Below are 72,089 nucleotides of genomic sequence, written 5' to 3' on the forward strand. Positions count from 1 at the left end.
CGGAAGTTGACAGGAGATGACGTAACTGCACATCACCGAACACCTAATTTTTAATGGTGTGCTCCTTTTCCTTTATTTCCTAATTTTCATTAGTTCAATGATGGGTTCACTTGCCACTGTTCTCAATCCACTTTATGTCCCTGCTACATTACCGGTTGTTGTCTACAAAGTGATGGTTCACAATTCTAGGCTTAGACTATGAAGTAATATCCTAGACAGCCTGCCTTCACAAAGGCTGGTTAAGTACACGTTGAATGTGTCCTGCCAGCACAGTTGTACTCAGAGGGATCAGTGACTGGAGTTTTGTTGGTCACTTAGTTCATTAAATATACTTTCATCTCAAGTCTGACAATTGGGACCATGAGAACAACATATTAATAGGTTGATCCAGACAGGCAGAAATAAAGAAGCAGAACCAGAGTTCCAAGAGGATAAGACTACAATAAGCATTCTAGAGACTACATTGCTCACCTGTGGTGTATCCAAGTGTCACATCACCTTGGCTTCAAGACCTCATGGGATTTGTGAAACTGGGTATCGACAACATGAAAAGTTGACTCTTCCATCACTTTGGACTTCACATGGCTTCCTTGAAACCAGAAATTCACAGTTCTTTTAAAGTCAAGAAAGTTATGGAGAATATTTTGATTTAAAAAACAACAAAAAACAAAACATGGACATACATTTGCAAAATGTTGCTTATTATGGCATTTTTATTATACCAAAACAATGGCGACAATCAAAAACTGACTCTAAATGGAGGGCAACTATCAAACGTCTGTATTTATATAATGGAATGTTATGGAATATCACTTAAAAACATGACTCTTTTAGTCATTTTAAGACATGGACTTAGCAAGAGAACATTATGATTAGGAATGTTAATCCGTCTCACAAAGATAACTATTTTATGAAATCATTATTATAAGAAATTAAGAAAATGTTGTTTTCATAATAAAAGATAAGGTTTTAATGACTGCAAGGGTGATGGAATGTGGTGTTGGCCAAAAGGAGAAAGGGTCATAAAATTTTGGAGGAAGAGACAGCCAAGAAAATAACTGCATAAAGTGGGGGAAGAACTGGGTCACTTTTACTGATTTGACTTGATGAGATGGGCAGTGCAACTACACAGGATATGTTTTTATTTCAAATAATGTTCTACACACAAAAATCAAAGAGAGGTATTTAAAATATATAAAAATTGATAAATACCAAGATAAATAAATGAGAGAGTTACTTTATTGTGACAACCTGGTTGATAAACATGTGAGGTCGGTTGAAGGGTGGAGAGATAAATGTCTCAGTAAGCCTCACCTTTCAAGTTCTCAGGTCTATTCCTTTCTGATGATAAGATCAGGGTGTACCTGCCTTAGCCAGTTCTCTGTTTCAGCTGGCAAGGTTCACTTTTTGCAACACATCCTGAAGAGAAGCTACATGGACCTACCCCGATGCAGCCCTGGGTGCTGTGGTAGCCATGTGGAGACCCCTGCCAGCGCTGAGATGGTTACATGTTCACTGATTGGGCTTTCCTCCTGCACTCGGCATCATTGTGTGTATTTTGTGAGATGGAGGAGGACTTTATGGATTGGTGTTGGACATACGGGCTAATGTTGGACGTGTGGGCTTGGGCAGCATTGGGTTGGGATGTTTTCTTGATGGGCACTAACCCGTTATATAAAACTGTCTGATACGTATGAGTTTCTGAGGATTTGTTTCTCTAATATACCCAGACTAACACAATAAATAAAGTAAAATTTTCTTTTTTAAAAATATAGGGTGAGAAATGTGGCAGGGTTAAAAGCCATTCAGATTCTTTACGAATCAGACATCAACATTGCTCTGAGTCTCAATAAAAAAGGGAAAAGAAAAACTGAAGAGGACATAGATTCTTTATTGATATAAAATTCATTTTAACATATGAACAGACTGTTGAAGGCACAGGTATATATTAGGCACAGTTATATATATTTATTGTTTAGACATATTTACTTGGAACTACAGAAACATAGAACGAATTCATGTGCATTGAAAATGACATGGTGTATGGATCTTAAGTACAAGAACAACAGCAATTAAAAATGTAAGACCAACAACTACCAAACAAAAACCCAGGCCCAGATTCTGATCCTGTATAAGAATTATTTACGTAGGATTGTGTTTAGAGGTAAGACTTCTTCTTCTCAAAATCCAGTTTCTTTATTTTTAAAGTGATAATTCTTTATTCCTGAAGTCCTAGCTAACATAGGTCTCAGACATAGATGCCCTTCAATCTCACAGTTCTACTAGGGTTGTCGCTCAGAATTATCCTGTGGTAGTTACAAAATCTCTTCTCAATTTGAGACTTGAGAATGAAGGACTGAAGTTTTGCCTGTCAATCAGGTTGCAGCTTGATGACCTCATTTAAATGTGCTAAAGAGATAAATATCTCACTGTAGGTGGGACACACACTCACTCCCTGCCAGACATTCCTGCAGACAAGACTAACCTCTGGCTTATAGACTTCTTTTGGACTGGGCGGGGATGTTTTCTCAATGTTCAATTGCTGTTGTATATAAGGCTCTTTCTTACACAGATATGAGTGTCTGTGCGTTTGTTTCTCTAATCTATCTGAACTAACACCTAACATTTAAAGCAATCCCTGTTGGATTCTTAGATTAACCAGTAAGCCAAAGAATTGTTCATTGTGATCTCCACCTGCATTTCTGACGCCATCCTACTTAGCAGTCCCACCAAATGTGCACTGTTTTTTTGGGTTTTTTTTTTTTTTTTTTTTTTTTTGCCTCACTCTACTAAGGGAATAGGTGTAAGTCTCTTAAATCAGTAAAGGCTTATGTGGAAAGAAAAGAAACTCGGTATAAATAAAACACTATTAATATGTTTAAAAAAAGTAGGAAGTCTTTAACCCCCAGACATTAAGACATATTATATTGCCATGGTAAACAAACAGCCTGGTACTGATATAGCAATTCATATGAAGACCAATGGATTAGAATTGAAAACCCAGAAATAAAATCAAATATTTATACACACCTAATCTTTAATAAAGGTTTGAGACAGAGTAAATGGGGCAGACATAGCCTTTTCTCTCAGAGATCCAAATTATGTTAGATCTTCACCTGCCCAAAAAAACCCCAAAAAATGAAGAGGACCCATACTGCACACCATGTACAAAAATGAACTCACCATAAATCAGAGATCTAAATAGAAACCCCAGAAACATAAAGAGTAACAACGAAAATTTAGGGACAAACTAAAGGGCACTAACACAGGACACAAGCATACTGTGAATGTAATGAAATATCTGCAGTATAGAAGAAATGTAAAGAACTGAGATCACCTGAAAATACAACATTTATGCACATCAAAAGACATCATCAAAGAATTTATAACGAATGCATAGAACGAGAAAACCATTTAGTAATAATACATCAGATTAAGGACAAATCTCAAAATCTGTAGGGAACTACAATATTTAACAAGAAAAATACAAACAACCCAATCAAAAAATAGGCACAAGACAAAATTAGACAATTCATTAAAGACGTCATCCAGGTGTCCAACAATGATGTAAAGAAATGTTAATGTTCACTAGGAAGAAGAGAAAAATAGATTAAAACAATAATGAAATACCACCTGATACCCACATTTTAATCAAAATTCAATAAGACAAAATAATCAATGCTACTGGAGAAGAGTAGGAATTGGAATGCTCATACATTGCTGGTGGGACTGTACAATTTTTAAATCTCTGTGGAAAACAGTATGACACTTCCTTAAACAAATGCAAGCACAAATATAACCTAGTAATCTCATCATTAAAAAAAAAGTACTTTTATTGGGGGCACTTACATCTCATCACAATCCATATATTCCTCCAATGTGTCAAGCACAATTGCAAACATGCTGCCATAATCATTTTCAAAGCATTCTCTTCACACTTGAACCCCTGATATCAGCTCCTTGTTTCTTCCCCCTCCCTTCCCACCCGTCCTCCCTCACAAATCCTTGAAAAGTTATTATTTTTTCCATATCTTACATTGTCCTCCTTCACTGTTCACCCACGTTCCTGCTATTCTTCCCCCTGGGAGGGGGTTCTAGTTTGAGCCTTGTGCTCAATTCCCCCTTTCTCACTCCACCCTCGTCTAATCCTCCTGGTATTTCTACTCTTCTTGTTGGCCTTGAGGGGTTTGTCTATCCTGGATTCCCTGTGTTGTGGGCTCTTATCTGTAGCAGTGTTCATGCTCTGATCTAGTCCAATTTGTAAGGTAAAATTGAGGTCATGATAGTGCGGTGAAGGAAGCACCAAGAGAACTAGAGAAACGTTGTGTGATTCATTGGTGCTATATGGCGTCCTGACTGGCTCATATCTTCCCTGTGACCCCTCTGTAAGGGGATGTCCAATCTCTACAGATGGACATTGGGTCTCCACTCCATGTGCCTCATCATTCACATTGGGTATGGTTTTATTCTGTGTCTTAGATGCCGGATACCTGATCCCATTGACACTTCATGATCATACAGGCTGGTGCGCTTCTTCCATGTGAGCTTTTTCACTTCTGAGATAGATGGCTGCTTGTTTGTCTCCAAGCCTTTAAGATGCCAGATGCTAAATCTTTTGATAACCATACACCATCAGCTTTTTTCACCGCATTGATTATGTACACATTTTGTCTTCAGCAATGTTGTCAAGAAGGTGAGCATCACAGAATGTCAGATTGTTAGAATAAAGTTTTCCTGTGTTAAGGGAGTACTTGATTTGAGGCCCAATATCCTTCTGCAACTTTAATTCTTATCGTATAGATATGAGTACATAGATCTATTCCCCTCTCGTTATATATTTACATATGTACATTTTTATATATACCCTAAAGAGATAAAGAATACAACACGAACAGACATATGCACACCTATGTTTGTTGCTGTATTTTCCAAAATATAAAAAAACAAGGAAACAACCATGGACACCTATTATAAAGCAATAGACAAACCCCGGTACTTCCATGCAATAGAATATCATACATCAATTAAAACAAAATGACTCTGGGGTTAGGCACAAGTGGAGTGAGACAAGGATGGCAGACTCTCAGTTCCCATTTACACTGCATAGGCCATATCTCTGCAAAGATAGTCAATGTATTCCAAGCCCAGAGAACTTTCTGTAAGAAATGCGGCAACCATCAACCTCACATAGTGACCCAGTATAAGAAGGAGACCCTATGATGGGAAGCAGAGTGGCTGTGGTGGGCACACAAAGCCAATTTTCTGGAAGAAGGCTAAAACCACAAAGAAGATCATGCTGAGATTGAATGTGTTGAGCTTAACTGTAGGTCCAAGAAGATGCTGGCCATTTAAAAATGCAAGCATTCTGAACTGGGAGGTGATAAGAGAAAAAGGACCAAGTGATCCAGTTCTAAGCCTTGTTTTATCTTGTAAATTTGAAAAAGTGTTGAATCAATAGTCATATTATCTGTAAGCATATAGAGTTATATACTTACTCAGGGGAAAAAAAAGGACTGTCTAAAACACCACGAGGCATGAAAAAACGTATTATGCTTTGCAAACTCAGTCAATCTTACAAACATAAATATTTAATAACACTAGCATTATAATGAAAACCATACATAAAGAAACTTGGATTATACTTGAAAAGATAAGACTTTGATAACTGTGAAGAGGCAAAGGACGGGGGTGGGGGGGGTGGGAGGGGGGAACAGGGATAGGAGAGTGATAGTGTTAGGCAGCTAAGCCTAGGGAATTGGGAAGTCCATTTACGCATGCCCAGGAGAGCCCACCTAGAACAAAGCTGGTTTTTCCCGCTGGTGGGCTCAGATTGGCGTTACACCTGGAGCAGCCCACCTGGTCCAGGTGATTGCAATTCAGCCTATGAGAGCGACCTGGGGTCATTCACCACGCCTCCCCCGGGAACCCTTGAAAAGGCAGGGACAGGAAGGGAGAGGGGCTGGTCTGGTCCTCTTCCTGGGAGGAGAGAGATCCTTGCATGATCCTGAGCAGTCTCTGTCAGGCCACATGGTCGAAGGAATCCTATGGGTGCCGCATAAAACCTGAAGCTTCTTTTAACTCTCATTCAATTCACTTGGATCACGAGTCCAGCTTCGGCGTGAAATCTTTCTCGCGCAGAGCCAAGGACCAAGGCTGAAATCTAGCCTGGAGAGAGAGACCTTACAATAGGTTGTTGAGGAAGATGGAGCAGAGAAAAAAAAGAGACTATTATTTGGACTGTTTAAAATATTACTTTTGATATCCATTTCTTGAGGTGGGCTGTGTAAATATATACAGTGTACATATTTCTTAAAAAATCCCTCAAGATTTCTTATTCCTCCAATCTAAATATTGGTCTGAGTAACTAACAAAAACCAAAAAATTCCAAAAAGCAGGAAAGTAAAACTGAACTATATTAGGCTCGTTAACTATAGAAAAAAAAAGTTCAAACAAAAAAGACAAAGGAAATCAGTAAAGGCTTTTTTTTTATGGGTACCCAATTTACTAAGAATCATTGACTTTATTAATCTATTATTCTGGAAAATGAGAGCAACACAGTATACGCTTAGTCAAACAGACATAAGCAAAGATGCAGAGGAAGGCTCGGGACAAGAGAAAAGAGGGAAGAAACTGTTGTTGCTGTTTTTTAAATTACAATGTGCTTTTTTCCAGAGTTGATAATGAACACATTTCCCTGGCAGAGAAATTTATTATATCTCAGGGTCCAATAGAAATTGTCCTCTGTCAAAAGTCTTTTAAGCCATTTTTTCCATGATGGCCTGATGATCCCTGAGCACTTCTCACTGTGAGCCCAACTTCTGCTTTTTCACTGGTCATTTCAATAGCAATGAAAAACAAGCCTGGCCACAACCCTCAAAGGGGAGCACCTGAACTGAGCAGTTAGGGAAGGTAAAAATCTTGTGGGCCATTGACCATGGAGGACAGACCCAAGTATATAAGGCATTGAATGGGACATTGCAGGATTCAGATTCATTAAAAAAACAAAAAAACAAAAAAAACAAAACGACACCCATGTGATTTTAGGTGAAACAATGAAATGATCAGAAACCTCCTTACCTAATTTACTGAGGTGTTCTTTCTGAATTGCTAATTTTCAATCCCTCAATGATGTGTTCAGTTGTCACTAAGGTCCATTTTTATCAGGTTAATCCTCACTTTATTACCTCTCTCTCCTTAGAACTGTTCTTAAAGGAAAGACTTAGGCAATTAATTTTTTTTTGTTTTTAATATTATATACTTTTTCCTGAATTGCTAATTAACAAGTCAAAGAAGTTGGGAAGCATGCCCTCCACCCACTACTTTTCCTTAGTTTGTCTTTCCCTGTTGTGATTCAAATGCGAGCAGGGTCATCCAGAGTGAAGAGTGTTTAGCAGAACTTCCAGACTAAGAAGAAACTACTAAGAATGGATCAGTTGCCACTCCAGGACCTGAGCTTCACTTTCCTCATTCACCCTCACCCCTCACGCCAGAAATGCCCAATTGAGGGCGGGTTCTTGCCTATGGCCTGTTCCCTCCTTGTCAGTTAATCGGGCACGAGAGCAGGGGACTCCGGAGTGGCCTTTACCGAAAGGAGAGGCCAGCCTTGCAGTCATCAGGCCGCTCCACTGCTGACCGAGGTCTGTATTAGAGCTTAACTTCTCAGCACCTTCCTTTGAAAAAGGGTACCGTAGCAGTGACGGCCCCAGATCCCCGCACAGACTGAGTTCTCACTGGGATTGCAGAGTCCCACGTAAACCTCATTGAAAGCCTTCTGACCAGGAAGCAAGGTTGTAGGTAACTGGACCCTCAGGCAGAGGGCTTTGGAGTGTGGATTACCTTCACCTCTCTCCAGGCAGCCGGGGGAGGGGTGGTCTTTCTGAGAAGCTTGCAAGCCTGTGTGTCCTTGATGGAGGTCAGCAAACTGCAGACAGTACAGGGGTCTCCTAGCTATCCCCTATCAGACCTGCCCTGACTGCATGGGTCAGAAGGCCCTGGACCATTCGGAATTGCCTGTCATTGGCCACCAATCATGCTTTTGTAGGCGTTTCTTTTGCCCTGCCCCTCCCCCACAACCTCTTTATCCCATATCTCAATTGTGAACCTGGGAAGCCATTTCAACCTCCTGTTGGTGGCTTCACTCATCCAGATGTATTTGTGTCTGTGCTGCGTTTGTCAGTTAAGATTTAACAAATGTTCACTTTAAACTATATTTAAAATGGTGTCTCTGTTTTACTCTAAAGCATCATTCCTGCTTGTGCCTTGTCAATCAATTCTGCCCCTCAGAAACCAGCTTGTGCTCTGTTTTAGACTGCAAAATGGACTCCAATCTCAAATATAATTTAAGGAGACCATTTATTAAGTCTTAATAGTGACAAAGAGAATACAAGACGCAAACAGACGTCACCCAGATGAAGCAGATCATTGGTGCAGTTCAAGGAAACACTCAAGTCGAGAATCTAATTACGGTAAATTATATTAGAACAAAGGAAACTGTCACAAGTTCATGATTGATGGACAATCATTTTTATAAGTGGGACTACAGAAGAAGGGACAGGACCATAATTGGGACATCTATATTGTCAGATAGAACATTTTACAAGAGTGGTCCAGGGCCATCTGATGTAGGTTTCCTGGGCTCAACTTAAGGAATATAGGACACCCTGGATTGGCTGGAGAATGGTGGAGGCCGTCGACTTTCTCATTTCCTCTGCCTCTAGGCAAATCTAATCTATATCCTTGCTTAATAATCAGAAATAATTCCATGGAGGCCTAATCTACGGGTAGACCCTTCAATTTGACTTTAGGCAGTCACTGTCATCCATACACCTTTACTAACTGGGGTGCTAAGACTTTAATCTCTAAGACAGCCCACTGGGACTTGTCTCCTAATTTCTGCTGATGCTGTAACTTTCCACTTGGAGTGTGAAGAATCCAACTTGGGGATATCTCCCCAAATAAACCTCACATGAGAGATTTGTCCTATTTGGCTCAATTCTCTTTATCACTGCACTCTTCAATCCACTGCTATCACTCCCATACCATCCCTCTTGGCTCTTAGTGCATTGCTGGCCCAGATGTAAAGTCCACTCAATTTTTTGTAGGACTTTTATTTTCTTTTATATTCTCTTGTTTTGCAGAATCCAGCAATTATTGATTGATGTTTCAGGTCCTTTTATGTATAAATCTGGGAAAAGAATAGGTTTTCTTCCTCTGTAAAGAGTTTGGTTTTGAAAATTCAGAGTAGTTCTTCTCTCCTATAGCGTCACTATGAGTCAATTGACTCAACGCAGGGAGTTTGGGTTTTGTGCATTAATATATTTTAGTGACACATGTCCTCAAGGTCAGCACTTTTTTTGCTATTTTATTTTCACAGTGACATAGAATTTAAATCGGTCCTTTATCAGTTATCCTAGTGCAGCGGTTCTCAACCTGTGTGTTGTTAACCCTTTAGGGCGGGGGTGGTAACGTGTTACCTGAGACCATGGCAAATCACATATTTTAGATGGTTTTAGGACCTGAGACACTGCTCCTCTGTCTCCAGCCAGGTCCACCCACATGCATATACACCCACATATGAATATCCGGAGGTGAAGACTCTTACTCATGCTATACCATGATTCAAGACAAAATTTCCTTTATTTGTAATTAGAAATAAACATTTCACAATATATAATGCATATTGTTTTCTGATTAATCACTGTTTTAATTATGATCAATTTGTAGCGAAGAAAATACATCCTGCAGATAATTACATTATGATTCATAACAGTATCAAAATTACAATTATGAAATAGCAACGGAAATAATTTTATGGTTGGGCGCACCACAAAGTGAAGAGAACTGTATTAAAGGGTCGCGGCATTAGGAGGGTTAACAACCACTATCCTAGTGGATACAGAAAATGTTTCTTGCAACCAAATTCTAAGTATGTAAATTCTTTTTATCCTTTTGATTTATTTGCTCTGGTTACTTTCTTTTTCAATTTTTTTTATTTTACTGGGTAGAACTATGTCCCAATGTTAGCTCCTAATTTTCAAAAATGTGCTATAATTGTTCCTAGTAAAAGGCAACATCCAGATATATAATTCTTATATAAAGTAAGATCTCATCTTATTTAAAATAGGTGACCATTTTCTCTGCCACACGGCATGGTAGAACTTAAATGTTCTAACCTTTTATCCAAGTGTCCTTGATAGAAGGCTTGTTTTATTCACTGGTTTATTGTTCTCATGGGCACTCCAGTGCATTCTGGTAGTGATGCCATGGGCCGTTGAACTTTTCCAGGTTTCGTGGCTGTAATCTGTATTTCAACAGATTGCCACCTCGTGCGACTCAACTGCTTTCATTTCATCAAGCTGACACTCATTTAAGCACTGGAGCAGTAGGGCTTCTTCACTGACTAATGTAGATTTGCCAAGATGACATGTTTTGCATAATAGAAATGGTGATTCTTATTTATTATTATTATTTAAATCATTTTATTGGGGTCTCATACAACTCTTGTCGTAATCCATATATACATCCATTGTGTCAAGCACATTTTTTGACCCCGTTATTCTGACATGGTGACTCTTAATGAGAATTATTTTTGTGTTTATTTGCACAGAAATGTTTTGTTTTAGTTCATTCATCAGTATGTGAGAAGCTTCAACACTACACAGAAAATTACAGGACTCTAAATCCACGACTTTCCTAAGAACATGGGTGGAATCTAATTCCACATTTCTGGGTCCTAATATGAACAATATTGCACTTTTGCTCATGCTGTGTTTTAAAAGACTTGTGTTATTCAGCAAGGCAACTCTGTTTCCATTGTGTACCCTTCTCTCCAGTATAGGTTTAGAGTGTGGCCTGATTATTAGACGTTCATTGTCTTCCATCCCGTAAACACACATCTTCACTGTTTGAAAGGTGTTAAGGGCTGTTAAGGAACCTCCATAAAAATGAAGATTCTTGTGACATTGCTGTCGGACAGTAACATTTCCCCTATTACAAATGGTATATTCACAGCTATGAGGGAGGAACAGAATTATAAGACAAGTTCAGCACTTCTCTAAGGCAGCTGCTTTTCTAGGGTCTGTGTACAACCCAAGTGAGGTCACTCCCTTCAGACCTGCAGTTAGCACCATCTTTTCTGGTCATCAGTTTCTATACTTTCTCCTAAATGAAAACTGGTTCTGACTGATGTGATGATCTCTGAAGGCAAATAGTTCACATGCAGTTATTTTAACTTCTAAGGAAGCCCGATGATTGAATTTATAGATCTCAGGGCTTTGGAACATAAGAATACAAATAGAGATGTTTTCTTGGAGAAAACGATGAAATTCAGAACAGGAAACCCACCCTGTCAACCCCTCTCTACCTGCCTCAGAGGCTGGTTCTTGTGCTCACTTGTTCATCAGCACCCTCTGTAGCCCGTTCCTGAAGGTGAGGTTTGTTCCTGGGTTCACCCTGACTTCCCTCACCGTGTCTCCCACAGTACTAGCTGGCCATGTCCCCCATTCCGCTATGGATTCACAGATATAGCTCATCCTTGGTACCTTCTCTATAGATGACTAATCAGGTCTTCATGAAGTCTGCATATTCTTAGCACAAGCATCAGTTTATATTAGGTAATCCACTCCAAGCCCCATGATGGCTGTTCCGAAAAGGAAGGCACCTGGAAGAAAAATTATATTGATTTATTGATCATGCTGAAGTAATTCTGGGTAGTTACCATTTAATCTGTCTCTAGCATCCCCTTTATTTCCCAGTTGGAGCTCAGACCAAGGTGATCCTGGAGACAGATTATTCGACGTGCTGAAATTGGGACAGATGTGGATCTCAGATCAGGCTATGCTGTGTGGAAAGATAGTGGATCATTTTTGTTTGGCAGTTTTGTGCTTCTTGGATGGTAAAAGACCCTGGAACCTGTGCACGCGGGCCTATCCTAGGCCAAGTACCCTCCTCCAGTAGGTATGTAATAACAGGCTCAGGGAGGAACAATGTCTTTTGCCTCTGGAAGCCCCTGCGGTTACACTCAAAGGTATTCAGACCTGTGCCATCATCCTGGCGGTGATGTGTCCACTAATGACTTCTTTTATTTTTTTTTTCCATGGCTGAAAATCCCTTTATTTTGGGAGGTTTGGGGTGCTCTCCTGTTGATAGTATGGCTGGTTTTAAAAATCTATATTGAAAAATAGTTTTCCCCCCGAGCTTTGATGATGCTCCCTAGGATTCTTGTGCCCAATATAGCTGGCCAGAGGGACTCTCGAGTTTGTCTAAATCTTGCATCAAGCCGTCTAATTATTCTTGTTCTGAAGAAATTTTTGCTTTTTTGTCTTTATCCATAACGTTCTCTCATTGGACTAAACTGGTCTTTAGTTCATAAATCCTTCTTTTAAAAAAAATCATTTTATTGGGGCTCGTAGAATTATTATCACATCCATACATCCATCCATTGTGTCAAGGACATTTGTACATTTGCTGCCTTAATCATTCTCCACTAATGACTTCTTAGTTGCTAATTGGCCCACACCAAGTTCTCACTTTCATTTCAGAGTTCATTGAGATATCCATGTGCCCAGGGTGTCCGGTCAGCATTTCACAGGTTAGGTCCGAGAGGGGTTGCCCCGCTGTTGTTATCATGAGTAAGTCTTTGAGGACTTACTTTTCTCAGTGAGAGGAGAACCCCAGTGTGCTCTGACAGGGAGTCCCTGGCACTGGACACACAGAGTATCCTTAGGATTGACATGTTTCCAGTTTGGGGTGAAGATACAGCCCCACTTGAAGTATGTCCTGTGAGGTTAAGCTGTTGGTTCACACAGATCTAAAGATTGACTGGAGTCAGATATTTTCGGGTTATCAGTGCACACTGGTAGAGGAGGTATATAAAATCATTCACTGAGCCCTTTCCCTAGGTCTCAGTAAAAGGCCAATGTTAGTTTTGAAAAGTGGATACAATGCTTCCTATGTATGTACCTTTAATTTTCTGCCTCCTGCATCTTTTGTGACCTGAGTGTCCTGTGGGAATGAGGGGAGGGAAGGGGTCGGTGACAAAATTAAGAAGTAATTAATATGCCTTATTGATCATGGGTTTCGCTACATCTTTGAGGAAGAAACCAGATGAAATTGGGATGTATAAATTAATAAATCAGTACAACTGAACCCTCAGGCACCTTGCTTATTGGGTAACATCCTTGCATATGTCCGATAGCAGAAAAGACTCCTTGAGGCCAGGACAGAGTAGAGGGGAGATCCACAAGACACCTGTCATATGGACATGTTGTTGTTATCATATATAAACATTTATCAACCAGTTTATTTTGCCAACTACCATGAATTAGATGAAAATGATTTAATAGTTAAAAAAAGAAAAGAAAATGATTTAATAGTTTACTGAAAATGTGCCTGTGATTCCTGGTTTTGTCTGTCTACCTACCTTATTAGTTCCCTACATTTAGGTAAAGTCTGAGAGAGAAGATAGCTCCACATACATACCTAGCAATGTGACTTTCTTAATGGGTTAGATTTGGGTTCAATTTAGGGTTGTAGGGTGCTAGAGTCAGAATCTGTAGGTAAGATTGGAATTAGGTCCTGGGATTAATGTTCCTGGTTCAAGAACAAGAGTCAATGGATAGAAATAGAACATAAGTGTCAGGAGTCAGATGTTAATGGAGAGATTAAAGTAAGGTGACCAGATTTTAACATTGGTAAAGCAAGATACCAGCAGGACACCATTGATCAAACTCAGATCCTGGTGAAATAGCCACATGGCAGCCAAAAACCGGATACTCTAGCTTGTCATGCATTCTTTCCAAAAATCGCGACTTTTTAAAAACACCGCGGGAGGTGAGAAAAATTGTTAAAAATCAAGACGTCTGGTAAAGGGCTTTATGTTTAGAATGTGCCCTGCCTGACAGCTTATGTTTGCAGTTGCTTACGGCTTATGTATTATGGTATAAAGATGTAGAGTTATGATTTAAACAGTACAGTTTGGGAGTTGGTTCCTCAATTTGAGACTTTGAGTTATATAGTTAGGATTTAGGTTATAGAATATATTCCAAGTTGTGTTCCTGATTTTTTAAATTGGAATAAATGAATTAGGCTAAATTTTTTTAATTGGTTTTTGCTATCAGGGAGTGCTCAGGGTATTAATAGCCATTCTGGATGGTGAGGGGCTTTTCAGGTAGTTAGGGTTTCAGTGTTTGGGAAGATTATCAGTGTGTTGTCAGGATGCTCAGCATGTTAAGGTGTAAGGGTTAATAGTCTGGGAGCTGTTGTTTAGCAATTGATGGTTTGTGAATTAAGTTCCCAAAGTTATTTTTACGTATTGAAATGTAGCCTACGTTTTTATATTTATTACCTATTTATGGCATATCTTAAAGATTTCATGGATACAATCATTAATTTATGGTTAGAGGAATTTTTATTTCTCTTTGGCAGCCTTGTCCTTAAAGAAATCTTATTTTGATTACTGTAGTTTTAATATACAGTCAGTTTTTAATATCTGGTGAAAGTGGATATTTTTGTAGTTTTTCTAAGTCTGACATTTTGACCTTTTTTTAAAAAAAAGCAATGTTTATTAGCATATTAACCTATTGAAGTATACCCATTTTATGTTAGATTTGTGGAGGGTTTTTTCCCTTAACATTAAAAGCCTTTGATTTTGTTTGGTATGTTTTATGTGTCTATTTAGATAATTGATAATTATCAATTCTTTTGTAGTATAAAAAAGATAATTTGTTTATATTTTTTGGTATATAACAGTGCTTATTTGATGTTAAATGAACTCTAGGACAGATTTCAATTAATCGTGGTATATAATTATTTGGATGTGTTGTCTGACTCAATTTCCAATAATTTTAAGAACTTTTTCATGTAGATCCATTACCAATATCAGTCTACAGTTTTCTTGAAGTATCATCTGACCTTGGTATCAGCTTATTACTGGTCTCATAGAAAATGTTAGTAATGTACTCTCACAATCATGGTTATGTTTGTACCCAATAACTTGAACTTAAATAACACAACACAAAGTGATTATTCATACTGTGTGAATACTCTGGTCTCTAGCTACCAGAATCTTCAACTTTAACCTATCTTATAGTTAACCTTGATGTTTCTCATGGAATTTAATTTTGATTCAGTGATGATAGACCTCAGTGATTTTGTCATTACTTTGTTACACACACACACATACACACACACACACCAAACCCATTCCTTCTTTTTAATAAGAGAGCTTATGTTCCAGCAAATGTCACAGGAAAGGTTTGGCATCAGTTACCATGGAAATAACTTTTGTAAATATAACTTACACACTGGTATTTTGTGCTTGTCTTGGGTACTGATTAGTGGTTTCTGAGGTGGTTGTTGTTAGGTGTCACTGAGTTGACTCCATATCATAGGGACCCAGTACACAACAGAAGGAAACACAGTTTTCTATGCCAGACTCACTGTTTAGGATGAACGGTTGTTGTCGTCACTGTGTCTGTTCATTTAGTTGGGGATTCCTATTTGTCCCTGACCTTCTACTTTACCACATACAATATCCTTGTCCAGGGACTGCTCCTTTCTGACAACATTGTCCAAAGTATGTAATAGGAACGCTTACTATCTTTGACTCTAACTAGCACTCTGAGCTTACTTCTTCAAAGACAGATTGGTTTGTGCTTTTGGACACCAATGTTATTTCAGTGTTCTTAGCCAGCAGTATAACTCAAATAAATGAATTCTTCAGTTCTCCTTATGCAGTGTTCAGCTGCCAATACATAAGAGGCAATTGACAATACCATGATTTGGGTGATGTGCACCTAGTCCTCAAAGTAAGATCCTTCCTCTGAAATACTCTAAATAAGCATAATAAGGCATGTATACAATGTAGCTATTGATCTCAACGGTTACTATCACCATTCTGTTTTTATGTATTTTTTGCATAAGTTATCAGTATTTCTGGAAGGCATTAAAACTTAATCATTGAGAATGATTGGGGGGAATGTATGGATGTGCTTTATACAATTGATGTATGTATATGTATGTATGGTGATAAGAGTTGTATGAGTCCCTAATAAAATGTAAAAAAAGAAAAGAGGAGAAAAAAAAGATTATGGCAAAGACTGTATAGATGTGCTTTATACAATTGATGTATGTATATGTATGAACTGTGATAAGAATTGTATGAGCCCCTAATAAATTGTTAAAATTAAAAAAAAGAATGTACAGATGTGCTTTATACAATTGATGTATGTATATGTATGGATTGTGATAAGAGTTGTATGAGCCCCTAATAAAACGTTTAAAAAAAAAAAACTTAATCAAGCTTAAATTAAGAATGTTGCTCAGGAGGGGCCTGGAAGCCAACTTTACTCTGCTACCAACCAATGTAAGGCGCTAGAGTTGAAGCCTGTGGTTAACACCCGGTGCAATGGTGAGCCTTATATTCAAAGTAAGCTTCATGACTGGTATACATGACAGAGTCTAAAACAAATTGCGCTTTTCTCTAGTTGTCTGACTTGCTGATTTGTTTTAGAGGAGCACTAGTCTACACCCCTTATCCTATAACTGCAACCTCACAGTCCTGCGTTCAGAGACACCCTGGGGGTTGCAAAAGGGAAGTGACAATGATATCCAACTAACCACTCAGGCTAATGCCTCACTACTTTATCACACCATTGCCTCTTCCCACCACATTCATTTTGTTGTCCTGCCGAACTGGGTCCTGGTGGAACATGTTTCACCAGCTCAAGTCTAGGCACTAGCTTTTCCTCTTCTCCCTAGCAGACCAAGACTGTGGATGGGACATCCTAGAACCCAAGCCAATAAGCCCACTCCTACAGTTTTTGCTGTTTGCCATCTGTCAGCGTTACCTAGAAAGCTTGGAATCCAGAATGTAGGCCAAGATGACAAAATCGTTGATCAGTCATTTCTTCCCTGGATCCACATTGTACTTTTAAGCTTCTGGCCTCACCTTGGCTCTTGGGATCACCCATCTCCCTACCCCTTGCCATTCCTTGACTGTAGGCTGCAGTCTTTCCCAAAGGCTTTTAAATTGGACATCAGTAAGCAGAAGAGCTTAAAAGAGTAGCACGTAAGGATTCGCCTGGCTTGTTTTCTTGTTTAGGATATCTCTGTCTTGGCCAACGTACATCTCGATGTCCTATTGGTGTCTCTCTGTCACTTGTTGTCCACCTCCACAAGAAGTTTCTGTAATTACCATAGTGTTGCACTTAAATGTGCTACCCAACCATAGGCATTTCTTCACACATAATAGATATTGTAAAGAATACAAAGGATGCAAGCAGATTGGAGAAGGTTAAACCTGATGAAAAGCTAAGCATCGGTTGGAGTGGCATGTAAGAGCATTGTTCAACTTGATCACATTCGCCAAATATGTCAAGGGTTATAGTCTTTGGGGTAGTACTGGCTGGTAGAGAACATTCTTCACAAAATATTCCTTTTAAAGTTAGATTTCTGGTGAAGAAAGATGTTTACCTTCAATGAAGCTTGAGAATTATGAGGCCTTAAATACTTGTACCTTGGAGGGAAGGGAGTGTAGAAAGGGAGAACCGATCTGGGGGATCTACATGTAACCTCCTATCTGGGGGATGAGCAACAGGAAGGTGGGTGAGGGGAGACTCCGGGCAGTGTAAGATAAGATAAAATAATAATTTATAAATTATTAAGGGTTCATGAGGGAGGGGGGAGTGGTGAGGGAGGGAGAGGGGTTAAAATGAAAATGAGCTGATTCCTGGAACCCAAGTGGAAGGCAAATTTTTAGAATGATGAGGGCAACGAATGTATAAGGGTGCTTTCCTCAATTGATGTATGTATGGATTGTGATAAGAGTTTTATGAGCCCCGATAAAATGATTTATTAAAAAAATACTTGCACTTTATTCTGAAAATGAATATTGTATACATATAGGATGTGGATCCAAAGTTGATAATTATATTTGAGAAATTGGTAAAATTGCTCTGTAAATGTAGAGTGGGCTCTGTTTTTAATGCAAGCACCCTCAGATAAGGGCATGGTTTTGATTCCAAGGGTTCAGGGTGGTCAATATTTAGCTCAAGAAGTATAGGCCAAGAACCTGACATGTTTCTCAAAATTGTCTGCTCATCAACAAAGATTTGGCACTGAGAAATGCAGTCCAATCTATGGAGTTAGAAGTCTGTTACTACTGTCTTGCACATTGAAGCCTCACAAGAAAGATTTCAACTTCTGACTGGGTTGTGAACCAGATCCATTCACCTGACTCCAAACAGGGTGAGCAACCCTGGGGCTCCTGGGGGTGGGGCCAGGGTGGAGGAGCTTGAGGGGAAGTAGGTATCCATGCTTCCTGGGGTCTGACCCCAGGAGAGCGCCAGTGTACAGGGGCCCATGCTGTCCTGTCCATCATGGTCCAATGTCTCATCTCATCTCCCTGAATGATAGAATTCACTGGGTAAGTAATCAATTTGCAAAAGGCCTAGTGGTTACAGATTGGGCTTCTACCTGCAGGGTCAGCAGTTCAGAATTACAAGTAACACCTGGGGGAAAGACAGGGTTTCTACTCTTGTAAAGGGCTACAGTTTCAGAAACTCACCAGGGGCAGGTCCACCTCCTAAAGGGTTGCTGTAACGGGAACCCGCTTGATGGCAGTGAGTTGGGTTTTAGGTTTGGGTTGCTGATGACAGTGACAACAGAGTGTCTGTTTGCTGTGTCCCCGCTTTGATTAGGTCTCCATTGAATCCTTTCTGATAATTGTCCAAAGATGTAGATCATCTTCCCCCAGGGGAGAATGCCTTTGAAGTAGATTGCCTGCACTCCTTTCCAGCCAGCTCCTCTCTACGGGCCTGCCTAGGTCAACTGTCAAACTGCATTAGGTTACTACAAATAATGCTACATTAAAACATCATTTATCTTTGGACTCAAAAGTGCACTCACTATGGGGATATATACTTCTTACTTCATTCCAAAATCTGTACATAAATTTCAATCTATTTTTTTAAACGTTTTATTAGGGGCTCATACAACTCTTATCACAGTCCATGCATACATCAATGGTGTAAAGCACATCTGTACAATCTTTGCCCTCATCGTTTTCACAACATTTTCTCTCTACTTAAGCCCTTTGCATCAGGTCCCCTATCTTCCCCCTCCCTCCCGCTCCCCCCTCTCACATGAGCCCTTGATAATTTATAAATTATTGTTTTGTCATATCTTGCCCTGCCTGACATCTCCCTTCACCCCTTTTTCTGTTGTCCGTCCCCCAGGAAGCAGGTCACATGTTGATCCTTGTAATCGGTTCCCTATTTCCAACCCCTCTCCCTCTACCCTCCCAGTATCACCACTCATTCCCCTGACCCTGAAGGTTTCATCCGCCCTGGATTCCCTGTGCTTCCAACTCCTGTCTGCACCAGTGTACATCCTCTGCTCTATCCCTACTTGCAAAGTAGAATTCAGATCATGATACTTGGGGTTGGGGTTGAGGGGGAAAAGAAGCATTTAGGAACTTGAGGAAAGCTGTATATAAAAAAAATTCAATGTAATAGATGATATATAAGTGTTTATATGGAACCCTTGTTTTGACGTGTGTTAAGGGTTGGACTGCTAATCTCCAGGTTAGAGGTACATACCTATTAACTGCTTGTCATGTCTTTACAGTCTTTGAAACTCGGTCGAGCAGTTCTCCTGTGTCCCCTCAGCAGCTTATACATCTAACTCTACTTGATGGGGAGTTTTACAGTGTTTCTAAAGTGATTTTACAATGTATAGTTCCTCTAGAAAATAGTGTTCACTTCATACTAGCTTTTTTACATAGCCCTTTTAAAATGTTTCCAGCTGCTTTACTTAACATAACCATCTTCAAGGTTCATTGATTTATCATTCTCCTTGAGAATCACACAGTAAGGAATTGATCGTTACGTATGCTGTGAGGTAGGGATCCTGCTTTTTGTTTCTTTTTGACAGCTTGTTTGACTTTGTCCAATGTATGTTTGATTGTCCAATCTCTATTTATTATAAAGCCATCTTTACTCACATGTCTGAAGATTATGAGTTTTAGATTTTATTGCTCATGATAAAATCATTTTTCCATCACTCAGTAAGGGCACAGTTAACAGTATTGAGGACTTTGTGCAGTCAGAGGAAGGGAATTGTTATAGCTTTTGGACCTACAGATTATGTGTTATTCACATTGTATTCTCCCATCAGCTTGCAGATTGTGTATCACCAGCAGCGGCGTACAGGAAGGAGGAAGAAGTTCCTGATTTTGGTATTATTATTTCTGGGATGTCCTCATAAGAGATTGAAATTTGTGAACATCTTTATTGCTGATCCAGATAAGACAAACATAGAGTATCCCAGTTGCTGACAGTGTTCTAAGGACCGAAGAAAATTACCAAGGCCCAGGTGATTCTGATGTGTTTTATCCTTTTCTATATTTCATACTGGGATTGTGGAAACCTGCATAATACAGATCCAGTTCATTGGAAAAGTGGAAATTTGAAATTGTAGACGTTAGAGATAAACTTGAACTCTGATTTCAGCATTGGGCTTGAGATTAGGAGACATTGAACATAATGCGTCTCTGAAGATTCTTGGGATCACGTTATCATCTAAATCATTATTCTATGGCCAAACTATGGCAGTCATTCAAATTATAGGCTATTCCTAGTTTTTAAGGGGAAATAAGATCATTTCTTTAGAAGTGTCTGTATTCCATGGGATTTTTGTTTGACTAAGTTTCTTTAATGCTTCTTTCTGAAGGTGATGTGTTACATAATCTCCAAAAGAGCCGCATTTTCATTAATGAATCTAAAATTGAAAACCCAAATGTTTAACCTCAGCCAACAGTGGTTCAAAAATGATTGACATCTTCTCCCCTCCTCTAACTATAGATGCAGGAGAGAGAATCAACCATCAACGTCAGGTCGGATTCATATGAGGCAGAGCTTAAGCATACCTGTACTCTCCATACTTTTCCAGTGATGGCACCAGTTATTGTTCCCACAGTCCTCTCCTACTGTGCTCATTAACTTTTTGCAGTGGCCCTGTGCAAATGTACAGTCCAGAGCCACAGGTACAAGTTTTATTAAGTAACAGCATATAATTTGGTATCAGAATGAATAGGCTGCACATTGGGATTCATATTAAAGAGCCATATAGAAAATTTTGCTCTTCTTCAGGGCAGGCTTGTTCTTTCGGTCCCTCTCAGACATTTTACCCACGGAGGCAAGCTCATTTCATAGTTCCATCTGTCTAGCCTTCTCTCATCTCCTTGGGGGATATCCTCCTCTTGATCTTGCCTGCCTGCCTCACTATCTTGGCTGAAAAGTCCTTTCTGGACCTGTAACCGTTGACTCTGTCACTGTGTCCCTTCTGCCCTGGTCATTATCTCCATCAGTCTAGCTCTTGAACCATGAATATTAACGTTCATTTTGCAGAACCAGCAGTAGATGAGTGAGTGCCTATGAGATAGAGGTTCACGGTGTTCCATGATTTACTTTGTAGCATCTCACAAAGCTAAATATTCGTCAAGTAAACAAATACCTCATCAAGATGTGGATTCTGGTGAGTCCCTAATCTGTATAGAGGTCAGGGATCAATCTGTACGGTTCTCCTCATTCATGTGTTTGCAAAGGCTGATGAACCAGATCATCAGGGCAGACAACAGTCCACTGCCTCACAAAGTGAAGTTGTTGAATCTGGTCAGATAATAAGTTGCAGGGGATGAGGAACCCAAATGGGAAAGTCATACCGCAAGCTGTTGACTCATGGAGTAGGGGAAGTTCTCAAGTCAGGTCACACAGGGGGTTCACAGGTGTTCAAGGAAATGGCTCATGCATTTATTGAAATTGGCAAATCCCTAATCCATGGGATCAATGTGAACTATGTGGCTTCAGGGTCTAACAAAGCCAAATCAACAAACCAATGTCTCACTGTCTTTTCTTATACCATGCGTGCAGGCAGTTCTCTCTCTCTCCCTCTTGATATGATGGCTTCTTGGGTCAACCTAGCACCTTCCCTGCCTAGGCAAGGTTAGGAGGGCTCCAGAGGCCCACCCAACAAAACTATGAAGACCCCTTGGAGAGCATGTGGTGGAAGATGGCAAGTGCAAGAGAACCTTGCAATTAAAGTTAAGGCAATCTGGTCTGAAAGTGGCTGCGAAGAATTTGTCCTAAGGTTGTCATGAGGAGCTTGTCCTAAGGTGACATTTAAGAGCTTAGAAAGTTGTACTGCATCCAGGAAGGGAGATATTGCCTATGAACATTTTGATCTTGGTTCTCAGTTATATCTTTTTGTTCCTGAACCCGAGTTTTACCTTGTTCATTAATAGACCACTTTAATCTGTTGAGTTTTGTGTGACCGTAGCAACAGATTATCAATGAGACATAGAGTGCTGTGGGAGGAATGACTTGATTAAGAGTTAACAAAAATGTGGAGAGTTGAGGTATGTTTGACCTCCCCCATCTGAACTCTTCCTGATAATTGTTGACACTGATACTGCTAGAAGTCCTAATTCCATTTGATAATAAACAGGTGTTTATCTACTTTGTGCAAGTATAAATTTTGGCTGTTTCTAGCTCATTCAGATAGTTTCACTGGACCTCAAAGTTCTAATGTTATGAGTGGGTGCATTATTATAGAGCACGGGAGTCCGCTACACTCGAACAGTGATCCTCAGGAGCGACATTGCAATTGTGGCAAATATTAAAGACAGACCAGTGTGGCACGGGGCTCCTCAACCTATGTCAGGACTGAGAAAGTGAATGTATTTTCCAATGGGTATATGTACTGGAGTTTACAGATCTTTCCATAGGCGTGCACGTCATGCAGTTAGCGCATACATAGTCAGTGGGTACTATCATCAGCGGGTAACATAATAAGCAGGATGGTGAGTCACCCTGTTGACCTAGTGCTAGTTGATTTCAATCCCACCCTGAGCCCTCCCCAGGTATTTGTGACATTTATGGTGGCTTAGCTATAGAACCAGATTTCTCTGATCTACAGGTAACCTTCAGGCATAATGAAGTAGCCAGGCACGGAAACTGTTCATCTACTATGGTAATTCCTTTAACACTGCTCCTTAATGGAGAGCTATATGAATGTGTATTTGAAAACATTTCTTAGAACAGTGGGGACCTTTCTGGAAATAGGGCTCGTGTTCTGTCCCCATAATTGCGAATGTAGAAATAAGGTCAAATACTTTCTACCAAGTCCTCAGTTTTCCACACATTATGGAATGCACTGTCACAATAGTTTTTATTACTGTTTTGCTTTCTTTACTGTAAGATATATTTTAAAAATCTTCAAGTATAAAATACGCCATTAAATCGACTCCTCTTTCTACAGGAATCACTGACATTCAACGATGTGGCTGTAAAGTTCACCTGGGAGGAATGGCAGCTCCTGAACCCTGCTCAGAAGACCCTATATCAGGATGTGATGTTGGAGAACTATCGCAACCTGGTTTCCATTGGTGAGGAGAATTCTCAAGTCATTGGCCTCGTCATTGGCGTTTCCTGTCTTATGTGTTAAAATTTTTGCAGTGTCTGTGGTGTTCTCAAAGAGGTAGATTCTCATTGCATCCTCTGGTCTTAAGTTAGTGGGTTGGGTCTTCTGCCCTTGAGAGAACACTTTGTTCCTTTGAACATTATTTTCCTAGAAATACAACATTCTGCAGGCTTTACAAACTTTAGGTTAATTTTGGTGTGTCTAAGATTGTGTAATTTCTCATGAACAGGTTATCTAGTTGTCACCCCAGAATCTTTCTCTCAATTGTAACAAGGAGAACTGTGGTCGGTATTAGAAACAAGCTATAGTGGAATTTTATCAGGTGTATAGTCAAAATACCTTAAGGGTAATAGGCTGGGGGTATTGATTCAACGGGCAGAAGGCCTCACATCCATGATAGATGTTGGAAAATGCATAAAAGTCTGTGCTTCTTTGAATGTGAGCACTCACTTTTCCTAGCAGTTGAGAAAAGTACCCCTGTAGCTCTAAATGAGATTAAATTTCCATTTATTTGATTTATACTATTGTATGTTTGCTTCCATAATTTTCTTTCTTTAAGATTCTCAAAACTTTCCCTCTCTTATATGCGTCTCTCTTATTATGAATATCCATCTTGCAAGCCTCTCTCCAAACAGATGGAGCACCATCTTGGATGTTCAACTCGAACCATAAATGGGCCTCCTTTGTGCTTTCTTAGCTCCCCACCTTTGAGTTTCTCTAAAGATTTTGGTGCCCATTTTCTCATTTGTTCTCCTGTTCCTTTAAAGTTTTCCTCATTCTGGTGAAATAAGTTCTTTCTATTTTCTTTTAGAGACGGTCAAATTGCCTTGTCTGTTGGAATTCTTTAACAGACATGTTTCTCCATAGTTTGCTCCTTTTGGTGAAACACATTTATGACTTCGGTTATTTTCAGGTATCTAAAGTCACCTTCCTAGCAAGAAATTGTTATCAGCTTAGCATGTAATTTTGCACCGCACCTTCAATTTTTTTCTACCTGTAAGATTTTGTTTTGTTTTTCTTAGAAAAGTACAAATACTTTAATTCTAAGTGACCTGCTCTGCTTAGGACCCACCCAAGAGACTTTCAAAGTGAAATCCAATTGTTCACACTTCATCTAGTATCACACAGGCCGCTTTCCAATGTGTGCACACGCGCATACACATGGGAGGAAGGAGGGGACGGGTTGGGAGTGCAGGCACAATGGACTTTGATCACAGGATGCAAAACGCTTCAGAAACCAGACCTGTCAGACAGCTAAGTACAAAACTGCCTAAAACAGCAGGGCTGCTTTTCCCAGACGGGCTGCATACAACCTGACGAAGATGACTTGGATTTGTTTCCCTTCAGTCAGTTTGGAGCTGTGGCCGAAGATGCTGCCTCTGGAAAGCTGAGCGCGCTGCTGAGGCAGACCCGGAGTCTGCCTGGGACTGGGAAGCACAGGCTCACTGGGGGCCACCGCAGGCTCCTCACTGCCACTGTCAGAAAGCTCCTGTCTGGCTCTTCCAACAGCTTCCTGGAGAGGATTTCAGGATGGCTTCCATGCTCCTCTGTCAGTGCAGTTCCGCAGCAATCCCAACAGCTGTCTTCGTTGTACCTGAATCAGGAACTTCTGGCACGTTCTAATTGTTCCTGTGGCAGGAGGGAGATGAGCACAGGACTGAGGGTTAGGGGTCCAGGGGCTTTGCCAGATTGGCTCACCTGTGCTTGAATTGCACCATGGCCGCCTGCGTCATGTAAGATTTTTTTTTAAGTTGCCTGTTCCTCCAATAACTTTGTAAGTGGAAAGGGCATTTTTAACATCCTGTATTCTTGGATTTTTCCTTAAGCGTATGTCTGCTTTATATTCTTTACTATGCAGTGTGCCTTCTTTAGGCCCACCCCTTCTTAACAGGTCCTCAACCCAAAAGATGACCTTTGCTGCTTCTAAAGAACATTTTTGCAGGACATTCCAACAGAATTTTTTACTGTAATTCAAACAATGCATAGAATAATCAATATCATTCTCTTTTCTTTTTTGTCTTTGAAGTATCCTTTTGATTTCTAAATGTATGATTTCTTTTGTGTCATCCCAGAACTCATCTGGTCTCAGTCATTAGTCTTCAGTCATCAGTCTTTTATTACTCCAGTTTATTCTTTACATAGTCTCTCAGCTCTGTGATCTAGGTATTTTGGTTAGCTTCTACTTGGATTTGAGCAATTGATGGTCTGTTCCACAGTTAACCCCTGGACATGTTTTGACTAATGAGCTTCTCCACCATTTCTTTCTAGGGATGTGGTTGATTTGATTTTCATGTGTTCCATTCAGAAATATCCATATGTATAGTTTCCATTTCTGTTGTTTAATAAGAAATTTGGTATGAATTCATCATTCATCTCACATTTTTATTGCTAAACTTGCATATCCTTTCTGTCATGGAGGTAACATTTTCCACCTACTGACAACTTCCCCAAATGTTACGTTCATCAGTGTACATGATTGTATGATTGATCAATATCAGACTATAAAAGTCATGTGAAATTTTCAATATATATGTTTAATCTTTTTTGGGGGAGCTCTTACAGATATAACATTTCATAGTTCAATCACTGTACAATTGCTACCACAGTTTCAAAACATTTTCCTCTTGACTTCCTTTCTATCTGCTCTCCTTTATCCCCTCCCTTCCCCACCCTCAATTTCTTTATTGTGGAAAAGAGAACCTGGATGAAAGCAGCCTTATCTCTTTACTCCTGACTTCAGGGCTTGGAAGACCAGTACTAGTGTTAGAAGAAAACCTCCACAAGTCCCAAGGATAAAGCTAGAGCTGAAATGCACAATTTCCAGATAGAATTTTCTCCACAACTGCCCTCCAGTAAGATGTTAGTATACAGCTTCTACAGGCGCCTCACTTCTTGCTACTCAACTAAAAGATGCCTAGCTTAAAAAGCAATCAGGTTCCCTTTGTTGCTATCACTCAAGGAGTCAAGTATCCCTTTGTCTCTTAAATGCCCTCTGGATGGGTCCTATGGGAGGGTTGTATAATTGAAGGGCAGAAATAAAAAGGCTTTATATTCTTTCACCAATTTATACAGTCTCAGGGCTTGCAATCTCCCTCCCCCACCCCTCCGCTCCTCCCCCAGCACACACACACACACACACACACACACACACACAGACACCTACCTACCTAACAAGGTAGGTAGGACTTTTACCCTGGGGGTCCCTGAAATAATTGGGTGAGCAACTGAAAACCAGTTGTGAGTGCAGGTGAATTGAAGTAACTCTCTCCTCAGTGGGGAGAACAAAAACAACATGTCTGCTCTTGTAGTTAAAATTGCTGGCAGATAGTAATAAGCCATGTGCTTGTATGAGGTATCATTAAGGTAACACTATAATGAGAGGATATTGTGAGGATAATTTTTAATTAGGAGAATGTGACTTGGATTCTTCTCCAATATACAAATGTGAATTCCTCCCTCCACCCAAATGCCTGGCCTTGCAATCTTCTTTAATTCTGAGAATAAGCAATTAGGCTGTGTCCTCTCTTCTAGGTCCTCAGTTTCCCACAGCCTAATACTTACCATGAAGTGTTCTAAAAGAATGCAGGATATTCCCACGTTCACACTATTCTGTTCTGTTGTGTCCGTGCCTTCTGAAGGTTTGCATGGCTCGCTACTATATAAACTCACTGTTAAATGACCTCGCTGTCTTATTCTGGGATTGGAGATGAGGCCACTCTTCTCCGTTTTGCTGTCTGCTTTATCTTCCTTAATTGCACACACTATTCCTAAGGGCCCATTTGAGTGTGGGGCTGGATTCCCCACGGTTTACGTTTGCTTAAACAGTTGGTGTACCAATCTAAATAGCACTTATAACTGGTCTTACTTGCAGGCATATGAATATTAACCTTCCACTGACAGAATTATTCTTTAGCGAAGATATTACCATGTACTGTTTGATGATGGATACGATGCCAGGCTTCTTTCATTTGTCATTCTTAGCCTTTTAAACCACGTGATTATGTAATTATAAGTAGACAATACCAGTCTATTTAAGTTTAATAATCATACACAATCGATTTTTAAACATTCCATTTTGTTTTGAAAACTTGCAGATTTTTGTTGTTAATACTTCATATATTCCATCTCCACATTCTTAGAATATGTGTGCAGCTATTTTTTCTCATTTTCAGTCAAGTTTTCCTCCATTCACGTCATTACTGTTGACTTTACTTTGAGGAGTTGGTACTTCGTCAGTGTTATTTCCTTGTCATTAAACCTAAGGGGTTCATGTTCCAGAAGTAGATCCCCAGGTCTTCCTCCCAGTCCTTGTTTCTGCAGATTCCACTAAGACCTATCTACCATGGCTGATCCTGCTTCTATTATTTGAAATACTGGTGGCATTGCTTTTGGCATCACAGTAACATGCAAGCCACCGCAGGACAACACTGAAAGATGAGTGGTGTAAGCTAGAATATAGGCTCTATAAACATAAAGCATATGTTTCTGTACCACAATACCTTTCATATATACTTCTAAAAATGCTTTTCCCCCAAGTAGAACATTCTGCAATTTTCACATTTCCAACTTTATGTAGTACTCAGTTGTCTTTCAGTAAAGCTTGATGAATAGAATACATGTAAGCCCGACCGGCTGGAATTAGCAAGCCTTATCCGACCTGTGGTCTATTGTTCTCAATGTCTTCCTTCTATTACATTTGTTGTACATTTTCATATACCTCTTTAAGCAAATGCCAAATCTGTGTTCACTCATCCTTTCATATCCAACCAGAGTTCTACAATAACTATTTTTACCATTTGGATTATTTACACGCTTGTATTTCTTCCAATGAGCAATAAACATTAAGCATAGTGTTTTATTTATATTCATATAAGAGGGTTGTCACTAAAGATCTACTTCGTATCGATGCATATTTTAAGGAGTCCATTGTAAGTCAAGATTTTGAAAAGAATCAATGTTCTGTTCTTTTATAGAAATCCAGAAAGATGCCGACCATTTGCTTGAACACATGCAATGTGAAAGATACATGGACAGAATGGAACAATAGTATACATTTAATACATTGGAAAGTACTGTTTATCAGCACAGAAATTATTTTCTTCCAAAGGAAACGTATGAGTTGTTTGGATTACATGGAAAAATAGTAAAATCAGATTTAATCATTCTGAAATTAAATCAGAACAGAAGCAACAAAACACAGAAGTCAGTTGTGCTCAAGGAAGATGAGGACAATTTCCTCCACACTGAGCAAGAGCAATTTTGTACTGAAATGAAATTCTCTGAGAGTGAACAATCCAGGATCTCGAAGTCACAGCATCAGGAATCTGATCAAATTGAGAAACCACACACTGGTGATAAATGTGGGACGACCTTCATTGAGGAGTCTTTGCTCTATGAATGCCAGCTCATTCATATACTAGATAAGACCTGTCAGTGTGGGCAAAAATACAATAACGTGTTCCAACTCAATGAACATTATCAAAAATCTCACAAAGGACAAAAGCTTTATAAATGCTTGGATTGTGGCAAAACTTATCACAGTAAATCATACCTCAAGGGATGTTGTGAAACTCATGTGGCAGGGATGCCCTACGTATGCATTGAATGTGGGAAGGACTTCACCATGAAGAGTGATCTCACTGTTCATCAGCAAACTCATACTGAAGGAAAACCCCATGTATGTGGTGAATGTGGCAAAGGCTTCATTCAGAAAATACAACTCAAAACTCATCTACGAACTCATACTGGGGATAAACCCAATATATGTAATGAATGTGGCAAAACCTTTATCAGGAAGAATGCTCTCACTGTTCATCAGCAAACTCATACTGGAGAGAAACCCCATGTATGTCGTGAATATGGAAAAGCCTCTACCAGGAAGTCTTTTCTCACCGTTCATCAGAGAGCTCATACTAGAGAGAAACCCCATATATGTGGTGAATGTGGCAAAGGCTTCACTCATAAAGTAAATCTGAAAACTCATCTACGAACTCATACTGGAGAGAAACCCCGTGCATGTGATGAATGTGGCAAAGCCTTTTTTTGGAAAACTGCTCTCACTGTTCATCAGCAAAGTCATAGTGGGGAGAAACCCCATGTATGTGGTGAATGTGGAAAAGTCTTTATTCAGAAAATCACTCTCACTTCAGCAAACTCATACTGGAGAGAAACCCCATATATGTGATAAATGTAGCAAAGGCTTTACCAGGAAGACTTCACTCACTGTTCATCAGCAAACTCATACTGGAGAGAAACCCCATGTATGTGGTGAATGTGAAAAAGCCTTTATTGGAAAGACTGCTCTCGCTTATCATCTACGAACTCATACTGGAGAGAAACCCATGTATGTGATGAATGTGGAAAAGGTTTTCTCAGGAAGTACATGCTCACTGTTCATCAGGAAACTCACCAGAGAGAAACCCCATGTATGTGGTGAATGTGGCAACGTTTTTATCAGGAAGAAGGACCTCAGTGTTCATCAGGGAATTCCTCCTGGAGAGAAACCTCATGTACGTTAGTGAATCTGGCAAAAGCTTCATTCGGAAAGGAGGTCTCAAAATTCATCTATGAGTTTACACAGGAGCTAATCCCTATGTATGTGGTGAATGTGGAAAAACGCCTTTATCTGGTACAGTGAGCTAACTGAGCATCAGCAAACTCATACTCCAGAGAAACCCCATGTATGTGGTGAACGTGGAAAAGCCTTTTTCAGGAAGAATGCGCTCATTGTTCATCACGAACTCATCCTGGAGAGAGAGAAATCCCATATATGTAGTGAATGTTGCAAAGGCTTCATTCAGAAAGCACATCTCAAAACTCATCTATGAATTCATACCGGAGGAAAACCTTTCATGTGATGAATGCAGTAAAGCTTTCAGCCAGAAGTGGTGTCTTAAGCACATCAGAGATTTCACAAAGGAGAGAATCCCTTTGCATGAATTAAATGTGGAAAATCTTATTTCCTAATTTTCATTAGTTCAATGATGGATTCACTTGCCACTATTCTCAATCCATTTTCTGTCCCTACTATATTTCCGGTTGTTGTATACAAAGTGATAGTACACAATTCTAGGCTGAGACTATGAAGCAACGTCCTAGACAGCCTGCCTTCACAAAGGCTGGTTAAGTACACATTGAATGTGTCCTACCAGCACAGTTGTACTCAGAGGGATCAGTGAAGGGAGTTTTGTTGGTCACTTAGTTCATTAAATACTTTCATCTCAAGTCTGACAACTGGGAACTTGAGACCAACATATTAATAGGCTGATCCAGATAGGCAGAAATAAGGAAGCAGAACCAAAGTTCCAAGAACATAAGACTACAAGAAGCATTCTGGAGACTACATTGATCCCCTGTGGTGTATCCAAGTGTCACATCACCTTGGCTTCAAGATCTCATGGGATATTTGTGAAACTGGGTATCGACAACATGAAAAGTTGACTCTTCCATCACTTTGGACTTCACATGGCTTCTTTGAAACCAGAAATACACAGTTCTTTTTTTTTTTTAACGTTTTATTAGGGGCTCATACAACTCTTAACACAGTCCATACATATACATACATCAATTGTATAAAGCACATCCATACATTCCCTGCCCCAATCATTCTCAAAGCATTTGCTCTCCACTTAAGCCCTTTGCATTAGGTCCTCTTTTTTTTCCCCCTCCCTCCCCGCTCCCCCCCCCCATGTGCCCTTGGTAATTTATACATCGTTGTTTTATCATATCTTGCTCTATCCGGAGTCTCCCTTACCCCCCTTCTCTGCCATCCCTCTCCCAGGGAGGCGGTCACATGTGGATCCTTGTCATCAGTTCCCCCTTTCCAACCCACTCACCCTACACTCTCCCAGCATCGCCCCTCACACCCTTGGTCCTGAAGGTATCATCCACCCTGGATTCCCTGTGCCTCTAGCCCTCATATGTACCAGTGTACAACCTCTGCCCTATCCAGCCCTGCAAGGTAGAATTCAGATCATGGTAGTTGTGGGGAGGAAGCATCCAGTATCTGGGGGAAAGCTGTGTTCTTCATCGGTACTACCTCGCACCCTGACTGACCCATCTCCTCTCCTAAACTCCTCTATGAGGGGATCTCCAGTGGCCGACACTTGGGCCTTGGGTCTCCACTCTGCACTTCCCCTTTCATTCAATATGGTATATATATATATGCATATATATATATATACACACACACATACATATATTCTTTTTTTTTTTTTTGCATGATGCCTTATACCTGGTCCCTTGGGCACCTCGTGATCGCACTGGCTGGTGTGCTTCTTCCATGTGGGCTTTTTTGCTTCTGAGCTAGATGGCTGCTTGTTCACCTTCAAGCCTTTAGGACCCCAGACACGATCTCTTTTGATAGCCGGGAACCATCAGCTTTCTTCGCCACATTTGCTTATGCACGGAAATGAACAATCTCTTCCACCAAAACCACACCCACTGTGAGTGCATCTTTTCTGACTCATAGTAATCCTATCAGACTGGTTAGGACTGCTCGCTAGGCTTTCTCTGCCTATAATTATTTACAGGAATAGACAAGTTCATCTTACTCAGGAGGACCCCTTGTCTGGTTTGAATCCCTGACCTTGTGGTGAGCAACCACATCTGATCCCACAGCACCACCATAGCCCTGTCTCTCCACCAACAGGCCCATAGTACAAGGTTTCTTAACTGTCACTTTTAGAAGCCAAGTCATGATATTTTCAATATTATTATATAGATATGAACTCGACTATGAATAAGGAAGGCCATAGAAAAAATGAGATGGCCTTTGACTTATGGTGTTGTAAAAGAATGATGAAAGTACTGTGGGGCAGACTGGTAATAAGATAAATAGGTCTGTTTTGAAGGGAGTACAGCCAGTGAGTGCTTTAGAATCAAGGATGGTGAGACCTTGTTTCATGGAAAGTTATCATTCCTGTCACTTCAAAAAGATATCAACCATGATAAAGTAGGACATCAATGAAGACCAAGGCCCTTGATGAGATAGATTGACACAATGGCTGTTTCAATGAGCTCAAAATATCCATTGCAATTATGATGCTGAGAGAGGCATTGAGAATAGGAACTGACTCTGTGGCACTTAACATAATAAAAAAGAAATCAAAATACACAACATTCTTCCCAGGTTAAATAACAGTGCTTGGGAAATCGTATGTGTTTTATGCAGGAAAACACACCTAACAAAGGGAAATATGTAACAGAATTCACTGTATCATTGCTCTTACGTTGAAGTTCACTGTGTCTTGGGTAATTATTGGTAGCACATGTCTACATATTTATAGAGCTTTAAGCATCCAAAGTTACATGGGCGCAGGATGGTTGTTAGAGACTCATAAAGAAGTTTAACGTGAAAGAGAAGAACTGTCTGAATAGGATTTTCTTTTCTGAAATACTGATGGCAGAAAGTTAGCAGGTCTTTAACCAGGGGAGTCACCGGATGGTTCTGAACTGCCAACCTTTTGGCTCAAAGTTGAGCATTTAATCATTGTGCCACATACTTTTTTGGTCCAGGTTCTCCTGAGCATAACTTACATGCATCAACTTAATATTCTGAAGATGAACATTCCTGTTCATATTGTCCAGTGTTAAGACACCATATAGATTTCTTCAACATCAGTGCTACTGCTATTTTTTGCTCCTTGAGTATTCATTGTCGCATACGTAGAGTATGCTGTCCTATATATTGTGTGTTTTCTGTAGCAACCCTGGACAGTATCTGTAGTGTCAGAAACAGCTGCCACAATTGGGATAACTAAGAGTGACTCTAAGAAAGGTCAAATACCCTACCAGAAATATCAAAAGAATTGATGCACTTGTGTTATGGTGTTAGAGAATAATATTAACTGTATTGTGGGCTGCCTGAAGGACAAACAGGTCTGTCTTGGAATAAGCACATCTGGCTTCTTGGAAGCATTCAAGTCAGACGTTATCTCCCTCATTTGAACATGTCGGTAGGAGCACCACAACCCGGAGAATGGTCTTATGCTTGGTAAATTAGAGTCGGTGAAAAAGACAGTCTTTCCAGGAGCTGGATTGTCACAAAGTCTGCTATGGTGAGTCCAAACGGAGGAATCACTGTGAGCACAGTGCACTTCCGGGCAGTATTTATTCCTGTTGTACCTGGGATCTCTGCGAGTTGAAGCCAACTCAATAACAATTCAACATATTCAGTATTATTTAGATCATTCTAAGTTAAATTTATTACATAAACCTACACTTGTGAGTATTCACTGGAATGAAAACACTGAACATCCATCTGATGGCTTGGAGAAAATTTGGAGCTCACTTGAGAAATTTTTCCTGCATTAATATTTTTATACTCACATTAGTGACATAGTGGTTATGTGTTGGGCTGAGATCTGCATACCAGTGCCCACTCCAAACAAGATAGACAGGGCTTTCTTCTCCGATAAGCAGTTAGAATCTCAGAAACCCACATGGGCGTCACTATAAATTATCAACAACTCAATGGCAGTCAGTTTGGGTTTTTTTAAAATAATATTTCTAACTGACAAAAAAACAGGACTAGTTATTTCCCTGAATTGTCAACAGATTGAACCGATAACTATTACTTTGAAGTCTGCCTTTCAATAAATGGTCAAATCGACAAAGCCCATTCCAATGAGAAGAAGGCAAGTTCAGATACATGAAGGTTCCCTAGAGTCTGTGCTTGGTGGTCCATAGAGAGGTGCTGACAAGGTGGGGAAACTACAGCTTTTGAGAGGAAAACGTCGCTGACTTATCTCTTTCACGTCTCCTAAAACCATGACTTGATGTACTAAGTTTTGTGTTTGGGTTCACACCGAATTCCCATCTCTGTGTGTCTGGCACAGTAATACAGGGCTGTGTCCTCAGGATGCACGGAGCTCAGTTTTAAATAAGTTTTGCCCTTGGAGGTGTCCCTGGTGATGCTGACTAGGGATTGGAGAGCTGGATTATACTTTCTGCCCCCATCAGTATCTATTACACCAAACCTCTCCAGTCCCATTCCTGGAGCCTGGCAGATCCAGTGCACAGCATAGCTGGTTAAAGAGAATCCAGAGACAGCACAGGTGAGAGACAGGGTCTGTGAGGGCTTCACCAGTCCAGAGCCTGACTCTTGTAGCTGCACCTGGGCCAGGACACCTGGGGATGAAGAGAAACAGAGTCCTGGGCTGCGATGCTGCCACCCTAGACTTCATGTAGGAGTGCCTGAAGCACTTACCTCCCGGAGTCACCACCAGAAAAGGAAGCCCACACACAATTCGTGTTCTTGTGGATAAGACTTGTCACACCCAGAAAATGCTCTCCGGGTGAAAAGGAATAGGACTTTCAGTACATGCGCGCTGCGGTTTCACGGGGCTGGTATTTGCATGTGGGAGGTGCACTTGTATGTAAAGGTGGACAGGGCCGAATGGAGCCCAGAGCTCTGGCACTCAGATGAGAAACGCGATGCTGGTGGAGTCCTTGGGAGAACACAGTCCTATGAGGTCTTCACTCTACCAACCATATGCACATCTGTGCAGATTTCAAGTTCAGTGTAACTTTATGTGCATTCCCGTCGAAAGTACCCAAATGATCTATTGAAATTAAAGACCATCTCTATCCTCATGTTTGGAATCAAGACTGGGGTCACCTGAATCTTTCATCCATCTGAACACACAGGGAAACAAGTGTATGTCATCCCAAATTCTTCTTTCCCCTGTTTTATTTCACAGTATTTGGAAAGAAGTAAAAGGTACTTCAATGTTATATTCTCTATTTAGAGTTGGAATGAAAAGGTTTCCTAACATCAGGGTCATTTGTGAGGCTAAAAGAAACCACAAAAATAAAAAGAAATTCCATTTTCTTCCATGAATTATTACCGGGTGGGTGTTGGGCTCAGTGTATTCAGAGAGCGCCCTGCTGACAGCATCCCATCACTTACAGGAGAGGTGTTCCCTGGCCTCATACTGTCCTCCAACTTCTGTGGGTCCCACAGCAACATTTTTTCTGGCCCTAAGCTTTCACGCTATTGGTCAGGAGTGTTACCTGGCACTGTCTCCGCAGGTTTCCTGCCCTGGGCCGTAGAGTTACCATAGTGGTCAGCACAGCAGTTCTAGCCGACCCGGCACTGCAGTCCCTCATCCATGCTCCTGCCCTCACTTCTTTCTTCTCTTGGCCCAAAGCTGGTGGCTCTTAACATCCCTGCAGGTCCGCTTTCTCCCTGAGGTTAGTTTTATGTCTGGACTCACACTGACCCTCCCTCACTGTGAACAGCTTTGGAGGTAGAGAGTGCTACAACTTGCAGACAATCTGAATTCGGTATAGCAGAAGGAAGTATGATCTATAGACATAGATATTTATACAGATACGATATTGAGATGCATTCCACAATAAAATACTGATTAAGAGAGAGATTTGCCTGAAAGACAAGGGAGGTACGGAGCAGAGTTTAGCTTTCAGTCTTTCCACAGGAAGAGAAAGGCCCTTAAAGCAGGCTTCTATTGAAATAATTGAAGCAAGAAAGTAATAAAGTTATTTATTCCATGTTAAGGAGGAAATTGTCAAGTCAGAATTCTTTTTTATGGGTTTCTGTGATGTGTGTGATAGGAAATTTTACAGTTTTTGGCAATTGTTGAGCATAATGACAATCTAATGCCACTTAGTTATGCATGAGAAGAATGTTGAAAATATTATTTGATTGCCTGTACATGTACCATGAGAAAAAATAAGTTAAAAATGAAAGATAACTTTTCCTTCATAATCAGCAACTGATGGAAAGTCTTACGGGAACAACACTTCAAAAAACTAGTGAAAATATTGAACTATAGAAGATTGTTATATAAGCCAGAAATATGAAATTAAAACTTGTTAGTAATGGAATAGTATTTAATATTTTAGTTATTTTCTTAGTTTTCCTCTAAAACCATTTTATTTGGTGCTAATAATCTTATCAAGTCGTAGTTCAAGTGCATCAAACAGTATTGTATAATTGTTACCAAAATCAGTTTCAAAACACTCTCTTCCTTCTTGAACTCCTTGGCATCAGTTCCCTTTTTTCCACGCCACCCCCTACTATAGGCCCCAGAATCCCTTATTGTCTTAGCTATGTCTATATGTTCATAAATTCCACGTTTCATCTAATGTAAAACAGAAAAACAAAGCAAAAATTCAATAATGTTAACCCCAATGCCAATATACATCTGAGATAAACCCCAGTAAGAATCGGAAATTGAGGAAGCAGGCAGTTCAAGTGCAGTCTGCTGTCCTTCCCCAGAGTCCATAACAGACCCAGGTGTGCTTAGGTCTTAGGACCAAATGTGTCAGTCTGGCTCCTGGAATGTGATGACCTTGCTCTCTGACTGCCTTTCCCAAGGCTTCTGGATCCAAATACACTCTTTATGAGCTGGCGTCCTACAGCATACCTCCTCTACCTTCTTCTGAACACATGCTAGCATTCCCCAACCTGACTGTTATTCACATTACACGGAATATACAAAACAACAACAACAAAACCATCTCACTGCCTTCCAGGAGATTCCACCTCCTAGCACAACCCTACTTCTCTATCTTTGCTGGTGAGGAGGGAACACTGTTGTTCAACTGCAGCACTGGCTGCTGAGTGAAACCACTGGCTGTGGGGACTGGAGCCCACTCCTGATGATGAGCTGCTTCGGTCTCTTCTCTGTGTGAGCAAACAACTGTTGTATCCAATGCCTGTGTGTAAGCTGTGCTTTTGCTGGTGACCTCAGGCATTGGTTTAACAGAAATACACTGTTAAGTCGTCCTTACACTACAAAAGAAGGGAAAAATACAGATGGAAGGAAGAATAAGATTATTTTCACTAAGCTACCTTGTAAATTGAAGCACAGACAAAAATATATTTAAAAGGAAAACCATTAACATGTTAATAAAGATATTATAAATAATACCATCAGTGATGCGACAGAAAAAGATGGCATCATTAACCTAAAACACAATGTAGGCGATTCTATGGAGACCAAGGTAATGGGGAAAAAAGATCAATTCCTGACAATCGTATTAAATATGATTCAACCAAATACAGAAAACAAACTAATGGACATAAGCAACCAAAATAAGATTCAAATTGGAAACACAACATAACTCACTGGCACCAAGTGAATTCTGAATCATAGTGACTGTCTAGAGCAGAGTAGATCTGCTCCTTAGAGTTTTACGCACCGTAAAACTTTTTTTTAATTGAGAAATTGGCAATTTTTTATTAAGTAGATAACATTATATCAATGTTAGATTTCTTATTTAATTTGCAATATTATTTTATTAAAATGAATTTTGAGATTATTCAAAATGAAAATGCTTTAAAACATTTGTTCCACAGCTACTATGTTTTAAAATGTTATTTCATTCAAACAAAAACCCTTTTATTAGGACCTAATCCAGACATCTTCCCATCTATAGTTAAATCATATGAAGCAGTGTTGTACAATCAGAAAACATGTTCTTCCTTCTTGAACTCCTTTCTGTTACCTCCCCCACCTCTCTTGCTGAAGCTCCCATTACCCTTATTCTAGTTATTTACTCTGTAGAGTCACCCACCCTGTGCTTCATAAACTAAGAAACATATAAAATATATGAGAATCAGAAATGCTACCAACAATGACAAACATAGCAGAAATAAACCCCTAAATGTTTAAAAATAAACCCATAAAATGTTAAAACCCAGATTCAGCACAAAGTATATCAAAGGGGAGATCAAGTGAATGACAAGTTGCTAATCATCCAAGTCAGATGTGTCATTTTGATTTCCTACAGTCATCTCTCCAATACTCTCTGATCACCACCTTCTTCCATCCCTCAGTTACGGTGAGAGGGAATCACAGGAGGTGTATTTCCTGTGGAGATCCTGCACATGGATTTTGAACTTCCACTGTCCTCCGTGGCCTTCTGCATGCCAGAATCTCACAATTAAGCTCTGATACTATTTCCTCCTCTGGATTTGGATTACAATTATTATTTGGACTATAATTTACAATCTTGTGAATCTTTTTTTGAGCCTCATCTGTCTCCCATGGAGTGGCTGGTGATTCTGAACTGCTGACCTAGCACTTAGCATCCCAATGTGAAATCCACTATGCCATCAGGGATAGTGGTGTTGTAAATAACCTTTATTTGCATATGTATTTACTACTTATTTATTACACATTGTTTTTCTAATTGAAAAGCATGTAGCTGTAACTTAATTAGGAATGTTATATGTATTGAATTTTAAATGTTAAATAATTTTAACATTTTTAAAATTTAAAAATGGTATAATATGTGATTATATTAGGTAATTACACTTAGCTGACCAAAATTAATCTCAATATTCTGTACCTCACACCATCAAAGATGTTGTTGGGTGTTTCTGAGTCACTTTTACTCATAATGTCTCACAGGAAATACGTAAACTTCCAAGTCCTGAACCATCCTCACTTGCTCTTAAGTTTGAGACCATGTTTGCAGCCACTGTGTCTGTGATTCTAACTGAGCGTTTTCCTCTGTTTTGCGGACACTCTACCAAACAGGATGTACTTTCTCTAGAAACCAGTTCCCCTTATCACAGGTTCAAAATACGTGAGAAGTCACGTTATTCTCAGTTCTAAAAACATTCTGCGATATGAGCCTGCAATGTCCTCCTCTTGTGATACATTTTCTATCTTTTGGAAATTAAAGTTTTCTTTCCAACATGTGTTCCCTTCCTTGGGACTTCAATGAGTAATCTTACAAAGGAGTCCTCAAACCAGACAGCTCATTCCTGTTCAGCTGTTCCCCTCTGTGCCTGGAACACTTGTTTCTGCATCAAGGGACACAGTGGGGAGAAAGCATCACGAAGGATATGTCACATGTTTAACCCCCAAAGTCACCTCAATTATTTTCTCAGACTTAGAGATTTTTAGTCAGTTACTACCCACAGTGCACATGGAGCATGTCAGAGAGACCTCCAGAGTCCTAACCAGGGGCTGTAATAGATCAGTGAGCTCAGAGCAATTGAAATCGTGCTCTGCACTCATGAATGTGTACATGCCTGTATTTCATTGTCTACAGATTTTGAGTAACAGAGAGGATGAGAACGACCATGGTAATCTGTTTGCCGAGAAGAAAAATGGGTCATCCAGGAAGAGTATGAAGTTTCAGAGTCACTTTAATATTTTTTCCTCCATTCAAGCCTGCAGTGAGGAGAAACTCTGGGGGTGGGGTGGGAGGAGGAAAACTGTCCCTGGAGATGCTAAGATGTAAGAGAGGAAGCCCTAATTTCAACAGGAAATCTTCCCTGTCATTCACATGTGCCTGTCTAGGGCTGGGTGTGTGTGTGTCCTGTGGGACCTGTGAGCCCCCCGCTGCCCAATGTCTCCCCTGCAGAGGAGGTTTGTGTCTGGGCTCACACTGACTTCCCCTCACTGTGATCCTTGCACAGTAATACACAGCTGTGTCCTCAGCAGTCACGGAGCTCAGCTGCAGAGAAAACTGATTCTTCGATGTGTCTCTGGTGATAGAGAGTTGGCTTTGGAAGGACGGGTTATAATCTGTATCACCATCGTAATCTCTGTATCCCATCCACTGAGGTCTGGCAGATCCAGTTCCAATCATAACCAATGCTGGTGATGGAGAAACCAGAGACAGTGCAGGTGAGGGACAGTTTCTCGGAGGGTTCCACCAATCCTGGACCCGACTCCTGAAGCTGCACCAGGGGCAGGATGCCTATAAATAAAGATAATTGGAATCCGTCCGTCACTTGCAGTCACAACCATCCCCATAGACTCCACACTGATCTCTGAGACCCTCACCTTGGGGAACTGTCATCAGGCACAGGAGAACACACAGCAATGGCATCTTTAGACCACAGCTGTGCTTTCCCAAGGGACCCACAGGCCTGTCCAAAGAGAACTGATAGCCTTCAGTGCCCAAGGCTGGGATTTCAACCTAGTGTCTGAAGAAGGATTTGCATAGGAGGGAACCCTGTGTTTATCAATAGAGGCTTTTTTGTTTCTTCTAAGTCCATTGTAGGGTAATTCTTTTGAACTCATTTGTGTGTTAGTCTGTAATAAGAGATCATTTTTCCTAAGAGGTGTGTGTGAATGGTCAAAGGGAAACCCAGCATTTCTGAGCCCAGTATTCTCTCCCTCCAGCCTTCATTGCTCCTGCCCTGACTGAGGCTCCCGTATGTCCTGTGTGTCGAGGACTGGACAGTACAGAGTTCCTTGAAACCATCAGGTCCACCCCAGAGTATCATCATTGCCCCACACTCTCCAAAACCCATTCCTTATTTAGACCCTGATGCTGTGAGGTAGCTAGAGGCAGAACTGAGGGCTGGCCCTCTACATGCCAAAGCCTCCCGCTGCCCTTACAGGAAGTTGGAAGCTGCTTAAGGCTAGAGGGCATGCTCACATTCAGGACTTTGGGAGAGGAAGCCGGTACACCTGGGTGGGACGCCATCTAGGCCAGGTGGGCTTAATTCAGCCAATGGGGTTAACCAGTATCATCGACCACGCCTCCCTTGAAAAAGCCAAAAACGTTGAGATCATGGCTCTCTCCCAGCGGCTACTACACGGTTCAGAGCAGCCTGGTTGTGGTCCGGTGCAGCAGCTGTGCCGTGTTATCTTGCTCCTGCTCTCGCTCTCTCTTTAGTTCAATTTACTCTAACGGTTTCTATCCTTTATAAAACGGTTTCTATCCTTTATAAAAATAAAATTCACTTTGATCACAAACCAGGCTTCGGTGTGAATTCTTTCTGGTGCAAACCCAAGGACTGAGGTATTTCCAACTCAAGGGATCTAAAAATGCCTCTTAATCAACCTCCTCAAAGTCCTTGGTAGTTTTTCTATGTGGGAATATATGTTTTAGAAGAATTAATGCCAGACATATTCCAAGGAGTTGGGGATTAATGATGCCTCAAATATTCAACTCTTCCAGGAAGCCATTCAGGGCTATTTTCCACCCTCTTCTCCCTTGATTATATCCTCTCATGTTTCTGGGCTCTGAAAATTATCACAACGTCCAACAGAAACCCATGACCGTGGTTGAAATGGTTTACGTGCTGGTGGGTGCCCTTCAGTCCAAATTCTTAAGGTCAGGAAGCGGCATGCCAGATGCTGGCACCAGAGGTTGCCCTCCACTTCTGTCTCTGTATTTTATGACCTGCCGACTCTGGCAGGATGTCTCTAGTAGATTTTGGCCACCTACTACTGTTAATCAGCCAGGGATTTCCCCACCTTGGGCCACGATCATCAGAAACCCACGGATCTTACAAGCAACGCACACACTATATCCCAGTGCAAGATGCCTAAGGAAAAGCTCAGTGTCAGTACAGTGATTCATGTCTCATAGTGTCTCGGTGTCAGTACAGTGATTCATGTGTCAGAGTGTCTCAGTGTCAGTACAGTGATTCATGTGTCAGAGTGTCTCAGTTTCAGTACAGTGATTCATGTGTCATAGTGTCTCGGTGTCAGTACAGTGATTCATGTGTCATAATGTCTCGGTGTCAGTACAGTGATTCATGTGTCATAGTGTCTCGGTGTCAGTACAGTGATTCATGTGTCATAGTGTCTCGGTGTCAGTACAGTGATTCATGTCTCATAGTGTCTCAGTGTCAGTACAGTGATTCATGTGTCATAGTGTCTCGGTGTCAGTACAGTGATTCATGTGGCAGAGTGTCTCGGTGTCAGTACAGTGATTCATGTGTCATAATGTCTCGGGGAAGAAGTTGCCACCTAGAAAAGGTGGGCACTATTTCAAGGGTCATGAATCTGAGTAAAGAGATTATTCAGAGCAGGAAGTGGGAAACACTTGTTTAGTAGATAGGGCAAAGTAAGAATAAGATCCATAAACGATATTTCAGATCTTGAACCAAAATACACCAGCCTCAGACCCAAAAAGCACTCTGGGTTAAATGAGGTCCATTCAGATTCTCAAAATGTAGGAATGAGTGCAGACTGTTCTAAATGTCCCTTGCCCAGGGGACTCTGGCTCACCTGAAATGGGAGCATTTCCAACCAAAGTGTGCCTCTCTATTTGTCCTTTACGTGTGACCCCTTGATAACTGCTCAGGGATCTCAACCTTGAATTTATCACCAAAATTCATAGATCATCTCATTTGGAATATATATGTATAACATCATATATATAATGTTATTGACCAGGAACTCAGTAGCACTATCCCTAAATATATATATATTTTTAATTTTAACTCCCATCTAGATTATTTTCTCATTTATATACACCATCAGAAGGATTTTTCTCCATTCTCACAGTTGACACCACTAAGTTACAGAATGATTGTTTGTATATCTGAACTAATATGTATTTTAACAACGCAGAAATCCAAGTACAAGGTGGTGGTCACTTGGATTTTTTGAACCAGATTTTGCTAAGGAGAATAAACAAAAGTTTTGCAAAAAATACTCATGAGGTTCACCAAAATCTAAGATTTCAAGCAAATGACATGATAATATTTTTCATTGGGAGTGCATTAGATTCATTCAGCTTGCACACACAGACTGGCATGGCTTTACTTGAACCTGGTCATTCTAGCACACGCAGCTCATGACATCTGTTGCTGGTGGTTGGCGGGACAATTTAAGGTTCACACTGTAATGGAGCTGCACACTAGTCCAGGTCACCTCCATCTCCGAATGTGGATGCCATGATTGTACAGTAAACAGGTATAAAACTTTGCAGATTAAAATTACAACTTTTTATTTTTGTTTTGTTGTCTGATTTTATAGCTAGGAAATAACATGGAGGAGAAGGTTTCATCCCAGAACCCATGGCGTGCCTGTTTGAAAATCTTAATGCATGGATGGTGACCCCTGTTTCAGGAAGGCACTTCCATCGGTCTGGCAAGCTGCCCTGGCTGGAGGCCTGGAATGCATCCGGGCCGAGAGGGAAGCATTTGTTCCAACACCTGGACCTTTCCTTTGGACTCAGCTCACAGCATTGTGCGTAGGTGAATGTTGAAATGGAAATAAAGTGACATTTAAATTATATTAATTATTGAATTACATTTATGTTTAAATTATAATTAAATACACCTACTTAAATTAATATGCTCCTATGAAATCTGACACGTGTCATTTGTAAACATTTGTGAGGGGGTGGGGCCAATGCAATCCACGGCACAAGGCAAACAGTAGATGAGGTTTGCTCAGTGAAAGCACCTCTCCTCACTCTACACAAGGTAGCACAATGCTCCAGGCCCTCAAATGTGTCCTCCGAAACCCATCGCCTCTTTGGTCCTGATTCCCTGTCAGTGTCTGTACATGTTAAGGGGATTAAGATACAAGAGTTTTTGAAATACACAAGACAGCTCCGATGCCCAACTATGGCTTGAGGACACTGAGATGTGCTTGCTGGTTCATCCTGGACTGAGCTAACTTCTAGGAAATTCCAGCTGCCCTTGCCTCCCAATACCCTTACTGGGGACAGATTTGCATCATGGTTGAAAGATCCCCCATGTTTTCCTTGTGCCCTCTGTGTGTATCTGACTCCATATGTGTCCTTCTGCTCTTTGGAAATAGGAGACTGTTTCCTCCCCTTACAATGCAAAGTTTCTAATTCAGTGGTTGATACAAACCCTCACATCGAGAGAAGCTCCAAGGGAAACTGTAAGATGGAGACACTGACAGGCAGCCAGCTCTTAACCCCCCTCCAGCCTGTCTGCCAGAACTGAGTCCTGGCTGAGAGCCCTCAGCAATCCCTGAAGTCCAAACCTTCCTGTAGGGAGGTTTCTGTCCAGACGCTTACAGATTTACTTTACCCTGTCTCCATTATTGGAATAGAAGGTTGTGTTATCAACATTGAGGCTGTCCATTTGAAGATGCAGTATGTTCTTGGCATTACTTCTGACTGTCAATCAGCTACTCCCAGTGTATATGTAGGCTAGGGAATCACCATAAGGACCAGCAATTGTTACTCACTTCAGCCCCTACAGGGAACTGGCAGTGAAATCCGTGTCCTAACCGCTGGTGGCCAATCCACAAGTTGGGCAGGAGAATCCAGGGGTGCCCTAGTCTGCCTCAAGTCTCCCAGAGCCCACCAGCTGCACTGGAAACATGCAAACGCAAAGACATCCTGATGAGGAAAGCATCACACATTGTTTCTCTCTCTTGTTCACCACATTTTCTTTTCCTTTTTAATACTGCAACAAGCGAAGCTCACTCAGATCAGCAGTTCCAGTGGGACTTATGCAGAATCACGCCGTTCCGGTGAATTGGGGGAGCTGGGCATCCTACGGCTGTTGAGGCTGTATTCTCTCCTGTAGCTGAAGGACTGGGCTAGACTGGATGTCATTAGCAGAGTAACATGCCATTGTGCGTGTCTTTTATTGTAAATATACCTGAGCGGCAGATATGAATGTCCCAGGGGAACTAGCTGTCAAATAATAGTTGGGAAAATATAATTTCTTATCATGCCAGTATACTATATTGGTTAAACCACATAGACACCAAGGGGAACAGAGGATACCATATACCTTTTTCCCCGGAAAATAGACCCTCTTGTCCATAAGATATCAATGCAAAAAAAAAAAAGATATCAATGCCTAGATGTACAAGCTAAAGGTTCCAAACAATAAGTTATGGTCACATGTGGTAAACTACAGTAACTGAGGGGGAAATGGATGAGGTAAAAAAGAAGATCTATCCTGGCAGAGGGTCAGGAATTTCTTCTGGGCCTATATTGCCACTGGGGTATAAACATGGATGTTTGTAAGGCAACACCTCAGACCTCGTTCACAATGTTTCCTTAAGAATGATGAAGTCAGAGGGTCAGATTAATCACCCCTCCCTTTAGCAAAGCTCCACACAAAACTTACAGTCATCAAATATAATAAACCTGGAATGTACCTGGGAGTGCGGAAAAAAACAAGTGCAGAACAAACATCTGTAAGCATCTGTTTTTTCCTGGTGACCTCAAAGCCAAGAGAGGAAGAAAAACAACAGAACTTCACTAGAAGCTTGGAGTCTCTGCTGTCCACAACCAAGAGAACTTCAACACTGATAGCCACTGAATTGAACCTCTAATACCATTCCCTCCTCTGATCTTGGCTTTTCCATTTGAAAATCTTGGATCATACCCTGAAGCCCAAGACTTCGGGATATCAGTCATCTGTGCCTCCCACAACAGCAAGTTTCAGCTTTAAGTTCAACAGAGTAGTTCGGAGATTCTAGTACATTGAAGTAATCCTGGGATGCTGTCAGAAGCTATTTGCCCCTTTCCATTTCCTGCTAGATGACAACATATCCCAACTGAGGTGGATCCTCTACTACAGAAATGTTTGTTGTTGTTTTCTTATTTTGTTTTGCTTAGTCTTTTAAAATTTTAGATGAACAAATGAGAGAGCGATACCTAGTACATAGTTAGAGAATCATGTTACAACATTGCCTGGGATGTCGTATTAAATGTTTACATGATCTTAGCAGAGTTGTCAGGCTCTGTTGCTGTTTATGCTGACAGTGGTCTGATACAACATTTGTTCTTTTGTGATTGTCCAGTTTCACTCATTAAAATTTTCTACAGGTCTAAGTCATAATGTGCTTTGTGTTTTCTCCAGCAGTTTTAGACATGTGTAGTATTCCATTGTGTGTATGTACCAAAGTTTCTTTATCCAATCTTCTAAAGAGAGTCTTTGGGATTATTCCAATTTCTTGATACTGTGAACAGTGCTCTGATGAGCATGGAAGTGCATAGGTCTGTCTGCGATATGCGATTTTACTTTTTTAGGATATAAACCCACAAAACTTGTTGATGGATGGTATGCAATTTCTTATCCCATTTATTTGTAGTGTGTAATATTTGCTTGTAGCATTACCAGATAGGTTTGCAGAGCCATTGGACAGAACCATCAGTCCAGTGGGTGAAAGTCCCAATCTCCCTGCTTCGTCTCCAGTAGGGTTTTTTGGGTTTTCTTTTTAATTGGGCTATCATTGTCAGTGTGACATGATATCACTTTTTTAAAAAATCTGCATCTCCTTTATGACTAATGTTTGTGAATATTGTTTTCATGTCTTTTGCTATTTGAATGTCTCTTTTAATTAACTATGGGTTTTGCTGCCTTTATAATTGAGTTATTTGTTTTTTATTGTGGTATTACAGCATTCTCTAGATTTTAGATTTAAGTTGGCCATTGTGTCCTTGCTTAGGATTGTTTTCTAGTCTGTGGAAAACATTTTGTTCTCTTATTGAATGTTTTGATGCACATATGGGTCTTATTGTAAGTAAGACTAACCATTTATTTTGTCTTCCATTGTGTGTGTTTCCTCTAAAATATTTGATAATATGTGCATGCCTTGCAACTGGGCCCTTAAGTTTGTACCTATGTTCCCACTGATGATCTTTGTAGCTCTGGATTGATGTTTGGTTTTTTTAAAATCATGCTATCGGGGGCTCTTACAGCTCTTATAACAATCCATCCAAACATTGTGTCAAGAACATCTGTATATGTGTCACCATCATCCTTTTCAAAACATTTTCTTTCTACTCTGACCCTTGGCATCAGCTCCTCATTTTTGCCCTCCCTCCCCCCACCTTCCCACCCTCAGAACTATTGATACATTATAGATTATTATTATTTTATGCTGCCTCCCTTAACCCATGTTTCTGTTGCTTTTCACCCTGGGTGGGAGGTGTTATATGTCGATCATTGTGATCGGTTTCCCCTTTCTCCCCCTGCCTTCCCCCTACCCTCATGGTATCGCTACTCCCATTATTCTTCCTGGGGAGCTTATCTGTCCTGGATTCCATGTGTCCAGACCTCTTAGGGAAAACTGGTACAGACATCTGTACCAGTGTACATGCTCTGATACAGCCAGATTTGTAATGCAGAACTGGGGTCATGATAGTGGGGGGAGGGGAATATTTATAGGTTTAGTATTAAAGCAGCAAATGGACATTGGACCTCCACTCAAGTACTTACTCAATGGAAGAACACTTTGTTCTATTAAATTGGCATTCCATGATGCATACCTACCCACCACAATCACTGAAGACAAATGTGTCCATAGGCAAATGTGATGAAGAAAGCTGAGGATGCCCGCCTGGCAAAAGATATAGCATCTGGGGTCTTAAAGGCTTGAAGATAAACAAGTGTCCATCTAACTCAGAAAAAAACAAAGCCCACATGGAGAAAGCATACCAGCCTTTGTGACCACGAGGTGTGAACGTGATCAGGTATCAGGCAAAAAGAACAAAAATCATATCATTTTAAATGAGGGTGAGTGCAGAGTGGAAACCCAATGCCCATCTAGGCAACTGGACACCTCCTTATAGAAGGGTCTCAGGGAGGAGAGCAGCCAGTCAGGGTGCAGTGCAGCAACGATGAAACATACAACTTTCCTCTAGTTCTTAAGTGCTCCCTCCCCTCCCACCCCCACTATCATGATCCCAGTTCTACCTTACAAATATGGTTAGACCAGAGGATATACACTGATACAGATAGGAACTGGAAACACAGGGAACCCACGACAGATGATCTCTTCAGGACCAGTGCTGAAAGTGGTGATACCAGGAGGGTGGAGGGCAGGTGGGGTAGAAAGGGGGTACCGATTATGAGGAGTTACATATTACTTCCTCCCTGGGGGATGGACAACAGAAAAGTGGGTGAAGGGAGACATCAGACAGTGTAAGATATAACAAAAGAATAATAATTTATAAATAAGGGTTCATGAGCGAGGGGAAGTGGGGAAGGAGAGGGAAAAATGAGAAGCTGATATCAAGGGCTCAAGTAGAAAGCTAATATTTGAGAATGATCATCGCAACAAATGTACAAATGTGCTTGACACAGTGGGTGTATGTATGTATTCTGATAAGGGTTGTACAGGTCCCCAATAACATGCTTAAAATGATAATAATTTTATGGTTGGGGGTCACCACAGCATGAGGGGCTGTATTAAAAGGTCACAGCATTAGGAAGTTGAGAACCACTGCTCTAAAGCAATAATTCCTTACTAGCCATGAAACCTTATTAATTACAAAGATTTTCAAAGGTACAGATTACTTGAGCTCTTCCCCAGTCTTATTGATCAAAACTTATTCATAATGCCATGTACAGACCTGTATTTTGGGAAAGCCAGTTTATTAATATCCATGAGTTAATACTGGCCATCCTTATTAATACTAAAAACTACTTGCTTATATGTTACCAGTTTTTAGTATTCTCCAGATGTCTCTATCAAGGTGATTGATATGCATGGGAGTAACAAAGTTATATTCACCTTTCCATCAAGTATTCATTGTTAATTTATTAAGAGCATAAAAACATTAGCATGCCATTATATCCATCTATTTAAAAATATTTTTTCTTATCATCTAAGAATAGAAACTTGCAAGAAAATTACAATAAAAAAAGCTAGAGGAATGAACTGGGAGGGAAAGTACTTTTATAGATTTATAAATACAGTTATAAATTTATAGAGTTATATAGATGTAAATATATTTTTATATAATGATAGGGACATAGACATATGTACATATACTTATGTATACATATACTTATATGTTAAGTATTGAGGTAGCAGACAAACATTGGGCCTCTACTCAATCACCCCCCTCAACGAAAGAACACTTTGTTCTAATAATATGGCATTCAGTGATGCTCACCTTCCGGACACAATCGGTGAAGACAAAATGAGTGCATAAGCAAATGAATGAAGCAGTGGGTGCCCAGCTATTAAAGATAAAACATCTGGGATCTTAGAGGCTTGCAGATAAACTAGCAGCTATCTAGCTAGGAAGCAAAAAAGTCCACATGAAAGAAATACACCAGCCTGTGTGATCATGAAGTGTTGACAGGATCAGGTATCAGGCATTTTAAAACCTAAAATAAACAAGCATATCGATGCAAGTGAGGGGGGGGTCAGAGTGTAGACCCAAAGCCTATCTGTAGACAGTTAGACATCTCACAGAAAGGCCACAAGGGAGGGACGGACCAGGCAGCGTGCAGTGCAGCACCTATGAAACATACACCATTCCTTTAGTTCTTTAATTCTTCCTTCCACCCACTATGTTTAGTTTTGTGGTTTTTTCCCATCAATCTTCCGCTAGCTTTTGTCATGGGATGAGGCATGGATCTTGTTTTACTCTTCTACAGATGGAGATCCAATTTGCAATCACCATTGGTTGAAGCATAAGATTCTTTCCCATTCAATATCTTTTAAGTCCTGTGTTGAAGGGTTTTCTATACTTTTCCAAAGTGCCAGGCAGTTTTAACTACTGTGGCTGTTTAATGTTTTTTGAGGTTGGTAGTGGAAAGTCTCTTACTTCATTCTTCTTGTTTTTGCAGTTCATTGCTTATCGTGTATATCTTCCCTGTTCGTATGAAGTTGATATTTACTTTTAACATTTCTATATAGCATAAAGTTGCTACTTCGCAATTATTTTGGTGTGATTAAAATTGTTTTCAGTGACATTTATATTTATATGATATTGACTTTTCTTATCCATGAGGGCTATTATTCCACTTGTGTAGGTCTCTTTGGGTTTCTTGTTGTTCTTAGGTACCATTGAATAAGTTTCTGACTTAAAGCAACCCCATGCACAACACAAGGAAACACTGTCAGGAAAGAAGGATCAGACTTCAACCCAATGCTCCAAGATGTGAATGCAACATGCTGGCGAGGAGTAGGGAACCAGTGGAGAGGTCTGGGGGTGCCGGCTCCAATCTCATATAGTAAGTGGACACCTGCCCCTCACCCCAGAAGAATTTATTTCAAAAGATGGCATTGAATCTGCAGCTTTGGGAGAGGGAAATATCTGATCAGAGCACACAAGTGCTGAAGAAGGGGGAGGAGGAGAGAGTGGAGCATATCCTGGCCCACAAGGCCTTGAGGATGATGATCCCAATTAGAGCAGCGAGTCCAGAGAGGCTCAAATAGCCAACCCCACCATTAGACATGACGACCCTCACTGACCCATAGCCCTACAGGGGACAACCCCAGAGGCACAGTGTGGGAATTGTACCTGATCTATTCCTGCCACACCGAGGCAAAACACTAAGGTGGTGCAACAGAACAGCAAGGGAATGGAGCAGCGAGGTCCCCAGGTAAAGCTGAAGGTGGACTTTGGGGTCAGAGCATGGTGTCCCAACAGACTGGACTGGAAAACACTCTGAAAGGTCAACAAATGATTCTTGAACTAACTACAAGCTTTTCTTTCTTGTCATGTTTTGTTTTTGTCATTGGTTTGTTGTTGTTGTTTTGTTGTACATTGTTGCTTGGTTTTGTTCTGTCTTGTTTTTGTGCATGTTATTATCTCCACAGGTCTGTCTAAATAAGATAGGCTGTATGAACAATTTGGAGGAGAAAACAATGGGACTGACAGTTCCAGGGGGGACATGGGAGAGGGGAAAGTGGCGGGGGGTTAAGGAAGTGGTGTTAACAAACCCAGGCACAAGGAAAAAAGTGATACAAATTGGTGGTGAAGAGGGTGTGGGAGTCCTGGTAGGGCATGATCAAGGGTAATGTAACAAAGAGGAATTGCTGAAACCCTTGTGGGGACTGAGCATGGTGGTGACACAGGAGGAAAGTCAAGGGAAATAGAGGAAAGAGCTTGGAAGCAAAGGGCATTTATAGAGGTCTAGATAAAGACATGTATATATGCAAATATATTTATATATGAGGATGGGGAAATAGATCTATGTGCATATATTTATAGGTTTAGTATTAGGTAGCAGAAGGACATTGGGCCTCTACTTAAGCACTCCCTCAATGCAAGAATACTTTCTTCTATTAAATTTGCATTCTATGATGCTCACCTTCCCAACACAAGCGATGAAGCCTAAGCGGGTGAATAAGCAAATGTGGTGAAGAAAGCTGATGGTGCCTGACTATCAAAAGAGATAGCATCTGGCGTTTTAAAAGCTTGAAGGTAAACAAGCGGCCACCTAGCTCAAAAGCAACAAAGCCCACATAGAAGAAGTACACCAGCTTGTGTGATTACGAGGTGCCGAAGGGATCAGTTATCAGGCATCAAAAAACAAAAAATTTTATCATTGTGTGTTCAACTGCATGATACGATCACTGAAGACAAATGGGTGCATAACCAACTGTGGTGAAGAAAGTCGATGGTGCCCGACTGTCAAAAGATATAGCGTCTGGAGTCTTAAAGACTTGAAGATAAAGAAGCGGCCATCTAGCTCAGGAGCAACAAAACCCACATAGAAGAAGCACTTTAGCATGTGCCATCATGAGGTGTTGAGGGGATTGGGTATCAGGCATCATCAGAACAAAAACTCTTACCAGAGTGAATGAGGTGGGGAGTGTGCAGTGGAGACCCAAAGTCCATTTGTAGGCCACTAGAGACAGGGTGCAGCACAACAACGATGAAAAATACAACTTTCCTCTAGTTCCTAAATGCTTACTTCCCCCCCCCCCCACCCCCAAGCACTATCATGATCCCAATTCTGCCTTGCAAGTCTAGCTAGACCAGAGGATGTACACTGGTACAGATAGGAACCAGAATAACAGGGAATCCAGGGTGGATGATCCCTTCAGGACCAGTGATGTGAGTTGCGATACCGGGAGGGTGGGTTGGAAAAGGGAAACCGATTACAAGGATCTACATGTGACCTCTTCCCTCAGGGACCGACAACAGAAAAGTGGGTGAAGGGAGACGTTGGACAGGGAAAGATATGAAAAATAATAATAATTTATAATTTATCAAGGGTTCATGAGGGAGGGGGAGCAGGGAGGAAGGGGTAAAAATGAGGACCTGATGCCAGGGGCTTAACTGGAGAGCAAATGTTTTGAGAATGATGAGGACAATGAATGCACGAATGTGCTTTGCACAATTGATGTATGTATGGATTGTGTTGAGTTGTATGAGTCCCTAATAAAATGATTTAAAAGCAACAACAACAAAGAAACACTGTGTAGTCCTGCACTACCCTCATAATTTTTCTATGGTTTGAGCCCATTGTTGCAGCTACTGTGTCAATCCATTGCATTGAGAGTATTCCACTTTTTCGCTGACCCTCTTATTTACCAAGCATAATGTTCTACTCCAGCAACTGTTCTCTGCTGACATAGTCTTGTCATCCTTCACTGTAATAACATTCTGGCGCATTGTTTCATAATATTCTTTGTAGACATATCTTATTTTACTGGATCTGTTTTTTGGTGTGTGTGTGTGTTTTAATCACTTTATTGGAATCTCATACAACTCTTATCACACTCCATACATCCATCGTGTCAAGGCCATTTGTACACTTGTTGCCATAATCATTCTCAAAACATTTGCTTTCTACTTTAGCCCTTGATATCAGCTCATTTTCACCACCCTTTCTACTTCCCTCCCTCATGAACCCTTGATAATTTATAAATTATTGTTTTGTCATATCTTACACTGTCCAACATCTGCCTTCACCCACTTTTCTCTTATCCATCCTCCAAAGAGAAGGTTATATGAAGATCCTTGTAATCAGTACCCCCTTTCTACCCCACCTTCCATCCACCCTCCCGGTATCCCCACTCTCAGCACTGGTCCTAAAGAGACAATCTGTCTTGGATTCCCTGTGTTACAGTTCCTATCTGTACCAGTGTACATCCTCTGGTCTAGCCAGATTTGTAAGGTAGAATTGGGATCATGATAGTGGGGGTGGGCGGGGAAGCATTTAAGAACTAGAGGAGAGTTTTATGTTTCATTGTTGTTGCACTGCACCCTGACTGGCTTTTATCCTCCTTGCATCCCTTCTGCAAGGGGATGTCCAAGTCCCCAAAGAAGGGTTTTGGGTCCCCAATCTGTACTCCCCCTCATTCACAATGATATATTTTGTGCCTTGATGCTTTATACCTGATCCCTTTGGCACCTATTGATCATACAGGCTGGTGTGTTTCTTTCATGTGGGCTTTGTTGCTCACTTTGAGCTAGATGGTCGCTTGATTACTTTCAAGCCTTTAAGGCCCCACATGGTATGTCCTTTGATAGTCAGGCACCATCAGCTTTCTCCCCACTGGGTTTTTTTAAAAAAAATATTTTATTAGGGGCTCATACAACTCTTATCACAATCCATACATATACATATATCAATTGTATAAAGCACATCTGTACATTCTTTGTCCCAATCATTTTCTTTCTTTTTTGGGGGTACAATTTATTAGGGGCTCATACACCTCTTACCACAATCCGTACATATACATACATCAATTGTATAAAGCACATCTGTACATTCTTTGCCCTAATCATTTTCAAAGCATTTGCTCTCCACTTAAGCCCTTTACATCAGGTCCTCTTTTTTTCCCCCTCCCTTTCTTCTCCCCCCTCCCTCATGAGCCCTTGATAATTTATAGATTGTTATTTAGTCATATCTTGCCCTATCTGGAGTCTCCCTTCCCCCCCTTCTCTGCCATCCATCTCCCAGGGAGGAGGTCACATGTGGATCCTTGTAATCAGTTCTACCCTCTACTCTCCCAGCATCACCCTTCACACCCCTGGTCCTGAAGGTATCATCCACCCTGGATTCCCTGTGCCTCCAGCTTCCATATGCACCAGTGTACACCTCTGCCCTATCCAGTCCTGCAAGGTTAAAATTCAATGTTAAGAAAATTAAACTCTCCACTATGGGACCAATGGAAAAAATCAGGATGAATGGAGATAATATTGAAAATATCTTGCTTGGATCTGCAATCAATATTCATGAAAGCTTGAGTCAATCAAGTGGTGCATTTCATTGAGCAAACCTGCTGCACAGACCTCTTTAAAGGTGAAGAGCAAGGATGTCTCTTTGAGGTTTCAGATGTACCTGGCCAAACTCTGAGGTTTTCAATTGTCTCATGTGCATGTGAAACAAGGACAATGAATGAAAAAGATCAGAGATCAAATGATGTACTTGAATTATTGTACTGGGGAATAATTTGATGGTAGGATGGACCACCAGAAGAACAAATAATTATACATTGGGTGATGTATAATTCTGATGCTTAATAGAAAGAAGTGAGGCAGTGATTTCTTCATCCCAAGTGCTTTGGATATTTGTTAGGAGAATGAGAATTGGATAAGAACATAATGCTTTATAAAGCATAAGGTCATTTTAAAAAGCTGACCTTTAATATGATAGATTGGCACAGTAACTGCTCCAAAGGCCTCATGCATCACAACTGTGAGGATGAAGCAAGACCTATGCTTCATTCTGTTTTCTCTAGTGTTGGTGTGGGTCCAAACTGATTTGATAGGACTTAAAATAGCAAACTACGAGGCCAATGACAGACATTGCACTCAATGGAGAGGAAGTGCACGCATTCACCTTTCAAATTGGAATCAAATAAGGATATCATTAAATACCAATCTTATTTCATATTGTGCTGAAACTCTGTGGTGGTTGCATAATCTGCTGTCCACTTGAGTATGTTAAAAGTGAAGGGGTAGAATTTAGCCTGTCAATTAGGTCGCAGCTTGATAACCTCATTTGGTAACAGTATGGAAATAAATAGCTTGCTGGAGGTGGGATACACACGTACTCCCTTCTGGATACAAAAAACTTCCCGAGCTTTGTCTCCCCCAAAGATGTGCTACATACTGAGGCTATTTTCCAGCACATGGTGGGAGGTCAGATGCTTCTAGAGATATACTCCCTGAAGGTCTCTGATACACTGTGGGTGGGATTCGCACCCTAATGATAATGGTTTCCACGGAGAGCCAGAGAACAGGTCAAATCTGCTAGGTGACATCCAAAGTTAGGCTGCCATCCTGAATCTACAATCAGCCCATCCTGTCATATGTATACCCTTAATCTCTCCTTTTCCTTTAGGTATGTACCCCTAGGCCACCCCCTCCCAATACTGTATTACCTATAGCACAACCCTGTCCTGTAATGCATGTCTTTACCTGTAATTAGGGGCCTTGCATGCCCCCCCTCAAAAAAAAAAAGATATATAAACCTGGGTTAGCAATAAAAAGCTCTCTCCCCTCACTCTCCCTGTCTCGCCACTCCAATATTTCCTTTCCCCTTTTCCTCCTCCCCCTCCCCCTATTTCCTGCCCTCCTGTCTCCCATCTCCACTTGGGCCAGCAATTGGGGCTGAGATGAGCATACTACCATGAAATGTGTCTGACTCCATTATTTCAATCTCTCCTTATTCTCTATGACTTTATTATAATCTTTATATACCTCACCTGTACAATTATACCTATAAAACCCATGATTAGTTGGGGGGGGGGCTGACCTTTCACCCACACTTCCTATGAGGCATTCCTGCTTATAAGACACATGAAGATACACTAGAGTGCTGCAGCTGGAAGAGCCTGTAGAGACCACTGCCAGCATTCAGATGCTTCCATTGCCACTGGATCGACAAGTCTTTCCACCTACTGGCCTATTGATCTTCCTGTAATCAGGGCCATTGCATGTGCTGCATGAGTCTGAAGAGGAATTTATAGATTGGCATTGGACATATGGGTTAATATAGGACTTATGGATTTGATCTGTACTTGGCTGGGATGTTTTCTCAATATACAATTGCTCTTTTGCAGTCAAATGCTCTACCACTGAGCTATACCCCCATACATTTGCTCTTTTATATAAAGGTTTTTCTTAAACAGCTTTGAGTGTCTATGAATTTGTTTCTATAGCCAACCCTGACTAACACAAACTGTTAACAATAGCTATCAATCAACAAATGTAAACCAACTGCATCCAAAATGGCAACAAAGAAGTTAAACTCTGTAATTGCTGATGATAACTCTAATCACAGAAAATCCAAAAGCCCTAGAATAAAATTATTGAAAGTTCTAAAAAGGAAATCAGAAAATAATGCCACTTACAATAGCCCCCTAAAAGATAAGAAAAAATAGAATAAACCTAAGCAGAAAAACAAGTCTTGTAGAGAGAAGCCTTTAAGAAAAACACTACTACAAGGTACCAAAAGAAAAGCAAATAATTAGAATACTGGACCATGTTCATGAAGAGGAAGACTCAACTTTGTGAAAATAACACACTCTAAGCAATCTATAATTATAATGCAGTTATCATTATAAGTAACTTCTGAACAAGGTCCCAGCATCTCTCTTCAAGGACAAGGAAATTACTGAACAAAGTTTAAAAGAAATTACTTATCGACTTTAAAAAATGAAATAGAACCGTCTTTAAAAAGGCCAAAACTACACCACCACCCCATACCTAGGAGATCTAATGGTGTGAATTACACAATAGACTATTAATTGCAAGTTCTGAAGTTCAAGAACACCATCTAATCCTCAGGAGAAAGATGTAGCTTTCTGTTCATGGAAGGTTTTACAGTCTCAGAAATCCAAAGGAGCAATGATGTTTTATCCTGTACAGTTTCTATGAGTCTGAATTGATTCAACAGCAGTAAGTTGGGTGTTGGGATGGGGATGGGGCCATCCCTATAACTGCACCAGCGATTGACCTAAAGGAAAAAGGACAGTTGCAGTTCAAGTGGAGTATCACTAGACTTGTCTCTGAATCCCTAAGACACTCTTCTCTGGAAATGTCCACCAGAAAGAAAACCAACACTCACTTGTGTTTCAGGTTTTCTGGATGTGAATTATCTTGTTTCTAGAGAAGATATTAGAACAGATTGATCCGTATATAAAGCCACGGTCACACAACAGAATGTTTCACTAATCCAGGCAGATGAACTACCTCAAGAAATGATTTCAAAGATGTCTTCCCCATGCAAATGAATGAATTGCGATTGAGGACACAACCTCGTGTGTCAGTTGCAATTTTGTAGCATTCTTTATTTAGAGTGTTGTGCAGCCTGCTGAGGAATGGAATGGAGATGCCCAAAGGAGGACCTGATGTCATTGCTGCACACGTGTGAAGGAGATGTCTGTTCCTTACCACCCGGACACCTCAAATCCTCTTCTGGGAGCAGTGCCTATAGCTGGATCTCAGTTCTCGGAAAGCAGAGATCAAACAAGCAGCTGGATTGACCTTCATAAGGACACATTGTTCTAGGGAAGAATTCAGGACCTCCAAGCGTTTTTCTTTTCAGGCAAGCATTCTGAAAGACCTTTAAACAGCGGGGTTCTTACAAGACTTTAAAACAAAGCTGTTAATTAACAAGGTGACTCTTCAGCTTGTCTAAAGTATTGGAAATCTCCACTGCACCAGAGAAAATTCCTAAACTCATTCAAGATAATTCAACCTTCTTGTGACATATTGCCTGTTGCCGTTGTTGCTAATTTCCACGTCTGTCAGCAAGTATCTCCTGTCTGGCTTATTCTTCACTAATTTGGTGGCAGAGTTCGTAGAACGAAGGGACTTGAGAGATGCTTTGGATATATCTTAACAGAGACACTGCTAAAATGATTGATGGGAAGATGTAGCCAGTTTGAAGGAAGGATCCCAAGGATATTATTACTGGTTTTCAGCAACATGTTTAGAGAATTCGTAAAATGGATCAGACATCAACCCAATGAACACAATGATTGGTGTATTAAAGTTTATATGGACAAGGTGTGACTTTCTGAAATGGGCCAAAGGAGCTCCTTTGAGATTCCTCCTGCCAGGAATGTAGAAATGGGTACAATTTGAGGAGCATTCTGTTCCAGGCATTAGTGTCTTTGGTTTTTGGTAACAATGAGACTGTAAGTGGATCTTCTTGACACTGTGCTCTGCTGTTCTGACAAGGATGCAGAAAGGTTAAGGGGAAGGTTGGGCTGATAAACGAGAAACCTGTGTCATGTCACCTGTCTTAACTGCTGGGCTTTCACATCCTGCCACCTTCCCCTTGTAAGGTTGATCAAAACCCTTTTGAAGATGAAGGGATTGTATCAAGATTTCCTGATGCTGAAAATATTAAGTCAGTCTTACACCATGGTTTGATGTACGGATGGTTGGCTCTGAATTAAACCATCCACCTTTGGTTTGTACAACAGTATTAGTACATAGGGGTAGACTCATAAATGTTCAAATGTTCTGTGTTAGAGTTGTGTTTAGGTTCTAAAGCTTTTTTTAAAAGCAAAAAACGCAGTGCTCAGCTTTCACCCCTGAGCACGCTCAGTGAGACTGGCCATGCGAGCATTTATAGTGCCATGCTCTTTAAGCCTATATTTTCTTGTATAAATGTTTACCTATTTGTCTTCACCAGTGTACAATTCATTTTTTATTTTGGTGAGGGTGTGGTAGGATACCTGCCATTTAAGAAAATGAAATGTTAAAATCAGTGCACAAGAAATAGGCTGGTTTGAGCCCAGCACCACACTGAAGTGGCCTCCTGCTTTGGGAGTGAAGAAGCCTTACTCCATCCACTTTTCCTCTTGCTCCCACACAAAAAAGACAGCAATGGAAAAGCTCTTTCCCCCTTTGCTTGCCCAAGGGGATTTGAGAGCTGGCCAAGGAAAATACTTGTAAGGAATGGTGCTTTCTGTGTCAGTCCTGAACAGTGCCTGGTCTGGAAGTGTACAGTGATGGACACCTCAGAAACACGTATGGCAGGTTGCTCTCAGGAAAAACAGAAGCCTGGATTATCCATGTGGCAGCTCTGCTAGGGAGATGACAGCTCTGAACTGCCTTCCACGTGCTTGACCAGATCAGTCATGAGGGTGTCCAGATACATATATGATTTGTAGATGGAAGGAAGTGAGTTTTCTGCTTAGTGTTACCTTTGTCCTTGAGCTGCATAAACTGAACAGTAGGTAATCAGATTTCACAGAACCAATCTGACTGCTGGCTTGGTTCATAGTTTATATCATCCTTTGCTGTGAGTGCCTTTTGGTCTGAAAAATTGGGTTGTTTCATAATACCCACAGCTAGGACATACTCTATAAATTGTCCTCACTTTACATTAAAGGGATTGTGTTTGATCACTAGGGTTTGTCGATACTGGATTGTTTCCACTGTGAGTTTCTTAAAACGTTGTCTCTGCATAATAAAGCCACTCGTGTTAGAGAACCTTTCAACAAGAAAGTTTTGTAGGTGAAGTACTGCATATTGTTATAATATCTATACAAAAGAAGCCCTGGGTGTCAATTTAAGATTTGCACAATATCTGTTTTCCATATGTTAACACCCACAAATACACTAAATTGTTATTTTCTGCTGGGTTTCTGGAACCTTGGAAGTTATGTGTTTGTTTTGTTTCGTTACATCTGTTTCTCCGAAGCAGATTTGTATGGCATTCAGTACAAAGACTTCAGAATAAGTCTCTGTGTTACACTCTGTTGCCTCTTGGCTATATAGCTTACGAGTGCAAATCGTTGAACTCCAACAAAATATTGTAGAGAACAAACCATAATGGGCTAAAATAAAATTTTAAAAAAGAGTTACAGCCAGAGAAAAGCACAAAGACATCTCCACCATGTCCTATAGGGTCGAACTGATGTCATTGAGTCTGTTTGGCTAGTTCTCTTGGTTCATATTTTACATTAAGTGTTATTTTTGATATTACCATCTTCATGCTATTTTTCTTTACCAGATTGTTTCTTTACTTGCATTTCTGGAAACCTTCACTTATGTTGAATGTTTCTGAATTATTTTCTTTAGATTTACTTTTTAAAAAACCCCTGGAGGCACTTCTTGTTAGTGTAATTGGAGATTTCACATGATTGCAACTGAAATTAAGTATCAACTAATACAGATACCCTTCCAACTGAGTAACCTTCCAGAGCAGCATACGGAGGCAGGGGCAGTCTGGGAAAAACCACTCCATGTGGGCAAGTCCTGTCTCTTTGGGGGAAAACAATAGCTGTCCACCATAGTAGAATTCCCTTAGTGAATCAACATGCCGGGAGGAAGTACATTTGCTCTCACGGAGAAATCAATACACTGGAATAAATTTTCAGAGAGATAAAGAAACAAAAGCCCAGAATTCCAAGATACACAGAACGGCCATGAGAACAGGGTTTTATGACTTTATTTTGCAGCCTGAAGTCCCCTGATTATCAAAGCCAGAACACAAGTCTTAAAATCATGATTTTCTGGCCCCTCATGGAAGAATTGAAAGGATTTCAACAAATATATTGTTTATATGGAATACCAAGGTGCCCACCATGCAGGCAAAGATAATCACACCAAAGGGTGGACAGCCAGACAGAACTGACAATGTGGATGCCACCTCATAGCCAGTCCTGTTCAGCAGGTAGCTATGGGGCAGGCAGGTGTCTTTTTGCAAGACCATAAAATGAAGAAATCAATGACCGTAAAGGAGCATCGCCACTTGGCCAACACTGACAGACATCACACTCCAACACACTGGGATGTTGAGGATTTGGAGCGAACATATTGGAAGAGCTGCCTGTACCATTCTCCCATTTATGGGGCTAAGGTATGCGGCTCCTTGTTTGGTGAAAAGACAGGGCATTGGAACCTCACACACCTGGGGACGATCCAGGGTCTCCTGGAGCAGGAGTGTGGAGTTGTTGTCAAAGGCGTCAATCCCTACTCCCTGTACTTTGGCCTGTGGAAGACCACCTCCGCTTGGCACACGTAGGACAAGGACCTGTACAGCATCACCCACCTGCACTTCAAGGAGCACAACACTTGGTATGCTGTGCCCCCTGAGCAAGGAGCCCGCCTGGAAAAGCTCCCTGGCAGTTCTAGTGTCTGCGAGAGAACTTCCGGCGGCACAAGGTGGCCCTCATCTCACCCAGCCTCCTCAGGGAAAATGCATTCCCTTTGGTCGGATCACCCAGGAAGCAGGCGCGTTCATGGTCACATTCCCCTAGGGCTCCCACGCTGGCTTCCATCGCGGTTTCAACTGTGCGGAATCCATCCATTTCGCCGTCCTGCGCTGGGTTAATTACGGTAAAGCTGCTTCTCAGTGCAGCTGCGGGGAAGCTGGGGTCACATTTCCCATGGATGCCTTCGTGCGCATTCTGCAACCTGGGCGCCATGAGCTGTGGAAACAGGGCAGGAACCGCACCTCCGTGGACCACGTGGAGCCCACAGCACTGACCAGCCCGGAGTGGACGGCCTGGAAGGAAGCCCAAGCTCTTCAGGGGCATCTGCAGTCCTTTAATCCACGCAGGGCCAGGACTTGCTCTCTGACTCTGGCTGCAACACAGTGGGCTTGGGGGCTGTGCACTGGTGTGTCCTGGTCTCACACATCCCTCCTGGGCAGGCAGCTCTGCTGTGCAGCCTGAGGGCCCTACCTTCAATGTCAGTAGTCCTGCGGGATCCAGTGTCTCCCCACTTCCCACCTCAGTTCCATCTGTCCAGTGTCTCCACCCTCCACAATTGGGAGTCGCACTAGGAGCCCTTGGGACTGAATCCCACCAGCAGTCCAGGGAGTCCAGGGACATGAGGCACACAGCACGATCACTTGTGCACCTTCCCTCTGAGCCCCTGCCTGCTGATGGATCGTCAACAGATGACCCTGTCCCTCGGAGTTTTGAGATGCAGCATCCTGTCAAAGCTCTGGGTGCTGCTGTGACCCCATCTTCCGACCTTGGAACCCCCGCTTGATCCTGATTCCCTGACCATGCTCGCCCCTGCCTGCTGTCACTGGACATCTCAGGGAATCTCGTGGACATGGTCATGGTTATGCAGAGTCCTACCAGTGAGTGTTTGCCTTCGAAAACATTCTCAAGCCAAGTTGCTGTGCACTCCATGTCCCTTGTAACCTACTCAGTTTTTGCTATGTACCACTCAGACGCCTGTAAATTCCTGCCTTCAATGATGTCAACAATCAACTTGACCGATCACTGGGCACAGAATAATGGAGCTGCTTCTCCTAAATCCTGAAAGAGGGCCAATACCAAGGTTCTTCTTTCTCTTTGAGCTCAGCTCAATTGAAGTTCTTGTCAAATGTGAGTGTGACTCTCATGCTCTCAGCCCCAGGAACAACAGTCTCACCAGCCAATATTCAACTTGGAAAGTGGTGCCCTATCGTGACCCATTTACTTCACCCTCAGAAGTGCAAATTCTAGGTGTCCCAATATTTTCTCTTACTATGAATCTTCCAATCTCAATGACTACTATGTTGTTTGAACTCTCAGAGCACTTGGAAACACTTATGTGTCTTTTCTGAACAAGAATTGGGTGCTGTCCTTGAAAAAGAAATCCCTTGTCTGGATATCTTGAGCCCACTGTTTTCCAGTGTGTCTTGATACCTGGCAGCATCAAGTATCAAGATCAACTGTTTCAAAGGTGACTCTGTGATATTTAAGGAGGCAAACTGCCAGGCTTTTCTCTGATAATGCAGGATGTTGATTCAAATGGTCACACTTTAGCCCCCACAAAAAATTTGGACCAACATTGGATGATGTTGAGAATCTAAATGAGACTCTTAACTCATTTGCACTCTGAAAAATTGATCCAGTCTTCTACCAGTGAACATAGCTACTTCTTCTAATGAACCCCACACCTTTAACACACTCCATTAATTAAACCAAACAACTGCTCATGTAGAAACTGCACCTTTGTCCCTTGGAGTCTGTTATTATTTGGGGTTCAAGGATATCTAATTTGTGTTCATTAAATTTGTTGTTTTCAGTGTGTATCAAAAAAGGAAATAAATGGTGAAGGGAGACATCGGATAATGCAAGATAGGACAAAATAATCATTTATAAATTATCAAGGTTCATGAGGGAAGGTGTGCAGGGAGGAAGGGAGAAAATGAGGAGCTGATGCCAAGGGCTTAAGTGGAAACCAAATGTTTTGAGAATGATGATGGCAACCAATGTACAAATCTGCTTTTTAATTGTTTATCTTTTATTTCATAATCATAAACGTAACTCTGCTTTCCAGCTGGACTTGGGGAATAAGGAAAGAGAAAACTCGAAGAACTGGAGTGAGAGCACAAGATTAATCGATACTGCCAGCACATGGGGAATAGAAGGGTGATTTCCCAAGCTACACAAGGAATGGTCTGGTGCTTAAGATAAAACAGAAAATTCTGATCACATTTAATTAGAGTTGTCCACAGTCAGCAATGGTGATCTTCTTGCTGGTCTTGCCATTCTTGGAACCACAACGCTCCATGGCTTCCACAATGTTCATGCCTTCTTTCACTTTACCGAAGACTACGTGCTTGCCATCCAACCATTCAGTCTTAGCAGTGCAGATAAAAAACTGGGAATCACTTGTATTGGGTCCAGCATTCACCATAGACAGGATGCCAGGGCCTGTGTGCTTCAGGATGAAGTTCTCATCTTCAAATATTTCTCCATAGATGGACTTGCCACCAGTGCCATAATGGCATGTGAGGTCACCACCCTGACACATAAACCCTGGAATGATTCTGTGGAAGCAGGAACCATTGTAACCAAAACCTTTCTCCCTAGTGCTCCGATCACGGAAGTTTTCTGCTGTCTTTGGAACGTTGTCTGCAAACAGCTGGAAAGAGACATGGCCGAGGGGCTCGCCATCAGCGGCTATGTCAAAAAACACAGTAGGGTTGACCATGGCTGGGCACAGCAGGACCAGACAGGAATACAGATTCAGGCGGTAGCATATGCAAAGCGCATATAAATGTGCTTTACACAATTGATGTATGTATGGATTTGATAAGAGTTGCATGAGGCCCAATAAAATGATTTTTTTTAAATTGTGGTGATGATTGTACAACTCTTCTTTTTTTCTCCAACTCTTCATGATGTGATCAAACTATTGAATGGTATGATCTGTGAATAATATGAAACAAAACTGTTAAAAATATGACTGAACTATTGATTTGTATATTTTGTGAATTATATGCCAATAAAACTGTTTAAAATTTTTTTTAAAACAACATATTTGGAAATGACTTTTGTGTATGAGATATATTAAAAACAAAATGACTCATCATCTATCCAGAGAGGATAAGAAGTAGATACAACCTGAAGACTACACAGAATATTCTGTCCCATTTTCCAGAGTAGATGTTTCATGGGGGAATGGAAAAAAGTGTACAACAAAACACCAGGTGCAATAAACAGGCAGAGCTACTGCCCAGAGATACTTTCTAATCATTGAACTGAAATTACTCCTGGACGTCTCCTTTCAGCTGAATCACAAATTGGCTAAAAAATAAATGAAATACTCTATGATTTGTCTGGAGCCATGAGGCCCGGCCATTACTTGGAATTTATTAGCCTGAGCTCTGGATATTCTTCCACCCCAGCCTACGTGACAGAGCACTGCAGCTGTGTTTGACATACTTATCTTGCCAGAAACAGATAAAGAAGTCTCTATCTGTCTGCATGATTCTGTTCTGAGGTCATTATTCCCGGAATGAACTCTGCTCGCAACCTTGGGTAAACGTGTTTAATGAGTATATGTAAGCACCTGCATCTTGTTCCCCCCACTATTGTTCTCAAGGAAAATCTGCATCTTGCTTCCCCCACTATTGTTCTCAGGGAAACACCTGTGGCTTGCTTCCCCCATTTATTGTTCTCTGGGAAACCCATGCGGCTTGTTTCCCTTTCCCTGGCCTATATAAGCTATAACTTTCCACTCAATGAACAAGACTTGATCAGGATATTGTCTTGTCTCCATTCTCCGTGCCTCTTGTCCCCCCAATTCCCACTCTCTCCTCCAGGATCCACGTTGAATGTCCCACGAGACGGGACAATGATTACTGGCCTTTTTTGCATTGAACATCCACAGTCTGAAACATGCCCATGCCAATGTTGTTCCCCAAGACCTTATCCCAGATACTCTATGCCTCCACTGAGTATGCTTTCGGGGCTGAGAGAAAGGGTTAGGGTTCTCTGCTGGCAGCTACCAGTCCTCTGCAGCATTGCTTGTAGATCCATTCCTTCCTCAGAGTCACACTCCCTGGCCAAGCATTTGAGACCACTTCCATTGAGGACACTGCAAGGCAGGCTACCAGAGATCAAGTGGAGTTACTGGATGAGGGGTATGTGATGAGTCAGAATGGCAGTCATGGGGACCCCCTTCCCCATTATGCCCAATTATGTTTTCCATTGTAGTCTTCATGTACCAAGAAGGAAACAGAAGAAACTTTTACTATCATTATTATTATTGCAATTGATTTTATTATTTTATTAGGAGCTCTTACAGATATTATAGCAATTCATCGTTCTATTAGATCAAATCTAGTTGTACAATTGCTACCATCATTATTTTCTTTCTTTCTTTCTTTCTTTCTTTCTTTCTTTCTTTCTTTCTTTCTTTCTTTCTTTCTTTCTTTCTTGTTAGTTCAAGGATCGTTTGTTGGCCTTTAGGAGTGTTTTCCAGTCCACTCTGTTGGGGCACCACGCCCTGGCCCAATATCCACATTCAGCATTCCTTGGGGATCTTGCGACTCCACTTCCTTGCTGTTCCGGTGCACTCCCCCAGTGTTTTGCCTCGGTATGGTGGAATCAGGTCAGGTGCAATTTGCACACTGTGCCTCCTGTGCTGTTCTCTGTAGCTACCATCATCATTTTCAAAGCATTTTTTTCTTAACTCTTTGTCATCAATTCCCCTTTATCCTCCCTAACCCCCATCAATCCTTAATATATATTATAATTATTCCCCTATTTTACACCATCCAGTGTACCCATTTACCTACAATTCTGTTGTTAGTTCCCTGCGCCTGGGGTTGTACAGTCATCATTGCTATCAGTTCCCCTTCTCCTTTCCATACGCTCAGGGAATCATTACTCTCATTACTGTTTTATGAGCGGTTTATCTATCTTGGATTTTGTGCATCAAAAGGTCTCAATTGTACAAATGTACACATGCAGGTCTAGTAAGATTAGTGAGGTAAATCTAAGGGTGTAATAGTGAGGCAAGGAAATATTTTTTTAATAGAGGACAGTTATGTGTTTAATCAGAGTTATACTGCACCCTGCACATATCATCCTTTATATATAGCCCTTGTGTAATGGACTGTCTAATTGTCTTACAGGTGTCTCAACTTTATCCATGCTTTTTCACATCAATTTGATTGGTTGTTTTTGAACTTCTGATTCCTGTTGACACCTCATGATCACACAGGCTGTTATGATTTCATGTGGTCTTTGTTGTTTCCCTCCTAAACAGTCCTGTGTTTAACCTCAGGGCTTTATGATCCCAGGCACTATATGTTTTAAGAGCCGAGCACCATCAGTTTTCTTCACCACATTTGCATATGTACCCATTTTGTCATCAGCAATTGAGTATCACACGTTGCCACAATATTAGAGTTGTTTTCGTTGTATGTTTTCTTTCCAACTTGCTAATTATCACAGTTCTCATAAAAAGTTCTTCAATCTCATGGCACAATGAGAATTGCCTACAGAAAATATCCTTTTAAATAATTTTTTTCGTGATTGACAGGTTCCCAGGTTCCCTTAAGAGCTCCACTTCTGCAATGTCAGTGGCTATTCGATGGTGATGACAAAGAGTCATGTTCCAAACTTTCAAGATAACAAGGCTTTATTCAAGGAGTCTGGTTCAGTTCGGGGAGGTAAAATCGCAATGTGGGATGTAGATCACAGAAGACAGCCAATGGATACATGATACTGAATGAGACATCAGGTGGGTTCAGATTCATCAAAGATAACAATGTTTGTGGAGCTAGATTTAGCACACACACACAAAAAAAAACCCAAACCACCTGTGCTAGTCCAGGTTGACTAGAGAAACAAAATTCATGGACACTCAAATATGTATAAGAAAGAGCTTTATATTAAAGGGCAATTGTGTATTGAGAAACATCCAAGCCCAGTCTAGGTCAAGTCTATAAGTCCAATATTAGCCCATACGTCCAATACTGGTTAATAAGTTCCTCTTTAGACTTGTGGAGCTATGCAATAATGCCAAATGCAGAAAGACCACTGGCCAGTGGGTGGAAATTCTTGTGGACCCAGGGGCGGTGGAAGCATCTAAGTGCTGGCGTGGGTCTCCATGTGGTTCCTCCAGTTCCAGAGCTCTGGGTGCATCGGTATAGATACAAGTGCCTTTTTAACAGGAATGTCTTACAGGGAGTGAGTGTATCTGGCCTCCAGTGGGTTATTTATCTCTTTTGCACTCCAAATGAGTCATCCAGCTGTCTATGAGTTTTTTTCTCTAGCTTACCTGGATTAACACATAGCTATGAAAGCAACCCTTATTGAACTCTTAGATTAACCAATAAGCCAATATACTGTCCATTGTGACCTCCAACTGCATTTATTACACAGCCCTTCAGATACCATCCTACTTAGCAGGCCCCAAAAATGTGCAATGTAATTGTTTTTGCCACACTCTCCTAAGAGAATAGGTATAAACCTCTAAATCAGTAAAAGTGATTCAAAAAAGAAAGAAACTTGATATAGATAAAACACTATTAATAAATTGAAACAAAGTAGAAAGTCTTTACACCCAGACATTAAAACGTATTTTATAGCCATAGCAAACAAAACAGACTGGTACTGGTAAAACAATTGATATGAAGACTGGTGGATTATAATTGAACACCGGAAATACAATCAAATACCTATAGACACCTAATCTTTAATAAAGACACCTACAATCAAATACCTATAGACACCTAATCTTTAAGGCAGAGTATGTGGGGGCAGAGATAGTCTTTTCTCTAAGAAATCTAATTTACGTTGGCTCTTTACCTACAACAACAAAAAAGAAAAATAAGAGGACCCATACTATACACCATGTATAAAAATGAACTCACCATACATCAGAAACCTAAATAGAAACCCCAGAACCATAAAGGCTAGCAATGAAAGTTTAGGGACAAACTAAAGGTCACTATGAAGGCATAAACACACTGTGAACATAATGAAATATCAGCAGTATAAAAGAAAAGTAAAGAACTGAGACATACTAAAAACAATAAACATTTATACACATTGAAATAATTCATCAAAAGAATTAAGAGAAAACGCACAGATTGAGAAAACCATTCAGTAATAATACATCAAATTAAGGGCAAATCTCCAAAATCTGTATGCAACTAAAACATTTAACAAGAAAAATACAAATAACCCAATCGAAAAAATAGGTACAAGACAAAAAACAGACAATTCATTAAAGATGGCATCTAGATGTCAAACAATCATATTAAGAAATGTTAACATTCACTAGCAAGAAGAGAAAAATAGATTAAAACAATGAGGAAATACCACCTGACACTCACACATTTATCAAAATTCAAGACGGCAAAATAATAAATACTAAAGACAAAGAGTAGAAATTGGAATGCTCATACCTTTCTGGTGGAAATCAGTGCGACACTTCCTTAAACAAATGCAAATCCAAATACTTTAAAATCTAGTAGTCTCTTCATTTTTTATATACCCTAAAGAAGTAAAGAATTCTATATGAACAGACATATGCATACTTGTTTATTGCTGCATTTTCCAAAATATAAAAAACAAGGAAATAACCAAAAACGCTTATTATAAAGGAATAGACAAACAAACCCTGGTACTTCCATATAATAGAATATCATGCATCATTAAAAACAAAATGACTGTTAAACAGGAGGAGACATGGAAAAAAACTAGAGAACATTATGCTTAGCAAACTCCCTCAATCTTTTTTTTTTTTTTTTTTCTATCTGAGTGGTGGTGGTGGTGGTGGTGGTGGAGTGGTGGTGGGGACTCCCTCAATCTTACAAACATAAATGTTTAATAATACTAGCATTATTATGCAAAGAACTCAGATTATACTTGAAAAGATAAGATTTTGATGACTGTGAGGAGGCAAAGGACAGGGTGGGACCAGGGACAGGAGAGCCATAGGTTATTGAGGAGGATGGGGCAGAGAAAACAAAGAGAACCACTTGCATGGAGTGTTTAAAATGGTACTGCTGTTGATTTCCATTTCTTGAGAGATGGGTGGTGTAAATATATGCAGTGTACATATTTTTTTAAATCCCTCAAGATTTCTTATTCTTGCAATCTAAATATTGGTCTAAATGGCTAACAAAAGAATAAAAAACCAAAAAGCAAACTGAACTGGATTTTAACTATAGAAAAAAGTTCACTTCAAACAAAAAAGACAAAAGAAATCAGTAAAGGCTTTTTTTATGGGTACCCAACCTAATAAGAATCACTGACTTTATTAATCCATTGTGCTGGAAACTGAGAGCAGCATAGTAAAACGCTTAGACAAATAGACGTAAGTGAAGAAGCAGACTAAGACTCGGGACAAGAGAAAGAGAGAAGAAACTGGTGTTGCTGGTCTTTAGATTGCAATATGCTTTCTTCCAGAGTTGATAAGGAACACATTTCCATGGCAGAGAAATTCATTCTACCTCAGTGTCTGATAGAAATTTCCTCAGCCAAAAGTCTTTTAAGGCATTTTTTCCATGATCGCCTGATGATCCCTGACCACTTTTCATTGTGAGCCCAACTTCTGCTTTTTAACTGACTGTTTCAATAATGATAATAAACAAGCCTGGCCACAGTAGAGTTTGGGAAGGTAAAACTCTTGTGGGTCATTGACCATCAAGGACAGAACAATGTATATAAGGTATTTAATGGGACATTAGATGAATTTAGATTAAGAAAAACCACTTGCAGCCCATGTTATTTTAGGTGAAACAAAGAAATAGATCAGAAACTTCCTCAGCTAAGTTACTGAGGTGTTCTTTCTCTCTGAATTGCTAATTTTCAATCACTGAATGATGTGTTCAATTGTCACTAAGACAAGGCCCATTTTTATCAGGTTTATGCTCCCTTTATTAGCTCTGTCTACTTAGAATTGTTCTTAAAGGAAAGACTTAGACCATTCAATTTTGTTGTTTTTAATATGTACTTTCTTCCTGAATTGCTAATTAACAAAAGTCTAAGTAGTTGGACAGCATGCCCTCCACCCACCACTTTTCTGTCACTTTGTCTTTGTCTCATGGCTTTTGTGTTGCTGTGATTCAAATGCAAAGGTGTTTCAAATGCAAGCAGGGTCACCCAAAGTGAAGAGTTTTTAGCAGAACTTCCAGGAGTCCCTCATTACCTCCATGCCCTGCCCCTTGGGAAAGACCCTACCCCTACCCAAGTGATGTCATTTCCTGCCGAACCCACTTCCTCTGACTGAGAATGTGCAGTGCGAGGGTCCTAGTAGGGTAAGTAAGTCTCTATGTTTCTATGCTGTTCCTAGGCTCGGTGGCTCCGACAGGCCCGGCATCCCCAGCTGTGGCCCGATCCCCACGAATATTACAGTCCCTGCATCTTGTCTGCCCGCGTTCCAGGTCATCGCGACCCCATGGGATATTTCCAGGTAAATCCTTTCTGAGCTGGTTACAAGCCTCTCTGCCTTCGGCTTGGGAATATGCCGGTCCCCTTTACCTGCTCAGAACCCCTCATTCACCCTCACCCTTTATGCCAGAAATACCCGATTGAGGGTGGGTTCTTGCCCACCTTGTCAGTTATCGGGCACGAGAGCAGGGGACGCCAGAATGTCCTTTACTGATAGGAGAGGCCAGCCTTGCAGTCATCAGGCCACTCCACTGATGACCGAGGTCTGTATTAGCGCTTAACTTGTAAGCACCTTGCTTTGCAAAAGAGTACCATAGCAGTGACAGCCCCCAAATCCCCTCATAAATTAAGTTCTCACTTGGATTGCAGAGTCCCACATAGAGTAAACCTCCATTGAGTGCTCTCCCCAAGGAAGCAAAGTTGTAGGTAACCTGGCCTTCAGGCAGAGGACTTTGGAGTGTGCATTACCTACACTTTTTTCCAGGCAGCCCTGGAAGGGGCAGTCTTTCTTAGAGGCTTGCAGGCCTGTGTGTCCTTGATGGAGGTCACCAAACTGAAGACAGTACAGGGGGTCTCCTAGCCAACCCTTATCAGTCTTGCCCTGGGAAGCATGCCTTCCACCCACCACTTTTCTTTCAGTTTGTCTTTCTGTCTGGGCTTCTGAGTTGTTGTGATTCAAATGCAAATGTGTTTCAAATGCAAGCAGGGCCACCCAAAGTGAACAGGTTTCAGCAGCGTTTCCAGACTAAGAAGAAACTACCAAGAATGAATCCATTTCCATCCAGGCCCTGAGCCTCACCTTCAGGCCCCTCCTTACAGGTCGCCCTTATTATCTCTAGATCCCACCCCTTCTCACAGACACCATCCCCTCCCCAGGTGATGCAATTTCCTGCTTAACCCACTTCTTCTGCCTGAGGAGGATCCCAGTGATCATCCCAGTAGTTTCTGCGGGTGAGTGCGTTTCTGTGTTTCCGTGCTGATCCCGGGTATGGAATTCCCCGCAGGCTTGGCGTCCCTAGCTGTGTCCGGTTTCCTGTGGACATTACACTTGCCATGCCCTGTCCGCCAGTGTTTCGTGGTCGCTGAGACCTGGGACATTTCCAGTTAAATCCTTTCTGAACTGGTTGCAGGCCTCAGGCTTTGGGCCTGGGAATACTCTGGCCGCTTTTCTTGCTCAGAGCTCCTCCTGCACCCTCACCCCTCGTTCCAGAAAGGCGCGATTGGGGGTGCTTTTTGCCTGGGCCCTTTCCTTCCTTGTCAGTTAGCGGGCATGAGAACATGGGGACCCCAGAGTGGCCTTTACTGAAAGGCGAAGCGAGCCTTGAAGTCATCAGGCCACACCACTGATGACTGAGGTATGTATTAGAGCTTGGTTAAGCTCTTCTTGATTTGCAGAAGGGTACAATAGCAGCGACAGCTCCATGTCCCCTCATAGATTAAGTCCTCACTTGGATTGCAGAGTCCCACATAGAGTAAACCTCCATTGAGTGCTTTCTTTCCAGGAAGCAGGGTTGTAGGTGACATGGTCCTCAGGCAGAGGGCTTTGGAGAGTGGCTTTGGAGTGCGGCCAGCTCCGGTAAACTTTTCATTTGATCCTTTTCAGTGTGGCCCTGATTAACCTTCAGA

At 41.0% G+C, this 72,089-nt stretch overlaps 1 long non-coding RNA gene across 2 annotated transcripts; it reads left to right on the plus strand.

The window, feature by feature from the left end:
• The first annotated feature begins 20,180 nt into the window (after positions 1-20,180).
• On the plus strand, positions 20,181-44,126 carry LOC142427453 (uncharacterized). Of its 2 annotated transcripts, none has more exons than XR_012780066.1 (3): positions 20,181-20,373; positions 23,317-23,443; positions 43,188-44,126. It is a non-coding gene; the product is annotated as an uncharacterized LOC142427453 (long non-coding RNA). The 2 variants fall into 2 exon arrangements; XR_012780065.1 differs by lacking the exon at positions 43,188-44,126 and adding an exon at positions 28,452-29,071.
• The last annotated feature ends 27,963 nt before the right edge of the window (positions 44,127-72,089 follow it).

Source organism: Tenrec ecaudatus, chromosome 15 (assembly GCF_050624435.1).
Source record: "Tenrec ecaudatus isolate mTenEca1 chromosome 15, mTenEca1.hap1, whole genome shotgun sequence".
NCBI lineage: Eukaryota > Metazoa > Chordata > Mammalia > Afrosoricida > Tenrecidae > Tenrec > Tenrec ecaudatus.